General features: G+C 44.4%; 1 pseudogene; it reads right to left on the reverse strand.

Moving 5' to 3' along the window:
• Positions 1-14,666: 14,666 nt before the first annotated feature.
• LOC119234632 (spermine synthase-like) lies at positions 14,667-20,740 on the reverse strand (annotated as a pseudogene).
• Between the last annotated feature and the right edge of the window lie 51,349 nt (positions 20,741-72,089).

Genomic DNA, 72,089 nt, shown 5'->3' on the forward strand with positions numbered 1-72,089 from the left:
ATAGAAGGGATGCTTCATACTTGGTCTGTCAGTTGTCCATCACTTGAGGTGATTTCAGGTGTGTGTGTGTGTGTGTATGCACACACGTGTTCTCTTGTGTACCCCTCCAGTCTTTCCAGTTAAGAATTGCTTAGCTGGAACTGTGAGGGTGATAATAAAGCCTATGATCCCAATCTGGGGACACTAGTTTATCTAGGGAAACTTGCTACAAAGAGATGGATATAGAATTTTGGCGGCACAGGCAGGGCTGGGAATGGTTTGTGGAGGGCTCCTTCCACATTTCTTTTTTTTTTTTAAAAGATTTATTAATTTATGCATACAAGAACTGGGGTACTGGCCAGAGATGTGGGGGGTGAGAGGATTCACCAGAGACAGCGTGGGGAACAGAACAGGCAGATTTACTGAAATACACTGCTGAGGGGAGCAGCGGGAGAGACAGGAGAGGTCTGCTGTGCCATGTGGGTAGCTCCCTGGTTGGCTGGGGATCGAACTCATGCTGCAGTGGCTGTGGACAGCTTCACAGTGCGGTGCTTAACCCCTTGCACCACCGGGGAGGCCCCTCCTTCCACATTTCTAGCCTGTTCCTGGGTCCGGTTCCCAGCCCAGCTGCTATAAACTGATAGAGCTGAGGTGGGGGTGACTTGGCGTAGGCCCCCATTTCTTGAGGAGCCAAAGGAGAAGCTGCCAGGCCTGGCAGAGAGGCCCGAGGGAGCCCGATACCCAGTGCCCATAGTCACAGCTCTGGACTTGGATGAGGTAGATGGAGGCAGCCCTGTGCGACATGCCCAGCCTGCATGCCGGGGGGCAGCGTGTGGCTGCCCCTGGCTTCTCCTCTCCTCCCTCCTGCATGGAAGATGGTACTGGGGCTGCCGACAGGCTAGAGAAGGGATAGGTTAGAGGCATCTAGGGACTTGGGAGGAGGGGAGATGCTATTAAAAAAGTAATTTGTTGTGTGTGTTTTTTTCTGATTACAAATGTAATGCATATTCATTGTAGAAAATTTGGAAAATAGAGATAAGCACAAAAAGCAAATAAAACCTCTCTTAATCTCCCCATTCAGGGACAGTGACTTACATATCCAGTGTGATGGTTAAGAGCCCAGGCTTGGAGCCTAACTACTTGGGCTGGAATCCCAGTTCTGCCACTAACTAGCTGTGTGACCTTGGATAAATGCCTTAACCCCTCTGTACTGCTCTGTAAGCATTGCTGTGGGGATGAGGTTCTATGTCTGGAAAGATCTTGGCATGTCGAAAGTGCCCACTAATTGTTAGTCATTATTATGACAACAAATCCCCTCCACCTTCACCTGGCTGACTGACAGTTTTCTCAAACTTCACCTGGCTAAAACAAGACTACTTGTTCCACCTCACCCAATGTCTGTCCCCTAGTTTCCCCCCATTTTAGGATATGGTACCCCTAGTGCTTGGGTATCCAGCACTTGGGTTGTCCTTGAGGCCTCTTTTGTATGTCAACCAGTCCACCAGAGGTGATCTTCCAGGCCCGAGAGCAGGAAGAAGAGGAGGGGGAGTGGAAGGGGTAGGAGGAGGAGGTGATGGTGCAGAGGAAGAAGTTGAGGAAAGATTGAGTATCCAAAGAAAGACAGAACATTCTCCTACATGGGGGTGAACACAGGTAACCCACCCGCCCAGCTTGGGTACTCCTGCCCAAACCATGCTCCTTTCCCTCATTCTGCACATTCTGGCTCCAGCCCCTTCTTCTTAGCCACGCTTGCAGCCCCTGCCTCTCCATTCTCTTGGTCCTGTCAATAATTTATAGCTTGTAGGGTACAATAACTATCAATAATGCACGGGCAATAAATTTCTACAGCTCTCCGCACAATTCTGTTCCTCCTAATACATGCAGGGCTGGGGCCTGGTCCTGAACCCTCCCCATTCCGCCTCCAACTGGATCCCCAGTGGCTCAAGAGAAGAGCTGGGTTGGCCAAGGAAGGGAATGGGCTGGCTCACTGGGAGGCTAGCTCATCCACCTCCCAGAGCTGCGTCCTCCAGATCCTGCAGCCAGGCCAGGTCTCAGGCCACTCTGCCCTGCCCCCGACCTCTAAGACCAGCTTCTCACACCCACCTATTTCCAACCTCTCAGTTCTAATACTCTTAATAGTCAGGAAGCACCCCAGTTAAGCTTGCTTTATTTATTTATTTATGGAACCAAAAAAGTATGTATGTTTTATTTAAGCTTGTTTATTAAATGATATAAGCTATAATTTATTTAATTCTAGTCCCACAATACTACTTGCCAATCAGTTTCCTCACCTGTAAATTGGGCTGATAATGCTCATTGTCCCCCCTCCCCATCACACTGCACAGTGGTTTGGGAAGCAGCTATGATATGTCTTTGGAACTCTTGAAGCCAAGCTCTTTAAGGCAAGACTGGCAGGACAAATGTCTGGGAGTGGTCATTATTGCCATCTAGGGAGCACCTGGGTCAAACACTTTGGGGTCTAAATAGAAAGGAGTTGAGAACATAGGAACACATAGACCCTGCCGTCAAAGGGCTTCCTGTTTGGACAAGTAGGAAATGTGCAGTGAATGAAGCTGAGTGTGAGCCTGCAAGGAGTGGTAGGGACTGTGGATAATTGGAGATACATGTGCCAAGGTAGCTACTACTTGGCGATAGCAGATGACGTCAAGGGACTAGTATTACCATATTCACTTATCTATCAAGGGGAATTGGGGATGTGAATTTTTATGAGAAATCTCCTAATTTTTTACAATATGGATTCAAAATTAAAATACTGAAAGGAGGCATAGTGGTAAAGCAAATCCATCAGTGGGCCAAATTTGGCCCAGCTTATTAGGATGGCTTTCAAACTGATTGCTTCTTCCGTGTTTTTCCAAGAAAAGATCAGCTCTAGACAGCTAGACTTCCTGGGAGTCAGGAAGTCTGGGTCTAGTCCTGGTCTTACCAGCTGTGTGGATGGTGTGATTTTGCTCCTCTGAATATAATCCCCTCTTCTGTGTAATGGGGATTCTGGGCTGGATGGTTAGCAAGGCTCCTTCCAGATCTAAGACAAGTGTGGGAATGCTCCAAAGTTACAGAAAAAATAACCAGAGTCTAGGGAGTTAGTTTTAAGCAAGTGTCACAGGTCAGACAGTTTGGGGTGGGTACAGAAAGGACTTGGAGGTGCCCTCTTGAAATAAAGGAGGGGGACACAGTAAATACGCAGACTTTACCAGGGTCTATAGGCCATAACTCATGGGACACTCTTTGGAAGCCTCTGGGCACAAGATCTCTTTGGTCTTTGGTAATCAAGCCCTCCAGTTAGGGTGTAAGACTATCTTTATATCATTTATGGCAAATTGATGCTGCTAACAGATTAGTGGTGAGCCTTCATCTGTTGAGTTTGTCAATGCCTCACAACAACCCTATGAAATAGCATGATCCCAATTAAGAGAGAGAAATAAAAAAGCAAAACCCCACTGAGGCTCAGCAAGGGTAAGCAACTTTTCCAAGGTCACATAGACAGTGCATGCTGGAGCCCTAATTCAAACCTAAGTGTGTTGAATTCCAAATCTCAATCCCTCATTGCTGAGATTCTCCTGCCCTTATCGGTTTAAGGTTTCTGGTATATGGCTTCCCATGCTTTCTGGAGTGGGACTCACCTCTATGGATGCGCGGGAACTGGGGGTGGTGTGGAGAGAACCCCACCATCTGCAGAGCTGGGATGAAGCCACCAGGGAGGGCTGGTGGGGTTATTGGGATCCCAGCCTCCAGAGTTCCTCATAATCACCCTGATGGGGTCAGGGCAGAGCAAGCCACATCCATTTTCCAGAGAGACACATGGAGACCAGAGTGCACTCAGCCCTAACCGTGGCAGAGCCCGGGTATGGGGCGCAGCTCTGGGGCTGGGCAGCCTGGAGCAGGACCTGGCCCTGCTCTTTCTGGCTCTCAGTCCTCCTCCTTGGTAGGCTCTCCTGAGAATTCTGGCTGAGGGCATTCATGGCAGTGCCTGGCTCACCTTAGGTACTCAGGGAACATTTGTGTAAAATAAAGAAAATGGAAAGAGAAGACGATCTTTATTACCATTCCATTTCTTTGGTACAGGTATCCCTTCTTTTCAAAATTTTGTATCACACAACTTCACTTTTGCAGAAGACTTGCCTTACTACCTGCTGTCACTAACAGAAAGAAATCCGAAGAGGATTTCACTTTCATGACAAAAGCGAAAAATCTGGAATAGCGTCCAGCTTCTGTTTGCAGCAACCGTAATGGAGGCAGCTGGCTTCCGGACCAGCAGGAGAGGCACCGCCAAGCTGCTTTCCCGAAACTACTCCACCGACTGCACACGTAGCATATCATTCCTGTTTTTACTATGTGTGGTGCTATTTTTAGGCTCTCCGTGTTATTTAGTATGATTTGGTTGGTTATTTTGGGGGTCTTGGAACGCTCAAATTTTTTTCCATATAAATGAATGGTAATTGCTTTACATCAATTTCCCCTCCCCCCCTTTTTTTGTAGGAACACTCTACTTTTGGATATTGGGGAAAACCTGTTTTTTGGTTAGGGGACAGGAATTACTCTCCTTAAAATAAGGTGATCTGCATTGCTTGATGTGACATTCTAGCTTAAAGAATTTTTAAAAGGAAAAGGGAAAAAGAAAGTCAAAGGGAGGCGGTGGCTCCCAGACACTCAGCAGCAGAATTGAGGTAGGAATATGGGGAGGGGGGCGGAGAAGGATGGGGGTGTTACAGGGCAACCCCACTGTGAAATGGATTGGCCTGACTGTGGGTCAGGTGCACTTAAAAGGGACTTAAGTGCAGGGATGGATGAAAAGGGTAATAAAGGGTTTATGTACAAAAGAAGAGGAAATGAAGAAATAAATAACTTAGGGAGAAAGAGAGAGACATGAATTGGTGAATGTGTCCTACCAGTTGCCAAAAGGTGCTTTAGACTTATGGCAGGCTTTTGGGCCTTGTTTTGGGCCAATCCTGTTTGGGTGGATTTTTACCCATGAGGGGATGGATAACTTTGGGTGCTAGATTTGAAAACAATATTGTCTTTTCTGTATTGCACACTAATTAATTAAAGTTCATTTCCAATAAAGGTCTTATATGTTTCACCTTAACGCAAGGCTTGGGGGTTCTGGGGTGCCCCTCTCTCTGTCCTGTAACAGGGACAGCTGTGGAGGAGACTGAGGCTTTATGAAGGGCTGTCACGGGGGCTACAGGCTCTATCTCTGACTTTTCAGCTCTGAGTGAGTCCATTCTGGGGACAAAGGTTTTACCTGGGGACAGCCAGCAGGTCCTCTGAGGACTTGAGTGATCCTAGGCCAGAAGCTGCAAGTGGGCAGGTTAGACAGGAATGGCAATGGGGTTGCCCTGGGGTTGGCTACCTGGGGAGAGGCCCTCCTGGCTGAGTCTCAGGGTCTGAGGCTGAGGTGGGACTGGGAACCCAGTGAATCACTTTGAAGGATTCTTATTTAAATTGCTCTTCTATTTCTTCTTATTCATCTTAGGCTCACTTTACACCACAAGGTCTTTGTTGATGACAACTTAATCAGAGCAAAGTGTGAATAACCCAGCAAGGTAGGGCACATGGTGACCCAGCACTAATGAAGCCTGGGTGATACCACGTGTCCAAATCATACCCCCAAACCTAGGTTTCAGTTCTGAAGAGGGAACCATCATAACCCCTGACTCCAGCCACAGACCCTTAGTCCTCAGCCAGCTCCCCTTAGAGCCCTGTGTACATTTGTATTTTTCCAAGTAAGCAGTTTCTGGGAAGGGCACCTAGGGTCCTCCCTCCCTACCTGCAGTCTGGCCTCTCCTGCAATATTAATCTGGCTCTTATCAATGTTTCACTTACTTTCTATCCCTCATCACCCCTGCTACTGTCTTCTCACATTTGAGCTTGGAATCATGAAAAATAGATGTTTATTCTACTCGCCTTTACCCTTTTTATCAGGTTTGGAACTTATCAGGAAGTGATTTTGCTCAAATATTCTCCCAGTCATCTGATTCCCTAGCCCTTCATCCCTTCCTGCCCTAGCTGTACCTTGTAACTGGACCCTCTTCCCCCTTTTCAAGGCACCCTCTGCACATTGTCTATGTATTCTTGGGCAGGCACAAGGAGAGGGAGGATGGGACTGAGAGGAGCTAATTCACTTGCCCAAGGCCACACAGGAAAATGTTAATGTTTACAAAGGGGTAAGAGTCATGTCTGGAAGTTATTTTCTCTGATCTTTTGGTCTGGGGTGCCCCTCCATCAATATTGCTCCCAGCCCCCCATTGCATTCTCTAACAGAATGGGCTCCTGAGGTCCAACCCCTTTCCTTTTTATAGCATGATAGAAACAATAAGATCTAAGAGGGAGAGAAGAGGCAGGGGAAAACTGAGTGCCTGGGGCAGGCTGACTGAGTATGGATGTCAGGGCTTGCCTGACCCCTGAGCTGGAGGCTCTGGGTGGCTCTCTGGGCTGCCTTTACCCCCAGAATTCCTGCTCTTGGAAAAGATGCCATTAGCTGCACCTCAGATTCGAGGGCCACATCATGGGCAGGATCCTGAGGAGGCGATGGCTAGACTGGGATCTCACACCTTGGACTTGGCTCTTGGAATAAAGGGCTTCCTTTGAGCAGAACTGGGTTCCAGAAGAGAGGCTGGGATCTTTAAACAACTGCTTGACTCATTAGGGAGCTAAGGGTGGCCAAGAATTCCCCAGCAGTTTCTGTGTCGCTGAACCCTGATACCCATCATGAACACCCAGATATGGCATTTGTCTGGCTTGGTCTGTGGTTTAGGAAGAAGCTAATGGGCAAAAATCGAGTGCGCATGATAACGTGCCCAGTGCTTGATATAAGAAGCTAGGCAGAGAAGGGTCCTGCGTGTGAATCTCCTCCATGGGAGCCCCAATCTTGTCTTCCTGCTGCTCCATTTATTATTGCAGTATCAACAACAAAGATCAGAAAGACATCCTTATCAAGTCATAGCATACTGCTCTTCAAAAGCAAAGTACCTTAAGTGTATGAACATCCCTGGTTCCATCTGTGGGAGTCTGTGCCAGTCACCATAAAATGATTGTCCTCCCAAGTCCCTTCCAGGCTCAGGTCAGACTAGACACTAGCAGTCCCCGTACCTGCAAACATACCAGGCACTACCTAGATACCAAGCCCTATTCCCTAATACCAAACATGATGCCTACTGGGAGACCCTAGTGCTTTAGTCTCTTCTGTCAGCTCTGTCTTTGACTTTCAATGCTTGGGAAGGAGGAAGGTTGACTGTTACTGTTGTTTAAAAGCTGGGATTACTTAACATTCAGTGGTGCTGAAACTTACAATTCTCATATGATTTCTCTCAAATCATCCATCTTAATTCCTAGCTTCTATTTATTTTTTCTTAGCATACAAAGATAATACAACAACAAAATCAATAATGTAAATTGTATGGATTTTTATTGACCAATATATCCTTAAGATAAAGAACATTAAATAACTTGAATGACCTTGCAGAAGGCAGATGAGCTCTCCATACTTCCTCTGCAGGGGATGTAGCTTCAAAACAGGACTAATAGGGCTAGCAAGGCTGGCCACTTAGAATATGCCAGAGTGTAAATGTCCTTACAAAGAAGAGAGGCAGATCTGTGGTTCTAACAGTCCCTTGCTTTCACAAACCTAGGGTACCTGAACCTGCTAGAAACTGACAGAGCAGGATTCTGGGAAAGTGTTAAGAGCAATTGTGGGGAAACTGACCAAGTATAGAGTTTGCATGTTCCCTATTTCTCTCTAAGAAGACTGGCAGAAAAGACGCCAGCACTGCCCAAGCCAGGTGCCAAGATACAGCAGGGAAACCCATTTTGTTCCCAGGTGCAGCTTGAGAGGAATTGATGTGTAGGGAACAGGGGAAGGTTCTAGAATTTAGCCTGTTATGGCAGGATAATATCACACTAGTAACTCCAAGAATTCAATGACATGACTTGAAGGCAAGTGAGTTATGAATGGGTCAAGGCCAGTTCTTGCCCAGGTACACATGAATTTGGTTTGGGGTCGTGCTCCTAGGAACCAAGTAGATAGTCCTAGATTTTCTTTATTTTTTATTTTTAGCTATATCAATGACTCTTAAGATGTCTAGCTCCTCCTAAACTCCCAGAGAAGTTTCAGGAATGTAGGGGCATCATGAGAACCAAACATCTGTATTTGGATAAGCTGGGTCTGGGTCAGCAGAGTTTAGTCTGAATCTAGAAGAAAACTTACTGAGGGTCAGTGGGGATACTGCTGTGGGCCCCAGGCAAGGCAGCCTGCTAGCACCTGAGACTTGCTGTGTCCTTGACATATCGGGGCTGCAAGGGCTTCCCATCCTATTTTGGTGCCCTGTGTTGGGGGGTGGGGTGGGCAATAGTTAGAACTCATGTCTAGGGGAATTCCAGTACTGGGGGAAGTGAATTTATCCTGAAAAGTAGTGGTTATGTGTTTATCTACATAAATGATAATGTGCCACCATAGATATGGTGGAATAAAATTAAAAGGGGGGATTGCAACAGGGTGGTCCCCAGGAAAGGGGGAGGTTCCCTGCCCCACCCAAGGGAGGGTGGAGCTAAGCAGGAAGAGAAGAAGCTGCAGGAAGAGACTGAAGGAGGAAGGAAGCAGGATGGAGCCAGGAGACCTGGAGGAGGCGCATGGAGCCTAGAGACACGTGAAGAAACTGCGCTTGCCTTTTGGTCGTGGACTGGGTGACACAGATGTGGGTGAGACCCGTGGGGAGGTGACAATGGCAGCTTTTATCTGGATGTTGATTTTGCTCTTTTCCTTCCGGGCTTGTCTGGTTGTTTGTGACCCTTTTCTGTGGGTCCCCACTGGAAGATGCTTTAGACTTGTGGCAGGCTTTGGGGCCTTGCTCTGGGCCGACCCCATATGGATGGAGTTTTACCCACGAGGGGATGGGTAACTTTGGGTGCTTCATCTAGAAACTAGACTCTTTGCCTCACCTGTATTGTTTCCTAGTTTTTATTAAAGATCCTTCCCATTAAAGTCTCCTATGTTTTTGTGTTGATGCGGCGGATGGTAGAACCCATGTAGAATAGGCAGGTTTGCGGGGTTTGGGCTGCCCCTCTCCCTGTCCTATAACAGTTATGTGTTTATCTACATAAATGATAATGCTGCTGTCTCTTTTGGTCAGACATTTGACTTACCTGTTTCTATGCTATGTAAGTCTAGCCGGTTCTAATGGCATAGCATATCATTCAGCGTAGGTAATATTTATCTTGTCTGACCATGCTATGAAACTGCACTTCTAATGTCCCTTATGTACTTAGGAGGTCTGAGATATCTACAAAACCATGGGACTGCTGGGACATAGTCATATTCAATGACACTAAGTGCTATAATTTCTCAAAGCTAAAGGTGTTTTACCTTCTTATGTACATCACGACTTAAGACTTCTTAAGTAAAAAATCTGATAGGTTAGACATCCTTATAAACTTGTATACTACTTTAATAACCAGAAATGATTCTTTCTTAAACTACCTGTTGATGTGCTTAATATAGTCTCTTCTATTGAACTCCTACCAAATGAAACAAGAACCCCTTATATCTTACACATCCCTTGTCACTTTTTGGGGTGACTTATTTTTGTAATTCTATTAATGCTCAAATGGTAAATGGCCAGGCATCCCCAATTTGTCCTATCTTACTTGCCTTTTGGAACAGTAGATTCTGTTTTATCTAACTCATTAAACCTGTTCATAAGTAAGTTAAAAAGTCCTCCCAAGTTTACATAATAAATCAACCTAACTTACTTAAATCGGCCTTGTCATTTTTTTTTAGTGCTGCTGATCATTTCCAGTTACCAACCATCATTGTGATATGGGTGATAAAGAACAGACCTCAATATTTTCAATCCATTCTTTATTATCTCATTGTGACTTATGATTTTGGTATTAATGAAGGACTTCTTACTGTCTAGGTCAAGTGTTAATCTATCTTTTTGACCAGCTCCTTCATAATGTAGAGATTTCTAACATACAAAAATAGGATGGGCCTGCCCAGTGGTGCAAGGGGTTAAGACGCAACCTATGAAGCTATCTGCGGCCAAGAGCCGCACGAGTTTGATCCCCAACCAGGGAGCAATCCACTTGGCGCAGCAGACCTCTCCTGGCTCACCTGCTGCTCCCCTCAGCAGTGTACTTTGGTCAATCTGCCCGTTCTGTTTCCCACTCTGTCTCTGGTGAATCCTCTCAACCCCCACACCTCTGGCCTGTACCCAAGTTCTTGTATACATAAATAAATAAATCTTTAAAAAAATAGGATGTTCTACCATTCAAAATCCTACTTTCTGTGGAGCTGCTACTGGTACTATTCCTCCTCCTACTCTCTGACCCCATCTAATGTTGCATTCAAACATTTGGCTTCTCACCTCCTGATCTCTATTAGAGACTGGCAGAATACACCCACCATCTTGTAGATTTTACAGAGTTTTCTATTGTCCAGCTTATTAAATTCATGCTTCTGTGATCCATCTGAAAGGTCACCTTTGGGCTACATATTTGCTTGTTTCTATTTCTGAACTTTAAGAACTATATATCTTGGGGCTATAAATCTGACTTTTCAAAAAATTTACTGTTGGAGATCATACTTCAGGCCCAAAGACCTGAAAACGAACACTTATTTTTTGTCTGAACAATTGTATGCACCATCTTATTCAATCTTAATGAATGTGCTAGGCTATAAATCTTTCATTGGTGGCGTGATGGGAGGAAAAGGTGCCATGGAATTTAATCTACTTTTTCAAGCCATCAATGCCATTAGTATAAAGACAAAACATTAGGTCTCATGGAGAAAGTCTGAACCATCGGTTTCTTCAAGATATACTTAGTGACTGAAAGCCAATGTAGCAAGTCATTTTATGCAGTTCTTAACTCCTCCTTGACCCGCTGGCTCTCAAGTGAGAGTGAGCTAATCTTGTAAGCAGTAGCTAACTTTTGGAATTAGCACCTAAGTTTAAAATACAGCTGTTCTATTGAACAAGGCTGCAGGGGCTGTGATGTGGTACCTCCCATGCCTGTCTGTTCATTCACATGTGGTATTTTCACAACCTAGTTAATGACTGAATCTTTTTTCACTTTGGAAATGCTTAGTGATAAGAGTCTTAAGGAAACCACGAGAGACCACTTAATAGCAAATGAAAGCAGTTGAATTGGCTAAATATGGTGAGGTTTGAGTGCACAAGTCCTTCCAGCCAGATTAGCTATTGTCCAGTTTCTGTTCCTTGGCAGTTAATTCAAAGTAAGACCATCTGGATTTGTGTACAGTTACATATTCAACAGCAACATCCTGCCTTCCTGGGGTGGGGTGAGATCTTATATTACCTACTCTTAATTGTAAAAATTAAGATAATATTAATGAAATATATTGTTAATATCACAAAGCAGCCTGGAGGTTTTTTTTTCCCTTTCTATAAGAGGTCATCCAACCTTTCCTATAAAGAGCCAGAGAGTAAATATCTTAGGTTTTGTGGGCTAAGAGGTCAATTTGAGTAAATTGTAAAGATACTAATATAACAAAACTTCCACTAGACTTTATCGGTGAAATTAAAAACAACTGAATATAATAACGTCATACAGGCTTACTTGGTCTTTGAGAAATTTTATTCATGGTTGAAAATTAGTTTCCCCACAATCAAAACCAGATGCAAAAGCTGATTTGTTAATGCTGATTTATAATGAAATTAATGTATTTGATATTAAAAATGCCTGTTTAGATTACAAGATTAAAATCTTATCAGATTACATTCCATTTAGTGCATTGAGTTGAACCATGTCCTTGGAAGGGGCTTCTGGGGCATGATAGGTGGGCGGTAAGGACAGACATAAAAAAAAGAAGCAAAGGTACATATACACCACTGAAGAATCCATATGAATTGACATAGACGGCCTGTAAATAACCCTATGCACTCATTAGGGTGATTATAATCAAGACAAACAATAAGTGTTGGTGAGAACATAGAGAAGTTGGAAGCTTCCTACATTGCTGGTAATAATATAAAATGGTGCAGCTACTGTTAAGCAGCTTGGAAGCTTTCAAGATGTTAAAATAGAGTTGCTAGATGATCAGAAAAATATCTGTATGTCTCTTACCATGATGTTGAGGTCTCTGGACAGTTTTCTATACCCAAAAGAGTAACAGAACCACAACGATCCTGGGTTCTAGAGCAAATATTAGGGCTGCTAGGATATAAAAGCCTAGTCTGTTCATTGACTTAACCTCATAAGTGAGTCTTAGAGGATATTTGGGAAGTCTTAGATAACTCCACTCCAATCTTCCAAGTTTGTACAGTCACTGAGAGCTCAAAAGTCAATATAATTCCATTGGCTCTGAGGCATGATGGTAGGGTGGTTGTAGGGCAATATAACTAAAACTTTGGAGACAGAAGCATAAAATGAGACTAGAAGTTAGATGGGGCCAGATCAGTATATAGTAAATATAGTGGATCCTTACCTTTCCACCCTCTTTCTATACTGCAGAAGATGGACACTTGTTTTTTAGATTTCTTTATTTTCCTACAGTTTCATAGCTAAAACTCTAGATGCAAATAGATTCTGCCAACTGGAGGTACTTGAGGCTGTCTTCTACAGGCAAGCCAGGATCAGGGTATTCTAGTATCTGCACTAACTCTGGGGTGTCAAGGAGGTTGAGGCTGTGACTTCCTGCTTCATCTGCTAGGTTGCTGCGAAGGTGTCAGTTCCCCTGGTGGCCTAGTTCTGTGGTGCTACTCTGGCAGTCATTCTCTGAAGCCAGCCTAAAGTCTGTTAATTTTCAAGGATATTGTAAACTTAAAATTCTTTCAAGGATATTGTAAACTTATAATTCGGTGACCTATTGCTACCTAAGATAATCAGAATAGTTTCTTAAACTATGGCTACTTTCTGAACTTCAAGGCCAAAATTAGGTATACATAGCCACTGAAATAGGTGGGTGTCACCAGAATTACCTTTCCTTCAAGATTGCTCTGGTCACTGAACAGAAGTGCTGCAGGGGTTGAGTTGGGATAAGTACAAGTTAAGCCAGTGTCAACTAGAAATGGTGATGACAATGAAGCCAGGGAAAACAATTGACACTTAAAACTTCAGTGGGAAAAAATATAATATTATTTGGTGACCAGGTTAGAGAAAGAGAGGGGGTTTCTCCATTGTTCTAATTGTTCTAAGTGCTAGGCAATCAAAAGTAAGTAAGTAAATGTGCTTAGTTAACAAAGTGGAGAACATTACAAAACTAGGATTCATGAGAAAGGTTACAGACTTAGTTTTGGCAAGATTAGTTTGCACTGCCTGTGGGATGTCTGAGTATAAACATCAAACAGGTAACAAAACATTGAGCTCCCAAAAGTTAGAGGAGCATTAGGAAGATGAACTTCAAGTTCACTATCTAGGAAGAATGTACAATTACTAAATAATCTCAGATTTTACATGGCCAAATTGGGGCACCCGGAGGAAACACACACTTAATGTTGGGCAAATTACAAAGGGGGACTGAAAAATAGATTATGAAGACTGAAGAGCAAAACCAGGAGGCTTGGGAGTGTGGCAATCAAAGAAGCTTTTCAAAAGAAGTTGAATGTTGAAGGGTTTTAGTAAGAAGGATGGAGTGGGTGTACCTATTGCATTTATCCAAATAGGAATATTATGGTATCTATAGAAGCTGTTAAAGTAATCAAAACTTGATTGAACTAGATTGAATTGATAACTCATTTTGACACTTTGGCCATGAGAGAAGAAATAAGGAGGGTTTCTTGAGATTTTTTCAGGGTGAGAGAAATCGTGAAATTTCTTAGGATAAGGTAGTTTTTCTCTGGAATAGTAAACCTTAAGAAAAGGATACATGACACAGGTGGACAATTATCTTTTCTAACATTGCTTAATAAGGTATAGATTACAGATCAGATTGTAGACTTATGGCAAAGTTCCTACTGCACCTGAATGAGAGAACAAACTTGTCTGAGAATGAAGGAAAGCAAATGTGCAGTGTTCTCGCTGACTGGCCACAAACTTGAGGTACTAAGAATGGGAGAAGCTGATCAAGTTATGCGAGCTTCTGAAGCTGCTTCATACAGGAAGCTCTTTGCTCTACTTCCTGGGCACTTGGGCATATGCTTTAGGCTCCCACATGCTTTATAGGGTGGTCCCTGTCTTGTTCATGGTTGGGGAATCAGGATTTTATTGCTGGAGGTGGATAAAGTAATAGGTTCTGCATCATTCCTTGCAATTCTTTGGAGCCAGGGTCATTTTTCCTACAGAATCATCCATACTTGGATTTTTTCTCTTAGTAATTTTCATTGAAACATTGGTATTCATTTTTTAAACTTTGTTGTAGGCACAAAAGACCTGGGAAAGAAACACCATTAACTCCCTCCAGAATAATGCAACCAAATTGAAAGTCTACCAACAAAAGGCCACACAGGGAAAGAAGTAACAAAAATCACATTCTAGGGGTTCACTGTTTTTAGCAGCCTGAGCTATGCTCTCTAATCATTCTTCACCTGACTTTCAAAAACAACACCCTAGCTCATCAAAATATACATTTTCCATTTGCCTTTTTAAATTAAAAACAATATTTAAAAAGAACTTGAAGGAATTCACAATTGCCTAGCTCGTTTCATTTCACGTGCAGTGTAGGAAGGTCAGGAAGTCTATTCTGCTGCCACAGGATTAGAGGATATTGATCTTCAAGCTTTAACTTTCTTCCAAACAGCGCAGAACAGCCCCAGTTTCAAGTGTGAAAGGACACCGACGATTTCCCAGGAGAATTCCACAGGATGATACAGGTGCCTGAGTTGTTCTTCAGAGTGCTAGGGCTTCGGTCACATTGACACCATTCCCTTGTGTAAAATTTCCCATCTTGGTTCAGTACCTTTCATTCCCTTGTGTAAAATTTCCCATCTTGGTTCAGTACCTTTCATTGAGAGGTCAAGAATTGGCCTGAGAAATTCCCTCATGGAACTGTCTTCCAGAGACAGTTCTGGCTTTCAGATCAGTACAGCTGTTCAATCATTAATGACATAATCAAGCTCCATCCCTTCTTTGGTGTACGGGCTTTCTCAGGATTGGAGCAGTCTTCTATCAGGACCCGGTCACACTCTGTCTAAGACATTGCTGTGTGTTGTCCTCATGTATTTTCTTACAGCCTTCAATCACCATTCGGTAACCAACTTTCACATAATATGTCCTCTTTTCCACCTCCCAGAATCAGAACACCTCTGCAGGTGAGATGCTCTTTGTCACTGCCCTTAATGGCCCGGGTATGTGCGAAATTACTCTCTGCCAAATTAACATCTCCACTAAGGATGAGAATATTTCCAAATGGCTTTCCAGGTAGAATATCAATGTGTAGAATTTTAATGTTCTGATAAGGCAAATCTTCACTTTATCTATCCTACTCCACCAGGTGGTCACCAGCTCTGGGCTAATATCCGTCCAGGTCCCTCCTTGAACTATGGGTGGTAATCACTTCACCTTTCCAGCAATGTCCCCACTCAATTCTTTCCACCCACTTTGCTCAAAAGTCAACTTCTTTGCTCTGTGTGTTACCATCATAGCTCAGAAGGTCCAGCAACGCTAACCCACGTGGGTAAATTCTCAAATTGGCAAAGCTGCCATTCTTTTGTTGTTGCTCACTGAATAGGTGTGTGGCAGCTCTTCATGCTCTGCTCCTGGAAAATGGACAGGAGGACTTCAGAATGGCCTCATTCTCAGCCTCGGTGCAGAGATGAAGTTGAATGTGCTGAACTGTGCTTGCTTCTGTCAGGGCCGGTCAGACCCCATGCTGGCTGCAGGGGAGGGTGCTGCACAGGAGATGAGGGTCTCACTGCATGTCAGGCTGCGGGTGGCCAGAGTGAACCACATAGGGGAGGCCACACTCAGATTTTTCTAACTGATCTCTGTGGTGTGCTTTAATACATTTCCCTCTCCATGGTTTCCTGTAAATCTGTGGTTGGCTCTTGATGAGATTGAAGTTTACTTGCTGGCAAGATGACCTCTCAGGTGGATGTGCACTACCATCAAGATGTCTGCAGTATCCTGCTGTTGGCTTATTGAGGTTAACAGCCATTATCACCTAGTTGTATCGATTAGAGATCTTAATGTGGCAGCGTTCTACCATTCTTCCTCTCTAAAGAGCTAACCCATTAGTTTATCTTTAAAAAGGCAGGATAAATGTGTGATTGTTTATCGACCAGTTCCCATATCTTCACCAAAAATGACTTGGTTTGATTAAGCTGTTTTATCTGATGAGAGCATATCGAAACATCCTCCTGGTGTTCAGATAAGCACATAGCCCAGTCTCTTGGCGACAAGGGTTCTGCAGCAATTACACGGCATTGCCGGTGCTCACAAGTAAGTTCAAAGAACACTGAGTGCTCACATAGAAATCTGCAAAGCATGTAAAGCAGTACTAATTCATGTAGGTCAAGACTATCTGGGAATATAATTGCTGGCCTTTGATAAAAGAATATGCAGGAGATTGAAACCTGCTTAAAAGAATGCTGTCAGAATGATGTGATAACTTCTTTAATAGCAACTTCTGAAATGGCAGAGTTAAGGTTATAATGCTAAGGAAAGCAAGAAAGATGTTTCTCCTAGGCACCAGGAATATGTTGTCCTGACCCCCAAAGTTAATTTCATACAGGCCTTGATGAGACCAGACAAGCAGTTTGTTTAAAATTATCTTCTAGATCCTATCAGTAAAATTCAAGTTTCTTATTATTTTTGATTCAGTGACTTAAAACCTGTTCTGTTGCTTTACTATACTACACTGAATCCGATTAAAGAATATGTGGCTTGGGAAGACATTGGATTTGATTTATTTTAAACACACACCTTCAGGGTATACACTTGTGGTGGCAATTGCTAGTGCAAGTTCCCTCCCGGGCACAAAGACTGACCAGATTCTAACCTCCCTTACATTTGGATGTGGTCACATGCCTGTTCTAGCCAGTAGCACATGACCAACAATGTGTGCTACTTATAAATCTGGCCCATAGTTTTCCTACAGTCTAGTTTTTTCTTCCCCCATCTATCAGTTTAATGGAGAAGACCCAGGGAGGCAGAGCTATGATATAGGGGGATCCCAAGTCCCTGAATAGGGAGGTCCTACCAGGAATAAACACTTTCCACAGTGATGTGAATGAGAACTTTTCAGCTACTGAGGCTGAGATTTGATTACATGTCTATTGTTACTTACTCTTGCCAATGTAACTTACCATACTGTTAAGCATGAGATGCTTTTTATGCTAAGCTTTTCAATTAAGCTGGCCACCTCAATCTTAAACATTGGCCATTAAATGTAAAGTAGGCGTATTAAAGCCTAAAGGGAGTTGAGTCCATTTTTTTTAAAGGGAGAATTTGAGATACACTAGGGTATCTGAGTGGGTCTAACTCACTTGTGGGAGGAAGACCAGGCAGGGAAATGATGTGACAATCGTTTTTAACAAGCTCTTCAAATTATTTGTTATCTATTCATCATGTTCCAGCCTGCTTATTTTCTTGGTTTAAATCCAGAAGTGGAATTTTTGCTCAGAAGTACCTTTTGAATATCTTATCAAATATTGCCAAGCCTTTTTTTCCCCCATCACCATCCCTTGTCCTTTTCCCTCCCCTGCCCTCTTAACCTCAGAGCCCTCAGGATGTTTGTTAACGTCCGTTAGTTTTGAAAGTGTTATCCAGTTGTCTACTATTAAATGTCCTGTATTTTTTATTGTGCTGACTCTATTGTACAGCATTTCCTCATATGCCATGCCTTTTGTTAAATGGTTACACTTCAGCCTTTCTCATAGCTATCTATTAACTCCATGGAGTGTATGCATCACATCACCATGATGTGACAATTGCTAGCTGCTTTGCTCCATCTAAATCAGGAAGGAGAATTGGACCATGAAAGTCCATCTCAGACCCATCAGCCAGTGCACCTAAGCCCAGCATGGCAGGGGGCTGTGGTGAGCTATGAAGCGAGTTCTTCGTAAGTAGATGAAGGATATTCTGACTTAACTGTTGATGAGCACTGTCTGACAGCAAACGGTGTAACAAAGCTGACACTTGTGTGACTGTCACCAGAGTAAAACTTAAGAGTTTTCAGTACCCTGGACTTCCTTTTAGATCCTGACTGCTCCATCTGTTAGTGGTAACACTTAGCTTGCTTCTTAGGAAGCTATTTCCTTACCCCTCTAGTTTATAACACCAGAATGTGCATTGAACTGTAGTTTCATTTTACCTTGATAGATATGACTGCTGTGATATTTGGATAAAATAACTGCAGAAACGTGTATAGATCGAGTGTATGCTTGGATAAATATGCAGAGTTGCATTTGTGTAACTGGCCTTTAGAAGAAAATCATTACCAGCATCTCCAGAAGGTTCCCTGAAGTCTTTCCTTTAGGAATAATCACAACCTCAAGGTATACCCCACTGGTGTCCCCACAGTGTTCTGACTCCTATGTGTATAGATTACTCTTGATTTTTATGCTGTTTATGTATACTGTTTAATGCCCCCCTCCTTTCTGGCACTACAAGTTGTTTCTGACTGATCTTGTATTTTTCTACTCAGTCCTAGAAGCAGCTGTTTTTCCAAAGGAATAGTAGAAACCAAGGTCTGGATGCTGACTCTGCATGATGCTCTTCTTGATGCTTCTAGGCGCAGGCACCTGGTTGAGCAAGAAAGTGTGTGGATACTAAACTGTGTATATATACATTTCTGTAAATATTTCTGTGGTCAGCCATGTTAAAACTAAACATGAATTCATGCTGATGTTTCAAACCCTAATGCATTATTACATAGGACATTCTAGTTCTTTCTCTAGGAGAAATACTCTTATTTCATAGTCTTACTACTTACAGAGCTCAGGGGCCAATGTTAACTAGCTACTGAATGCATATAATAAGCTAGAGAATACTGAGCAAGTCACAGGTTTAACTGCATTTTCTTTCAGGCCCTTTTGAAGCAGATACGGTACCAGATTCACACATGAAAACTGAGGCAGAGAAGTGTCTCAGACATGTGTTAATTCAGCGAATCTTTAGAACACCCTAGGGATGCTGAAGATAATTGTGTATTACTTTTACAATTGAAGAAACCAAGTGCAAAGATTACTTACCCAAAGTTGGTGTGTACTCTAGTTAAGTCGCGTGGCCCCAATACCTGCCTGACCTAGTGACCTTCTTTGTGATACTGCAGCTGACATGGAACCCTGAAACTTAGTTCTCATCGAAAAACAATGATTTTCCCATATTTGCTGGAAGAGAGAGCTCTTAGTCACATCATGACTTAGTCACATCATAACCTGCAATAAAAGACAAGGAAACCAGGTTTTTTCTTGACTACTCAGGTCTAAAGAAATAGATCTAAAACTAAATCCTGCTCACTGGTTTCGCCCTGCTCTGGGGTGAGAATTTACATGTCATTGAGTTGAGGTGACTTTTTAAGCACTGCTCCTTGGTTTGGTTAGCTTTCAAGCAGGGTATCCTGCTGTGACTTTGATGCCAATTTTGCAGGACCCTTGTTTGGGAAACTGGAAAATGCTGGTTTGGATTGAGTCACTACTGCATATATACAGTTGTCCCCCTTCAATTTTTTCCCTTAAAGTCTAACAGTTTTGTGATTTCAGACTACATGCCACTTAGAAGCAAGAGCTGAGCTAGGATGTCTGAGCAGGAAAACTAAAAGGAGGAAGCTCTACTCACCTTTCAATTCCTCTAGGATGCTCAGCTGGATATCTTCCTACTTAAGAGCTACTGAATTTGCCCCCACTTCAGATATAAGCTATGTAGCCAGTTTGAACTGGAGCAAATTGGCTGAGTGCAGGTCTAGAAATGGTTATTTTAATTTTTTTTATTTTGAGTTTCCTGTAGTGGCCACCACCTGGGAACAGGAAGGCAAGAGCCCAGAGGGAGTGTCATCTTCCCAAGGCAGGTGGGTGAGGAGGGAGCTTAGAGTCCACAGGACCAGAGGTTCTTGGGGTTTGGCCCTTCACTACTCACCTGAGCCAAGAGAGCGCTCTGGTCTTTCATGGGGTGTGTCCTGTGTTCATACAAGCTTTTCATCAAGTTTGTGTATCTTGATGTATGAGGAACAACTTCCTTGTGAGGGCATGGCAGACCATGGCAGACCATGGGCAGACAACGGATGCTGCTCTTTCACTGATCTCTTGGGTTTGTCTGACCAACCAGTGACCACTAACTTTGTGTCTTCACATAGTCTGCCTGTCCCTGCTTTGACCAGCTGAGCATCCCCAAATATGTCTTCAAGTCCCGGGGTCTCTGTTCTCAGGTACTGGTTGTAGAGTCTTGCTCCCCAACATCCTCTCTTCTAGGGCTGTATCCCCCTCTGTAGGTCGTTGTCTGCTTTCTCCTGTTAGAGTCAGGATACTACCCAGAAGGAGATGCTGCTTCTGTCTGTGTCCCTGATCTCTAGGCTTCTCATGTGCACTCAGTTCTGGACCACACTCTTAGCCCTGCAGTCTAAACCTACCTTTGGTAGGACTGTGGGAGGTAAAGGACCCACTTCCCACACTAGGGAGTACAGCCCCAGACCCATGGGTATGACAACAGCTAGAAATCCTGGCTGGTGAGTTGTAGCTGCTGCTCTACTGCTGGGCAAGCACAGGGCATGTGGCTTGGGTTATGTTAGGACCTTTCCTGGCTGATAGATGGTTCATTTATTGGTCAAGTGAATCTCCCAGTCCCTGTTGCTACTTCTACTAGTTACACTGACAGTCTTGGTGGTGTTGGGGGAATTGGTAGCATTATCCATGGTGTCATCCTTGATTGCTTTTCATGAATTAGATGAGTGGCTTAGCTGTAGCCTCCCTGATGCTGAGCCATGCTGGGGTTTGGCTTTTTGGTTGTCTGGGTTTGGCTTTTTGGTTGGCTAATACTGACTGGTCAGGAGGCTCAGTGACTAGAGTAAGTCTCAAGATGTACAGGTAGCTTAAGCCTTTGATTATACCAGGGATGTCCATCCTGGGCACCTATTGGACTTAGGGTGCAGGTATATGCCATGCTGGCTCTTGCTATAACTCATGACTGGATCTGATGCCATCCAGCAGTTACTCTCTGCAAAGTTCCCTGGGGCCTATCTCTGATTTCCCATGTTGGCTAGTGTCATTCTCCACCCCTCCCCCACCTCCCCAGCTATAAAAGACAGATTCTGATAGTCTTTCTGATCACATTCTGATTCCTTGTCCTAATTCTCTCTGAAGCTTATCTTCGGAGGCCTTTCTTGGTCTAAGACCTATTTTCTTGCCCTTCTACCTAGGATAGCTTGTCCTGTATACTATGAGCATTATAGTGTGATAACTGCCTATAGTCAAGGCAGCTTATAAGCGCCTTGCTGTTCACAGGGTCTAGTTCTGCAGTGAGATCTTGTTTCTGATCTGATCTTTACCTTTGGACCTAGAGTTTTAGTATATGTGCTGCCAAGTGAACACTGGATCTGGAGTTTTGACAGGATCAAAATTAGGGTAAGAGTCAGGATGTGCCCATACATCTAGAATCAGAAGGGACAGCGGGCTTGAATGCCATTGGCCATGAGGCGTGATGCCCAGCTTTAAATTTTTTTTTAATTTTTGGAGTTACATTTTTGATCTTCCATATGTACACATGTGCTACTTACCCCCACCCCCACCAAGCCACCCACGCTCATACCCCTCTTCCGTCCCCATCGTGTTCCCTTTGGCAACCATCACTTAACATAATCAACTGGATCCCCATCCACTTTTGTCTTAAATGCCACTATTCCATCTTTTTCATGACTTGGTAGTATTCCACTGAGTGTACATTCCAGTTTCTTTATCCGCACATCTGTTGAAGGATGCTCAGCTTTATTTCCAGGCATATGCCAGGTCTTGGCTGTTCTGGAGACTAAAAGCTCAGTCATGGATGACGCTAGCCCCTTATTACAGTCTGGTAGTGTCCTTATAAATAGGATAGACTCTTTTAAACTCTTACTTTCTTTATGGTTTCTCTTCTGAAGGTTGTTTCAGTTCTGAAGACTAACTGGGCAGAAAAGGCCTTCCTCAACCTAGCAGACTGGAGAATTCCTGGATTCAGCAGCTGGAGAGTCTTCTTGAAGCCAACTGCCATTACGGAGGCCCCAGGCAGACAAGTTCTGCTGAGCTTGGGTTTTTATGCTCTGGCACTGCCAGTCCTTAGTATTAAGGCCTGGATCATGCTAGGACCTAAGGCTACATATGGAGGCCAAAGACCTGATAGCACTGTCTTCTTCATCTTTCCTCTTTCTACCTTTCTGGTGACTTTAGTGGGCAATTCTGGGCATCACTGCGGCTCATGCCCCAGCTCTTGCTCTTTCCTATTGTTACATACATAAGAGTTCCTTTCCTGGACTGCTAAGACTAGTTCATTCTCCCTGGACCTCCAGCTCAGATTCTTGGAGAAAAGAGCAATCACAGCCATAGCCAGATGCATCAGGAGAACTAGGACTTGTGCTCTGTTCCTTACTTGGCTGAGTACAGGGTCTCTGCTCCTCTCCTGGGTCCTGAGAAGACCATATCTTTGGCCTTTGTATATGGAGTTTATATTCTTAGCATCCAGGCCCCATTCAAGCATGGATTCTTGACATCTGGTCTGTTAGAAAACTCAAACTTAGTGCCTTACTTTTCCACTATCCATACCCAGGAGTCTGGGTGCTCTGGCTGAGAAGAGTCAGTGTAAGGAGGGCTTTTACTGTTTGTCAAGACCTTCCTCTGGCTCAGTAAGGCAGGGATCATCTCTCCTTTTGGGGCCTCTTCCTACCAATATTAGCTTGCTGTTGCTGCCACAATGAAGTACCACAAATGAATGACTCAGTTAAGTTCAGTGTCTTAGTTCTGGAGGCTAGAAGTCTGAGGTCAAATATCAGCAAGTTAGTGCTGAGTGCTGTGGGAATCTGTTCCCTGCTTCTGACTTTGCCTCAGGTGGCTTGCTGGCACCTTGTAGCTTGCCTTACCTTTAATCTCGGCCTTCATCTTGGCATGGGATGTTCCTGTTATAGGCACCAGTCTTATTGGATTAGGGCCCACCCTCAAGACATCATCTTAAGTCGATTACCTATATAAAGACCCCAATCTCTAAATACCTCATATTGAGGTATAAGGAAGTTCAGAACATTCAAAATGTGAATGTGAGAGGCACCACTTAACCATAACACTGCAGTATCTTTCAACCTATAACCCAAATGTATTTCAGCATAACTCAAACCTAGAACAGGGCTCACAGTTACAGGGAATGGTGCACTAAAGACGTGGCTCAGGTCAGGGGACCTGTCTGTTTCATTCTTATCCGTGGGAGTTGTTCTGCAAATTACTTGGCTTTACTTTCTTGGACCAGATGACACACAGTCCCAGAAAGTAACACGGGGTGTATGTGCAAAGGCACTCCTGACTGAGCCTGGATCTGCCTGCCTTCAGGTGTTCTCAAGGATGGTGGCTCAGACCTTCTAGACTGTCAGGAAAGAGTTTGAATTTGGAAGAGACTAAAAGGACTGGTGGCTTGTCTCTGCCAGGAACCCCAAAAGGATTTCAGAACTTCTCAAAGGGTTAGCTGGAACTAAACTTCTTTCCTGCATTCTTGTTTCTCAAAACTAAGGGCTTCAGGACATGCTAGAGGACAGAAGCAGAGTTGGGGTTAGGAAGAACTGGGTTGCTTCCACTTAGAAAGAAATTCAGGAATCTTACCTTAAGAGTGTCCTTCCTAGGAGGCCAGAATAAGAGGTTGGTAGGAGAGGAGCTGGGACTGATTCTTGGAGGGGACTCAAATGGAAGAAACCAAGAGTTACATAATTTTTTCGTGTGAGCCAGTCATGTATAAAAAGATGTGGTATGAGGTCTAAAGTCCTGCCAAGTCTGCTTCTTGGCCAGATGGAATCTTCTGATTGTCTACTGAGTCAGGGTCCCTCCTCTACCTGGCTGCACCTTAGCAACTAGATAAGTTAAAAACAAGCTTGATTCTAGATACCTTCTCTGAACTTGGACCAGATCTGCAGTCAAATGCTCTGCCCCCCTGAGTATACCTCCAACATGGACTGGATCTGAAAATTCAGCAGTCTGGTCACAGGCAGCTCTTTGATGGAGGTGGCACAAGGGAAGGTATATCTGGTTTTGGTGTTAGAGGAATAAGGCTGGCCTTACAGAATGAGTTAGGAAATAGTTGCTCTGCTTCTATGCTCTAAAGGGACTGTAGAGGTTTAATATTTTCATAAATGTTTGGTATCTGTAGTGATAGTCCTGCTTCCATTTCGCATCTTAGTCATTTGTGTCTCGTTAACCTGGGTAGAAGCTTAATTTGTGTCTTCACTTAGTTAGCCTGGGTAGAAGTTTATCAATTATATTGATCTTTTCAAAGAAACTGGCTTTTGGTTTCATTGCATTCCTTGCTCACCCCCAATTGATTTCCTGTTTTCATTTTCATTAATTTCTGCTCTAATTTTTCTTTTGCTTATCTTGGATTCAATTTGCCCTTGTTTCCTAAGGTGGAAATTTAAGATTTTAGTTCTTTAACATGCATTCACTGCTATAAGTTCCCTTTAAGTACTTCTCTCACTATATTATACATCTTAAGTTTTCTTTTTCATCTAGTTCAAAACTTCTCTTTGATTCATGTTATTCAGAAGTGTGTTTAATTCCAAGTTTTTCAGGATCTTGCTACTATGTGTCTGTTGTTGACTTTAACTTAATTCCATTGTGGTTCTAGAACAGACACTGTAAGACTTCTACTCACAGTTAAGGTATGTCTTATTGCCAAGAATGTGGTCTCTTGGGCCTCCCTGGTGGTACAAGGTGGTTGGGCACCACACTATGAGGCAGTCCATGGCCTCTGCAGCATGAGTTTGATCCCCGGCCGGCCAGAGAGAAACTCACATGGCGCGGCAGACCTCTCCTGTTGCTCCCACTGCTTCCCTCAGCAGTGCTTTTTGTCAGTCTGCCTGTTCTGATCTGTCTCTGGTGAGTCCTCTCACCCCCCACATCTCTGGCCTGTACCCCAGCTCTTGTATACATACATACATACATACATACATACATACATACATACTTACATACATAAATCTTTAAAAAAAAAAAGAATGTGGTCTCTTGCTGAATGTTCCATATGAACCTGGGAAAATCTATGGGCTGCTGCTGTTGATATAGATGTTTATGTCTAGCTGATTTGTGCTCAGCAATGAGCTTACTGACTTTCTGAGTGTTGAATTTGTCTACTTGTGAGAGGGATGTTTGTGTCTCCAGCTGTAATAGTGGATTCATCTATTTCTTCCTTGCATATCTACCCATTTTTTGCCTCGTGCGGTTTGACAATGTTAATGTATGTGTGCATAAGAAATGTCTTCTTGGACAATCGACTCCTTTATTATTATATAATGCCCCTTCATTATCTCTGATAACTTTCATCGCTTTCAAGTCAGTTCTGTCTGAAATGGATATAACTCTTCCTGCATTCTCTTCACTGGAGTTACCATGGTATCTCTCTCTATTCATTTTTAATCTGTTTTCAATGTTTCTTATAGACAACAAATAGGTGATGTGTTTTGATTGACTCAGACAATGTCTTAATTGGTACACTTAGATCATTGACTTACTTAGACTATTGACAGTCAATGTAATTGATATAACTGAATTGATCTAACACATTTGTTACTATTTTCAATTTGTTGCCCTTACTCTGTTACTATTTTTGTCTTGCACTCTTTTGTTACCTATATGTCTGTGGTCTTGGAATTTTGATTCTATATTCTTCACATATCCATTATACTCTCACTTTTTAAAATGATTGGTCTAGAGTTTACAATATACATTTACAAATAATCTAAGTCTCCTTTCAAATAATGCTATGCTACTTTATGGGTAGTGAGCATCTTTAGAACAAAATAACCTTAATTCCTCCCATGTCTTGTATCATTACTGTTATTTTACTTATGTGGAAGCATGTATAAGCATACTTAATTGAATACATCACTGCTATTCTGAACAAACTGCCATCTGTTAGATCAACTGTGGATAAAAAAAATTCTGCCTTTATTTATTCTTCCTTTGATCTTCATGTATATCGGTGTTTCTGACCTTATTTTCCTTCTCTTGAAAAAACTTCTAACATTTATTGAAAGGAAAGCTACTGGCAGCAAATTCAATTTTTGAGAATCTCTTTATCTACTTCTGAAGGATGATTTCACAGAGTACAAAATTTTAGGTTGGCATTTCCCCCCACGCCCTTAACATTTCAAATTTCATTATTTCTTCTTGCTTGCAAAATTTGAAAAATGGGATGTAATTCTTTTTTCCCCAAATTTGGATGTAATTAATATCTTTATTCCTCTATAGGTAATGAGTTTCTCACTGACCCTCCTCCCAGTTTCTTTAAGTATTTTTTTTCTTTGATATTCTGTAAATTAAAAATGATAATAAGTTATATTCTTTGGCATTTATTCTGCATGGTGTCATCTGAACTTCCTAGCTCTGTGATTTGGTGTTTGACTTTAAGTTGGGGACATTTTCAGTAAGTTTCAAAATTTTTTTTGCATTCCCATTATACATTTGTTACACCTTCCTCCCCATTTATCTGTCTGTTCCTCCCTCTCCCTTCATCTATTTATTCTCTTTGCTTTTTGGTTTGAGGATTCCATTGCTACATCTACCTCGGATTCTTTCCTCAACCCTTTCCAATCTACTAACTAGCATATCAAAGGAATTCTTTACTTGTTAGTGTCTTTTACCTCTTGTCTCTAGAATTTTTTTTTTCAGTTCTGGGTTTTCATCTCTGATAGATTACCCATCAGTTCTTATATGTTTTCTATTTTATCCATTAGGGCCCTTACTTAGCATATTAATTAAAATTGTCTTAAATTCCTATAGTCTGATAATTCCTACATTCCTGCCATGTCTGGTTCTGATGTCTGCTTTGTCTTTAAACACATTCTGGGATAACTTGTAATTTTTTGATTGCCAGGCATGGAGTACTAGGCAAAAAAGTTGCTGTAAATAGGTCTTTAGTAATGTGGTAATGTTGGAAGAGGAGAAAGGAAACTTTCTAGTCCTAGTGAGCCTCTACCTCTGGACTATGAACTTTATGAGTGTTTTAAGAATTCTCCCTCCCTTGGGGCCTCCCTGGTGGCACAAGGGGTTAAGACACAACCTATGAAGCTATTCCCAGCCACTGCAGCATGAGTTCGATCCCCGGCCAGGGAGATTTCCACATGGCGCAGCAGATCTCCCTCAACAGTGCTTTCAGTCAATCTGCCTGTTCTGCTCCCCACTCTGTCTTCTGGTGAATCCTCTCACCTTCCACATCTCTGGCATGTATCCCAGTTCTTGTATGCATAAATAAATAAATCTTTTTTTAAAAAAGAGCTTTCCTCCTCCCTCTCCATTGATGGTAGAGGATAGCAAGAGTGGTTTGGAATTAGTGAGCCCAAGTTATTTAGGCTCTGATGATATCCCAGAAGGTTAGGACTTAGTTAACTAGTTTCCCCTGAGGGCAGGCCTTGGTAAGAACAGAAATGCTCTGACCTGCACCCCTATGTTTATAGCAGCACTGTTTACAATAGCTAAGCTTTGGAAACAACCCAAATGCCCAAAAATAAATGACTGGATCAAGAAGATGTGGTACATATACACCATGGAATATTACTCAGCAATCAAAAAAGATAAACACATGCAGTTTGCAGCAACGTGGATGGCGCTGGAAGGGATCATGCTCAGCGAAATAAGCCAGAAAGAAAAAGATAAATACCGGATGGTCTCACTCATAACAGGAATCTAGAAAACTTAAATAAGGGACCAGGAAAATGAATAACTATAAGAAAGTGAAAATCAAAATCAACAAAAAACTATGAACCAGAGACACTCTATGGGGGTGAGGGGCGGGGAGGGGAGGGATTGGGGTCAAAATAAGGATATTGCAATTGTATGGGGACTATAAAAATAAAATTTATTTAAAAAAAAAAAAAAGAACAGAATGCTCTGGCTTATTTCAAAATGGTTCCTTTATCCCTCTCACTGCCAGAAGCCAGAGGGAGTTTTTCCTCCTGTATTTGTAGAGGGAACCTGGTCAAACACCCAGAGGTAAATCTCTCACTACTGTGGGCCATCCCTGGGACTGGAATCCCCCTGGAGTTTAACTCTAAGTTGTTCAACAATCTCCAGCAACTCACCAACTATGGCTCAGGTTATCCTACCTTAACTTTGGTTCCCATGGTTGTTTCTGCTCCTGAGTCTCTGCTTTGGTGAGCTGCAATTCCCTGTATTTTCCCCTCAGTCCAATCTTGGGCACCACTTTGTACTATGTCCTTTCCTTTCTTGTGGATCCAAGAAAAATTGCCTTTTTTTTTTTTTTGGAACTCTTCATCTTTTAACTTGTTAGACATAGTGGCAGCTTCACTTGGATTCTTTTTTTTTTTTTTTTTTTTTTTTTTAAGAGGCATGTTTTTATTTATTTATTTATTTGTTTGTTTGTTTGTTCGTTTACACATGCACTGGGTATAGTCAGAAGCGTGGGAGGGTGAGAGAATTCACCAGAGTCAGAGCGGGGAGCAGAGCAGGCAGAAGGACCGAAGTACACTGCTGAGGGGAGCAGCGGGCGGCAGGAGAGGTCTGCGCGCCATGTGGGACCCTCCTCCTGTGGCCGGGGAGCAGCCAGGGATCGAACCGGCGTCGCAGAGGCTGCGGGCAGCTTCGCAACCCAGCGCTCAACCGCTGCGCCACCAGGGAGGCCCATAGTGGCAGCTTCACTTGGAATTTCCCCAAACTGGAAGTCATATACATTTTTTTAATCTACCTTTGGGAGATCATGTTTTGGGGGTTGGTTCCTCTTCCTCCTCCATCAACTATACAAGGAGGGCTGGTTTCAGGAGATAATAGTATGAAGTTTTCAGAGCTTCTATTTTTGTAGACACTGTCTCTCTTAGGAGCAGGCCTGGAATTCTATTGAATATTTGGCAGTGGGAAGTTGGACCCATGGCTCATGGTGCCCAGTTAAATATACAACTCTAGACAGTGTCAGGGGCTAAAATACCTCCTTTTCCTCAGTTCTTTCCCTCTGCTTTTATTAGGGATTCCTGTAGACTTGCATTTATATGATATGAAGGTAACTATTCTCCTAGAAGTTTTTTCACACATAATTGACAAAACTGTATATAAAGTATAAAGCATGGTTTGAGACACATTGTAAAATGATTACCACAATAAACTTGCCACACTCACCATCTCAGTTATTTTTTGGTGACTATAATTGTGCATTATATACTAGAAGTTTGCTAAAAGATCTTAAGCTCTAGTTATTTGATGGCATTTCTGCCTGCCATGCCCTTCTTGATTAAGGCTCATCTGACCAGGCTCTTCTCCTTGACCTGCAGCACCTTTGGGCCACATGCCCTTCTGTTTCTTCTTTACTTTCTGTGTTTAAGTGGCTGCAGAGATGCTGCAAGTTCTCGGTATCTTCTTCACTTAGGCTGACCTCTGGACTGCCCCATCCTAGATCCTATAATCTGTCACCTCCAAAGTAGAGACAAAGTTAGATGCTTAACTTTGCCTGGGTCAGTCCAGCTGTAATCCTTCTTGGTCAGGTTGGCATGCTTTCTTTGTCCTGGTCATGGAATCTACATATTGGGTGCTAGTATTTTGTCGGATCCTTTGTTCTAGAACCATTTTATCCACATTTGCTCACTTGCCATTTTCACTTGCTGTGATTGTGGCCTTCTTCCAGAACTAAATTATGAGTATCTCCACCAGATTCATGGCCACTAGGTCATGTGACTTCAGATAGACTGGAAGGACTAGGGAACCTATCAATGTATCTTCTTGACATCTCACCCCTGGGATCAGCTTGAAGTCTTTAAGAACAAGACCTGCTGTTCTTGTTACAGGGCAACCCCAAAAGGGGAGTGTGTGCGAGTCCTCACCCATACTCTTAAAAAAACTCAGAACAAGGCCAACTGCAGGTACACACAGAAAAGTTAATTGAAAGGCTTATTTACAAAGGGAAATAAGAAGAGGGGGAATCCCAGGGAGAAAGAGAGATACTATGCTCTTGCAGGGTAGAGTATTCTTGACTGAAAAAAAAAATTTTTTTTTTTTGTATTTTAAATATATCATGCTATTTCCTTGTGGCCTGTTGAGAATTCAGTCTTATAGCCCCCCCTTGTATATGAACTTTCTCTAGATGTTTTAGAATTCTTTATCCTTAATTTTTGCCTTTTAAAATTAGAATATGGGGCTTTATGTGGACTTTTTCTTGGCATCTGAGACTCCACTTACACTTTTTTGGATGTATAAAGAACAGAACTTTGTCCAGAAATGTGGTTGCATATGGTATCTGGAATTCTCATTTCCAACGGGAAGATACAACTAAACTTGCTGCCATGTCACCTGACCTGCTTGCCTGGGTCTTTTCTGCTCTTTGGCTTTCATGCCTCTCTAAGTACCGGCATACCCTCCACCTACCCAGGTCTTCCTTTCCATTTAATTCCATTCACAGGTCCAGTAGGGACCTAGGCCTGGAGGTCAGAGATCATATGATATGTTCAGATTCTGATCTCAACTGGTTTTTCTCTAAGCTCACACTTGGCCTTAGTTTCCTTGGTTCATGGAGCAAGGAAATCATATAAATAGAATCTGTCCCTAGCAGAATAGCATCTGTGAATACCAGTAAAGTCCAGGTAGCTCATGATTTGACTTCGATTTTCCATAGCAGGTGGCCGGGGCCTCCAGCGTTGTTGGCAGGTGAGGATTTGTGCTTAAATAAAGCTGTCAACTAGGTCATGGTGCTTCACTTAATATGGAAGTATTGAAAAGCCTCCCACAGGTGAGCCAGATTTAGGCTTCTTTTGTGACAGATCTCACTATATGGAAATTGAGGCAGAGGCAAACAGTGGGATTCTGGCCATGGTCTGGATTATGCTATCTCTGAGAGAAAGTGAGAAGCCAAAGATCTAGCTTTAGCTCCTCCTAGAGACAAGGCATGAAGACTGCTAGAAGAGAAACTGGCATTGGCCTCAGAAGGGACTCACACTGAAAAAACCAGGAGGTGTGGTTGGTTCAGATAAGCCCTAGTATGGGTTCTAAGCTACAACAAGGCCCAGTTAATGGCCAAGAACAGGGCTTCTTGATCTTACTGATGGTAACCCATGCACAGGTATATACAGAGCCCTTCTTAATCTAAGGTTTAGTTCTGAATCTATGGGCATTCTAATTCTGGATACTTTTCCTAAGTATGAGGATTCTCTGCTGCTGGGTCAAGACAGATTCTGAGATAGCAGGGAACACAGAATGGATGTGCTTTATCACACCTGAGCCAACATGTGAAGGATAATGCAGAGGGGGGCTAGAAACTTCTGCTTCAGAATACCCCTAAAAAAGAGGTCAAAATAAAAAAAAGCAGAGGTCAAGATAAAAAGACCAAGGTGGCATCTATGGGATCTACTAAATCTGCTTGAAATGGGGGAAGTACCTGAAACTCAATGGCAAATGGCAGCATGAGTGGGCCCATGACCACAGTGATTGACAACGTGGTCAGCACATCAGCCCTAGAAGAGCATGGCATCCAGCCGGATAGTCTTAATGGTACTAAGGGCTTTAGTTCTAAGAGGCAAAAAAAAACCCCACAAAAAACAGCCCCATTAAAGAACAGAATTTTTGAGCCTGGAATCTCTAGCATTCTTCTTGGACATTGCAGGTAGCCTAAAAAAGTTCATGAAAAGACTGTTTCAACCGTCTTTGAGGGACATCTCAGGCTTTTATACTTGTTTTCTAATGCTCCCCCCTTTCTGCTTTCTAGTTCCTGTGCCCTTGGGTTAAGGTGGATGCCTAACTTCCCATCAGATAAGCAAGTGAGCTCCCTTTGAACTCCACAGGTACTGGAATCTTAAGCTATTGGGGAGAACAGATTTTCGTTAAGTTGACATAAAGAAGGAAAAGGAAACCAAGAGCTTAAAGAAGGATTTTTTTTTTTTTTTGGCAACTGTGATACTAAAGAAAATTAGAATAACTCAGGGATATGTCCAGAGAATAGCAGCTTGTGGCTACTAGATAATATGCATGCAGGAAGCGTGTTCACTCAGGGTGTCCATACTGAGAAACATTGTTTAGGCAGAAGAACTTGGACAGACTACAAAGCAAGGCAAGGGCTCTAGGAATCCTAGTACAAGAAAGAGGAAAAACAAATTTATAGATTTAGCCTCACATCCCTGTTAATATCATGGCTCTTCAGAAGTCCAAAGACTCAATCAAGATGGTATCTTTTTATAATTTTAGAACCTCCAGTGGAGACAGTTAACCAATGATGCCCATGAGCTCATGGTACACGAGCAACATTGGACTACACAGGGATTTTTCTATTCCCATACTCTACCTTCATTCTTCTCCCTCCCTTATCATCTCTAAAAAACAGTGTCATTTGTGAGGTATCTGAATGTTTTCTTTCTTTACTATATGCTATCCCATGTGCAGATATTAACTAGTTACCAATTTTCCTGTCCGGGTCTTACTGGATCATGCTGTGTGTACCTCTAGTCTACCTGTTACATGACACTCCATGGCTTGTGACCACCAAACTCTTCTGAGCTGCTCTTCCAGGAATAGACACCCAACTGTCTCAATCTGTCACCACAAACACTACAGAAGAGCACCCTTATATGTGTGCCACATCTACCTGTAGGACATTTGGGGTTTCACCCCTAGGAACAGAATTGCCTAATTCAACTAAGTGATACCAGGTGCTTCTCCAGAATGGCTGTCGCAGTACATACTCCCATGGCGATGCATGAGAATTCTTGTATCATTGCATCCCTATCAAACTGTATAAAATCCAGCTTTCTAGCACTTGTCAGCTTAATGAGCCTGAAGGGATCTCAGTATCTCTTTGCATTTCTGAGCTTGAACATTTTCTTGTGATAACACTTTGGGTAACTTTGCCTTTGCCTTTTCTTTTGGGGTTCCATCTGTCTTATTTTAGGGGACTCCTTATTCAAAGATAATAATCTCTCATTTGTTTTATTTTTTTATTTTATATAATTCTTACATCATTTTTCATTTTTGCATTATGTTTGCATTTTTATTTTGGTTATATTCCCCATACAATTCCCACCCCCTTTTTCTCATCCTAATCCCTCTTTTCTTCCCCCCCGTCCCCCACTGTAGTGTGTCTCTGGTCTATAGTTGCTTGTTGATTTTGATTTTTACTTTATTGCAATTAGTCTTTTTCCTGGTCCCTTATTTAGGTTTTCTAAATTCCTGCTATGAGTGAGACCATCCGGTATTTTTCTTCGTTGGTTTTATATTGCATTTCAATCTGTTGCCTGACAACTTTGTTCACAGTGTCTTCCATTGAACAGAAACTTAACTTTGATGGAACTCAAACTTTTGCCTATGGTTTATGCAGTTGGGGTTCTTATAACTGGTTTCTTATCCCCAGATCACGTAATTAGTATTTTCTTCTAGGTTCTCTTATTAAAAAAACTCCCTGAAAAACTTTTAGAAATCTCTTTAGCCATAGCTTTTATAAGATTAAAAGCATTGAGTCATATGGTATTTGGTTATTCTGTAGAGAGACCTGGTTTCGCACCCTATTTAGACAAGCTTGCTCTTTATCATTGATGTGTGGGACCCCCTCTATCAGATCTTACACACACTTAGGCCTTGCTCTTGGGTCTGCTTTCATGCAAATACCACATTACCTCTCACTATAGCACCCATTGCTAGGATGAGTCCCTAGACTTTGCAGTGACTTGCCTATTTGTGGTCATTTTTCTCCATATAGACATCAGAGTAAGTTTAAATGAAGCAGGATTTTGGGATTATTTAACTCATGAACTAACTTGGAGAAAAACAAAATCTCATTTTCCAAGACCATGGAGTATTCATTTATTCAGAATCTTATTTAGTACAACATTTTTTTCTTAAATCCTAGAAACCTTTATTGTTAAGGTCATGGCTTGCTAAGTTTATTAAATCTTAAACAAATAAGCTATCTTCTGCTGGAGAAAAAGCTTTCGATTTTTCTTTTTGCTATGTTAATATGGTAAAACACTTCAAATTCTTCTGAATTTGAGTTCCTTTTTCCTAGAATAAAACCTACTTAGTCATGGTATAATTTTAAAATGCCACTGAATTCAGTGAATGTCTTTGTTTTTTGCATTCTTATTTCTCAAGTCATATGCACCTATGACTTTTGGCGGGGCGGGGGTGGGGGGTGGTGCCTGGAAACTAAGTCTGATACTCTGTAGCACTAAGAGAATCATTCTGCCACAAAGCACTTGATATAGCTTACACCTTTTTAAATGCCTAAACATACTCAAGCTTTCAAAAAGGCTGGCTTCAACACCTTCACACATCCTACAGGCATTTGCCCATCGTGGTAGGCTAGTGTCCATGTCGGCCTGCTTTGGGGGGATGTCTTTTAGTGGATGACTCTAATACTACCTTCAGAGAGCCAAGTTAAGTTCATGTTCATACAGCCACAAGAGTCCAACCTCACAAAATCATTTGAGAACTTAATGTCAAGTTTCCTGGCTCAAGTCAAATGAGATACACCATACTTCTGTACTTACAACAACTTCAATTATTTTATTATAGAAGTAGCATACTAATATAGAAAGTATACAAGCAAATATGTCATTCTTGCGCCAGAGCTCTTCACTGTAATGAGTTAGTCCTTATCCTTCCAGATCTTCTCTACATATGAAATGAGATCAAACAGTGTATACTCTCATAACTTGTTTCTGTCATTGATCTCCTTTCATGTCAGAAAGAATTCATTTAATTCACATTTCAGATTTTCCCCAAATGTCCTTTATAGTCCAAACCAGTTTCAATCAGCACCATGCGTTGTCTGGTTCTGTTCAACTTCAATATAGCACAGTCCCTTTTGAAAGTCTGGTCTTTTAGAGACCTGATGAGTTGCTCTACATGGTCCTTACTTCTAGATTGGTCTGGTTACTGATTTTTTTTTTAGTGTTGTCTAGATTGTCCCTCTGTTCTTTGTAATATGCTGGAATCTAGAGTTTGCATCTAAATGCTACAAACACTGAACTTGAAACTATTATAAGTATTAATATTACATGGTCCATCATATCAGAATATATCACTAATGATATGATCCTGCTGGATTAGGGTGGCAGCAGTCCAATCCTTCAATCATGCAGTCTCATTTCACTAAGAAATTAAGTGTTGTTATGTTGCATGACACAAGGCCCAGTATCTTTACTTCTATTTAACAACAGTCTTCACACAAACTGGCAGTCCATGCCTGGATCTGGGGTACTATGCTTAGAGACAATACTGGCCTCAGCATCCTCTACAGATGGTTTAGTACACCTGTAGAAGTTGCCACTCCCCAGAACTTCTGGATGTTCCACCCTTTTGCTAGGGTTCTTGTTTGTCTTTATTGACATGACAAAAGGACTGTAGAGAGAAATCCTATTAAAGATTCAAGCAAGGAACTTTTTTTTGTGTGTGTGCATGGGCCACGCAATAAGAGTGGATTACCCAACAGGAGAGGGGCAACAGCTGTGCCCTGAGCCACACTCCCCACATAAGAGCAGCAGGAGTCCTGCAGTTGATCACCAGGGCAAGGTAGTGGGAAGCAGAGTATTGGCTGGGTGAGGGTTTCATGTTTTTTTTTTTTTTAAAGATTTATTTATTTGTACAAGCACTGGGTATAGGACAGAGGCGCGGGACGGTGAGAGAATTCACCAGAGACAGAGCAGGGAGCAGAACAGGCAGAAGGACCAAAGTACACTGCTGAGGGGAGCAGCAGGCGAGACATGAGAAGTCTGCTGCGCCATGTGGGAATTTCCCTGGCCGGCCGGGAATCGAACCCACGCTGCAGAGACTGCGGACAGCTTCACAGCGCTCTGCTCAACCCACAGCCCCACCAGGGAGGCCCGGTTTTATGGTTCTTAAAACAAACACCTGGTTAGTCCAATGAGAGGAAGGTAAGGTAACAAAGACCAGGTTTTGGGAGCCCAATAGGACATTCATCTTTGCCAACCCTCTTGGGTGCACAGTACTTATCTCACCTGGCTATCCCTCTGCTCCAACAGTGAGTTCGCTCAGACTTACTATTCATCAGCAGGAAGCTGGTGATGAGGAGGACCTGGTTGATTTCCAACAGCTTCTCTTCATTCAAGAGCTCTTCAGCTCTTTTTGCATTTATATTCAGTTCTCATGGAGAGGTTCCCAAGGGGGCGATCCTAGGGAGAGCAGCAACTTGAAGTAGACAGAGAACTTCAGATGACTGTGCTGGTGAACACCCTCTAAATGCAGAACAAAGGCATGCTGTGGCACCTCAGGGCAGTGGCTGTAGCCATGAATGGTAAGCTCTGCCCCCCAGATGAGTGAGGCTGCACAGGAGTGCAGACTTCCTGTCTGTGAAGAGCTTGCTGCTGAGGCTTGAGCCAGGCCAGGTCCTGGAAAAGGGTCTCATAGACTCTTACGCTGTGGCTCATGTCGGAGCTCTGAGTGCATCCAAGGGCACAGAGGCTGGTGCTTCTGACTCCATTGTCAAGTGATCGTGTTTTTGAACCATGGTAATTTTGGTCATGGAGATTGTGGACAAGCAGATACTCCTAGAAGGTGAAGTAGGCATTGTACAGTGAGATGCTCTATAGGCTTTGCCCTGATGGCAACTTGTCTTAGTGTCCAAGGGAGAGATCTGCTTTTTGATCCATCTGTATTCAAGGTGGTTCTGAAATTTGCTGGTCCTTGAAGACCCTTCTTTACTGGCATCTCTAGTACTAGAGGGAACGGTTGAAACTCAACATGTATGAGACCACCTTTGCCATCCCTCCTGGCCCTGGGGACTGTGGGTTGTTCTCTTATCAAAGCACTTCAGCCATCAGAGTGGTGATGTTTTTTCTTTTCTAAGCATAACGAACAGTGGCTGTGACAGGAACTTGTGCATCTTGCTGTCAGTCACTGTTCAATGACCACCTGAATGCCTTGTCTGTTTCCCAATCCCCATGTATCTTGGGTCACATGACTAACTCTCACTGACATAAGTGGAAACAAGGTCCCTTCTGGCTCAAGGCAGGGAGGGTGGGTGTGCCAGCTCATGCTTTTCCTGTGTAGTGGTGACCCCGAAGGCAATGCATTCTGGGTGGGTTGAAGATGGAACATTCCTGGGTCTACACTAGGTAGAGAGTTACACAAACCCCTTACCCTCATGAGATTTGAGCCAGGAGTGAACCTTTGTAAAGCTGCTAGACCTGAGTTGTTGGAGCAGCAACATAACCTTTCTAGGACTAACATGTCCCCCGTGGATTAACACTGCTCTCCCTGCCTCAGCCGTGACAGAGTCTTCACTGCTTCTGTGACAATCTGGTCACTCTCTAGAGCTGTGACAATCTGCCCCAGCTAGCCTCAGCCCGGTGGCCAGGATGCTTGGCTTCTCCCTGCTTTGCTCTCAACTGTGCTGGGCCTCCAGGACCTCCCTTCCATACTCACCATTTCTTTTACCTCTACTTCTAGTAAAATACGAGGTGGTCTTGTTCTTCTGTGATCTCACTTCTTAAAGGCACCCTCAGGAGGAGAATCAGATTTTGTCTACTTTAGTACAACCTAAGACCGAAAACTAATTTTCCATGGAATTCTTGTGCTAGTAAGCAAAAATATTCTAATTTTCTAATACAGTGTCATTTTCATCTAATGAAATTAGCAGAATTAGGGTGCTATAAAACTAGATTTTGAAGGAACTAGAACTTTAAAGGGAAGCATTTGAATATCCTGCCATAAGAATATATTATAAAGAAGCAGGCCTACTTAATGTCACTTAGTGTGCTGGTTTTGCCTCTTCAGGTCTTCATTCAGCAGATGAGGGTTTAGGCAGATGTTTCTCTGGCTCTGTGGCATTTACACACACTTGTGGGCTGCTCAACAGAAGCTCAAACAGATTTGCTGCCCATTTGTACTGACACCTTGACCTTCTTGGGGGTGAAGACTATAAATTTCTCCTTATTAGCCACTGTGATTAGTTCTGTTTTGGATATCTTTATATCCCTGGCCTGTCTGTAAGATGGCTGACAGGTTTCTGTAGGCAGAATTCCTGAAACTCACTGATGGAACATGACTGTTCAATAATGAGACAGGTAGACCAGATACCTATCCTAGGGGGTGGGGTAGGCATCTGGTGCCCCAGGGGCTGTGGTGGGGCTCCTGGGATTACCCCCTGGCAGCCTGGGGGTGTCAAGGATGATGCTGGGCCCTTTCCTCATTCTTTCCGGTTGTATGCAGAGCCCTGCTCTGAGGTGTCTCTCCTGTGGCCTATTGGGACAGCTTTTCTCTTTTCTTCTTATCTGTTTACCCTGAGGTTACATGCATGGGGGGGGGTGGGAGGAGGACTTGTCTGGGGAAGGGACTATTGTCCTTCTTCCTTGGCTTCTCATTTTCCAAATGGGATTTCTTGACATCTCTGGAGTTGGTGTTACGACCAATGACCGCAACCAGCAGGCCTGTCTACTCAGTATCTTTCTCTGCTATCTATTCTTCTGGATCCTTATCTTCCTGTGAGTTTTTTCCCTAGTTCTGATGGGATTCATTCATTCTTTTTTCTTCCTCCACATAGAATCTTCCCTCTCCTGTTTGTTCATGTGTTGGTGCTCATCAGAACCAATGGTCTCCCACTCCAGAGGGAATGGCCTTGGGCATTGAAGAGAGGTGCCCACCTTCCCCTCCTGCCACACTTAAGCATGCTGCCCAGGGCCTTGCCTGGATGGGACAAATGTAGGAACTTGTGTAATTGCCAGTCTTGGTACCTGAGTGTCTAGGCACCAGCTCCCCTCTTGTTTCTTGGATCACCCCCCATCCTGAGAACTTTGTTCTCTTGGCTGTGGCCTAGCTGTGCACCCTTGTCTCCCTCTGATGAATTCAGTGGCACACATGCAGCAGGGAAGATGCTAGAAATCATCCTAGCCAGTGGCAAGCCTCCTTTTTCCTGGGACTTAGGCTGTTCTGCTCCTCACTGCTGCCTCTGCTGGGAGCAGTCAGGTATAATCTGAAGAGGTCTTTGGATTCTCCTGTCCTGGGTCACCCTCCCAGCAGACTATGAGACTATCACCTGGAGTTAATAGTCAAATGTCAAATGGTCGAAGGGAGTGTTCTCCTTGGATCTCCCAGGCAGCTGCTGTGGCACCTGACTCCTGAGTGCCTGACCTATGGAGGTGAAGCCCAGTCTCTGCTCTCAAGGGACTTCATCTCAGGGCACTGATGGAAGCAACCAATGTAGAGCAGACCTCTAAGAACAGAGGGCATGCCAGGGGTGGGGAACAGTCTATCTGGGATCTACCACCTCGCTCTCAGTTCCCTGGCCCTCTTCCTGCTAGAGGCTGTTGCTGTCCTAGGAGCGTCATCTTCTACGAAGTACTGTAGGTCCCAAGGCCTTGACCCCAGAGTCCCGGACCATAGGGCTAGGGGGCTAGGGTATGTCAGCTCGTTCCTTAGGAGCAGTCTGAACCTGCCTGTGGCACCCCTGGGAGGGCTGCTGGTCAGTAAATAAAGACACACTAGACTGTCCTGTCCACCAAATTGGTGCCTGGGCCCGGGCACTGGGGGTACCCTCTGGCACTGTTTTCACATACAAGTGCATCTGTGTCCTCATCAGAATGGTTCTGTGCTGCCCCAGGTTAAACTGGAAACTGAGCTGCAGAGAAAGATAAAAACAGAACTGTCCTTTAAGGATTAGCTCCTTTTAGGCTCCTGGAGACATTAGCGAGAATATCAAGATTAGGGTGGGCTGTGTCAGGTTGGGGCAGCTGGAGTGGCTTGGAGAGAAAAGAAATAGATCTTTATTTAATTTTTAAAAATTAAAATTTTAAATTGAGGCAACATTAGGATGCCCCAATCAGGTTTTGCCCCCACCACTGAATCACCCATAGTCCCCCACCATTGTGATTCCTTTCCTCTTTTTTTCTCACCCCTCCCCCTTCCTCCCTTTCTGGAAGCTTCAGTCTACAGTCAGTTTTCAAGGTTCATTTTTGAGCTTATCTTGATCTGACCTTTAGTTGGGTTCCCTATGTTCCACATATTAGTGAATCCAAGAATGGGTTGCTAAGCTGTGGAGAGCTGTCAGCTAAAAAATGTTGCAAGGCACAGAGGTGAAGGATTATTGAATGGTAGAGACTAGACTCTGTTGTCTAATTATTGGTGGGAAGTGCCCAGTGCCAGGAAGGCTGAGGCAGAGAAGACATTTTATAGGGAAAGGCTCCAGAATGAAGGGTTTGCATCAGCCCTTCAGTTCTGTTTCTATAGTTCAGTTTCTGTCCCCGTGTTAATGCTGAAGGGACTATGTAGCAGCTGGCAGCTGACCTCGTTCTATAGAAGCCTCCTAAGCTCTGACGCAGTGGCTGTCTGGGGATGATATACAACTGAGGCAGGCACCACAGAGTACCCAGGAGCCATCTGAGATGCCCCCTCTGAGTTGAGCTCCCAAATGGGTGTGGTCTCTATGAGGGAAAGTGTGGAGAGAACTAGTTTGTTCTAGAATCTAAATGGAAAGCGGGGCCTCAACCTGCTGTGGTTCTCAGGACTTGACCAGTGGCTTTTCTCTCTCTCTCACTCTCCCTTAGCGTTCACTGCAGCAGGCAGTAGTAGCAGGCAGCTGTGAGCATCCCAGCTCCTGTCTGCTCAGTGCTGGGTGATGAGCCTTGTCCTCAGGACCTCTCAGATGAGGTTGGCCACATTCAGGGTGGTATGGCCTCTCAAACCTGCTCACCTCCTCTTCTATCTTGGGGCTCTGTTCCTGCTGTCCATGAGATATGGGCAGTGGTGGCTGTGGGACACTTTGGCAGCTTGGGTGTGTCTCCACACTATAACATGAACTGAGACTGGCCCTTCCTCATGTCTCTTCTGATCCCAGCGAGGTTCCAGTCTTCAAAGCTGGTTTTGCTTCTCCTACCTCTGAGTTTGCTCCCAATCCAGAAGATGAGGCAACTGAGGGCCAAGTTTGTCCAGCTTGGTCCCATTCTCCCCACCCCTTGGTTTTGACTCTAGTCATACTGGCCAGGTTCTGGATACAGGAGTGGATGTGACCGAAGCCTCCTGACTAGGCCGTGAACTTCTTGTCTAAGCATCTCTCCCTTTCTTCCCAGATGTACTTTCCTAAGAACTCAATGGCAAGGAGTAGCTCTACACATCTATATAGGAAGACCCCAGGATATTTGTTATGCAGGTATGTGTGTGTTTGTGTGTGTGTGTGTGTGTGTGAGATACCATCTAAACTCTATTACAATTGTTGGAAATCCTGAGGAGACCAAAGACCTTAGTGTTGTCACTGCTTAGTCATCTCATTCAGAAAATGGGACCTCAGGGGTTTCTAGATCACAGCAGTTAAACATCTGGTCTTCATTAGACAGAGAGCAGAAATAGTCCATGACCTGGGTCATTGCTATCCAGCCGTAGTTATTTTGAGGAGCTATTCTGTCCTGCCTGACTCAGATTGAACAATCAAAGTCACTTTGGAAGGCTCCGTAAACTGTCCCACAGACCTTTCATCACCAAAGCACATGACTCCTAGTGTCCTGCTTATCTTTGTGACCTGATCAAGACTTTTTGGGGATTCTCTGTGTGGCCACTGGACATGGGCTTTGCCATGGCTGGGGCTGTGGAGAGCCTGGTTCCTGCCTTTGTGAGCATGCGACAGTCCCAGGCTATCAGAGATGGGTGTAGGTAAAGCCTAACCTAGTGTGGGAACTTTACCTGGCAGGTGTCTGAGTTGGTGCTTGAGATTGCATTTCTTCCTAGGAAAAAGTTTCTTCTAGTGGAGACCTCACACAGGAGGCGGGGCTGCTGGCACTGTGCATAGCCTCCTTCAGGGCTGGGGGCTGCTGTTCAGGCTGGGTGCTCCCAGTGAGGGTTCTGAGTCGAAGCACGAATATTTGGGTTCTCACAGGGTCATAGAGCCCTCTGTTCTCCCCAAATGCATATGGTGTGTGGCAGTGTGCCCCTCAGGAGGGGCATGAGGCTTTGGTTCTGATCTTCCACTCAGCCTTGCTGGTTCCCCTTGCTTCCCTGCCATAACTGCTTCTCCTGGAACTTGCCCTCGGGTTGCCAGTACAGTCTCTGGACTTCAAACTACCGTGGTCAGGAGCCTTCTCCTGAGATTAGTCTTGGCTACCTTCTCTTGCCTTAGCATTCTTTCTAGGCCAGGGCCTGCCCTGGGTGTGCTCTCCAGGTTCCTTCATTTTTCTTTTACTCTTTTCCCTCAGGATTCATCTGACTTTTTTGCCTGTGCCCTGTTGTCCAGGCTCCAGGTCACGTCCTACCTGTGGCCTCTAATCTTTCTTTGGCTGCTGCCCCCTTGTTGGCAGCCCACCCCTCTGGTGTTATTGCTAGACTTGACCTGTGATGATCTAGACCATAGAACTCTTTCTTGAGTTTTCTCATGGGTGTCAAGTCAAATGTGCCAGTTTCTATCTAGACAGTCTTATTTTCTATCAGGGTGTGAGACAGGTTCCCTAAGTTTGCAAAGGGAAAGAAGTTCTAGCCTTGCTGGGAGTACTTGGCAATCTTGCATGATACATGACCCTTTCCAGTGACATTTGGTTGGGCTGTGCCTGAGGCTCCAGTAGCTAGGCCTCCTGGCCTGTGCTGGCTGAGAAAACTGAGGCCAGATGCAGAGAGTGCTGGACTGTGGTGGTAGCACATTCAACTGGCATGTTATATGTCCTAAGTTGGAGACTAATGTGAGGACATTTCTCTCATCACCAGAATGCTTGAATCTGGACACCAAATGGTGGAAATGAATATGACACCTCGATATAATATCCTCGTCAATCAGTTTGTCTCTGATAGGGCCGTTGTTCAACATTTAAGATGTTCTGGATTTTACTTTTTAGCCTTGATTATATCTCCTTCTCTAAGGGGGCTGTATCCTGAAGTTTGCATGCCCCTCTGACTGTTGCCTTAAAAACTGACTCCTCTGTAATCTAACCTAGATACTACACAGCAGCTTTCCCATATGGGTAAATGACCTTAATTATCATCCCCATTCACTGTCCTCTGTCCTGTTGATCTCACACCCTGCCTCAGAACACCTCCTGGCCACCAGACTCAGGGCCTTTTTCTTTGACTTGGAGAAAGTTCATCAAGACTATGAAACTGATGCTCCTTATGTCCTTGACTGTTGTAGGGTCCTACTGACCAAGAGACTATATTTCTACTCTTGCCTTTCCTGGATGGTTCAAATCTTGGGTGAGATGAACAAAAATGCTGAATCTTTTTTCAGAACAGAGGGGAGAAATGCTCTGGTCCTGTTTTCTGCCTTGGTGCCACCTCCAGTAATTCCTGGGGGCTGTGGGCAGCTTAAGGAATAAGCATCCAGCCCCATATCCTCCCTAGGAGCACCAGACCCTGCCAGGCCTGCTGCCCTCACTCTAGCAGTGGACTGTTCATCCTCTCAAACTTAACGAGGCTCCCACCTAGGTCTGTCAGTTTTGGATGGATTTGACATCACTCTCGTCCTTGAGAGCCTTAGTGTAAGGTGGCATGAAAGGGTCTGGATTCGGTGTAATAACCAGTGTGAACCTGATGTGTCAGGCTTGGAGTAAAGGCTGACAAAATATTGAGTAAGACAATCCTCACAGACCTGGAAGCGGAGAGACCCATACATAAACACTATCCACCACCGCTTCATGCTTATCCTGGGTTAGCGTGAGAGATCATAATTGGTCTCTGGGCTTCCATTCCCATTCCCTTCCAAACCCACCCTCAATATTTCAAGTATAATATCTCCAAGTACATACCAACAAGGTCTCCCCAAGCAGCCCATAACTCTTAGTGGAAATTCAGATCCTCTGTTCAGTAGAACCCTAGTTACCTCCCAGCACTGCTGCAGCTTTCAGAATCATTCTCTGGGCTGCTCCCCCTGCCTGGGGTGCCAAGGAGGCAGAGCAGAAGTTCCCAGCATGGGTAGGGAATCAAGTTTTGGAAGTTTCAGATCCCTTGTTTAGACTCAGGCAAACAGGCTGACTAGCAGTTTCTTCTGTTCCCAGGTCCAACAGAGACTCTTCCTGGGCCACTGAGTGACTCCCAAGTATCTGCCAGTCCTAGTTCTGTGACTCCTAGTGTGGAGAGGAAGGAAATGCAGGTCTCATCAAGAGATGATTATGGGACCTCCCTAGTGGCACAAGGGGTTAAGCACCGCACTATGAAGCAATCCACAGTCTCTGCAGCATGACTTTGATCCCCAGCTGGCCAGGGAGCAATCCACATGGTGAAGCAGACTTCTCCTGTCTCACCCGCTGCTCCCCTCAGCAGTATATTTCAGTGGATCTTCCTGTTCTGTTCCCCACTCTGTCTCTGGTGAATCCTCTCACCACCAACACCACCCCCGCCCCCGCACCTCTGGCCTGTACCCCGCTCTTGTATGCATAAATAAATAAATCTTAAAAAAAAAAGAGATGATTATGATGACTGCTGATATTTACTTGGCACTTAGGGTGTCTCTCAGCACTTCACATGCATTAATTTATGCAGTCCTCGCAATAACCCTACAGAAGGTACCATAGTCTTATAGATGAGAAAACTGAGGCCCAAAGAACCGAGCAATTTGCATAATTTCATACAGATGTGAAGTGGTAGAGCCAAGATTTGATCTAGTTTTAGGGTGGACATTAGGTAGGATTCTCTAGAGAAACAGACCTAACATGATATAGAGAGACTTAGGAGGGATTGACTCAGTCATGGTGCCTGAAAAGTCCCATCTGTCAACTGGAGCCCAGGAAAGCTGGTGGTGTAGTTCCAGCCCACATCTGAATGCCTGAGGACCTGGAGAGCTAATGGTGTAAGTCCTGGTCCAAATCTAAGGATGTGAGAACCAGAAGCACTTCTGCCCAAGGACAGAAGACGGAGGTGCCAGGTTAAGCAAGAGAGTAAGCTCACCCTTTCTCTGCTTGTTCTTTTCAGGCCCTCAAGAAATTGAATGATGCCCACCTGTGTGGAGTAGACAACCTTAACTCAAGCCTATCAACCCAAATGCTAAACTCTTCTGAAAAAATCCTCACAGACACACTTAGGTGTTTGCTTTTTTCTCAATACTATTAAAAAAGTCATAGCGCTCAGTTGCCAGGATTTTAGTGAACATAGTATACTATTAATACTTCACTCTGCTTATTTCAGCACTTAGCTATATGCACCCCCCTACTGCCCATCAGTCTTATTTTTGATGCCTTCTAAAATAAGTAGACATCTATATACTTCCCCTCAATACTTCAGCATGAATATTAACCAGAGTTTCATATTTGTTAATTTTTTTCATTTGATGTGAAATGACAGTCAGCTGCATTTTCAACCATCATACTCTATTGCTTTTGTACACTGGTTGCACAAAACAGATCAGGGTACCCTCTAGTCATTTTGCAGATGTTTACTGAATGCTCTGTGTGAGAGGATCTTGATACTTTGCAGGTAGATAAAATTCCTTGCTGGGCCTCCCCGGTGGCGCAGCAGTTGAGTGCTGGGTTGCAAAGCTGCCCGCAGCCTCTGCAGCGCCGGTTCGATCCCCAGCTGCTCCCCGGCCACCAGAGGAGGATCCCACATGGCGTGCAGACCTCTCCTGCCGCCCGCTGCTCCTGTCAGCAGTGTACTTCGGTCCTTCTGCCTGCTCTGCTCCCCGCTCTGGCTCTGGTGAATTCTCTCACCCTCTCGCGCTTCTGACTGTACCCAGTGCTTGTATAAATAAATAAATAAATAAATAAATAAATAAATAAATCTTTAAAAAAAAAATTCCTTGCTAAAAGAGTTGGCGTCAAATGCAGAATTGGGCAATACACAGGGTAACATACCAATCAGTGGGAACATGAGGATGAGGCTGCCCATGCAGAGAGAAAATTAGGGTTCACAGGAGAGGTGTTGGTAGAGTTTTGAAGTAGACATTAGTAACTATGAGGGACAACATCTTAGGTGATTGGCACAGCACATGCAAAGGCAGGGATCTGTGAATTGGAATGGCCCACCCATCTGCAGGTAGCCTGGTATGGTTAGAATATAGAATTTTCCCTACGTCTGCTGTAATGAATTGGTAGCTTAAAACACAAATTAGTTTTCTTATAGTCCTAGAAATCTGAAATCTATAATGGGTCTGGCTGGGCTAAAATGAAGGTAGGTAGGGCTGTGTTCATCCTGGAGTCCCAGAGGGGACCATTCCCATGCCTCTTCCTGCATCCCTTGACTCGTGGCCTCCTACCTTCACAGACAGTGATGGCTGGTCAATTGCACATCTCTGATACCGCCCCTGTTGTCCTATCTCTACCTCACTTGCCTCTCTCCACTAATAATGACTCCTTTGATCACATGTGGCCACTTGGATCATCGAGGCTTAGCTCTCCATTTCAAGATCCTTAATCACAACTGCAAAATGCCTTTTGCCATGATAGTAACAGGTCCCAGGGACTGGGATGTGAACATCTTTGGAGGGGCATTTTGCCAACCACAGAGGGATTGGGTGGCAGAGCCCATTGGGGTCATTCAAGCTGGGCTTGGTCTGAGGCTTCTGGGAGGGGATAGCTTTGGAGCAACATGACCTGGATGCAGAGGGGCTGGGTCAAGTGCAGAAATAGTAGGCAATCCAAGTCCTGCCTATTCTGTTCTACCTGTCTGCTTGACACAGGAAGAATTTGCAAAATGAACAAAGGGTGAGGTGAGCCTGCCTCATAGCCAGGTGGGGGGGAACAGGTCTCTGCCAAGTGGAGCTCTCCGTGGGAGGGAGCTGGGCTGCAGCAGGAGGGTGGGCACATGGCTCACGCCCCTCGCCTCCACACAGACTGAGGGTTAAGACAAGTCTATTACTGTTTCCTTGTCACTCTGTCACCCATCTAATGGCCATCGATAGTAGTTGAATGAGAATTGATGGGGAGATAGATTTAATTAACCCCAGTGTCAGCAGCTGCTGGGCCACTGGTTTGTGTGTTAATAGAGCGGCTGCTGGCCCTCTCCAGGGCTGTGCTGGGAGCCTGAGGCTAGAGGAGCAATTGGGCTTGTCAGCAGAGGTGGCCAGGCAGAGGGAGCCGTGGGGGCACAGCCTAGGCTGGCTGCTTTTCATCCAAGAGCTGGCAGCCACCTTGTCAGGCTGACTGTACCCCTGACTCCACTCTCTTTTCTGTATCTAAGCAGGGTGGGACTGAGGGCCCAGCACTGGCTACAACTTCTTGTCTTGTAGACAGCTGGTGCAGCTGGTGTTCAAGGTCCCGCAAATCCAGTCCCATACTTTGTGCCCACTGGCTGGTGTCCGGCCATGAGCTCCCAGCATAGCCTGCTTTTTCCATGTCTCATTCAATCCACTCCCTTCCTTTTCTGGGCTCCACGTGACACCGTCCGCTCACAGCCTGCACCTTTCATCTCCCCCATGTGTAAAACAGGAGTTTGGACTAGTGGCAATGTTAGTGTGCAGCCAGCATCTAGGGCCAACCATCTGACTCTGTCTCCTGCCACAGGATCCCTGTGATCAGTGAGAAGGGATATTAGGGAAAACTGGGCATAGACTCTCCCCATCAAGTGACCAATCTGATTGTGGTCATGACCATGGCCTAGGTCTTCCCTGAGAGGTCCTAGACCCTCCACATTCAGTCCCTAGGACAAGACCCATCGTGGTGACCATTCAACAAATACTTAGAGTGCTTACTGTGTGCTGAGCACAGCACATGGCTTCCATAAGGCCAACAAAGTTCCTGTCCTCATGGAGTTTGCCACCCAGGTGAGGGCAAAGGATAGAGTCCCTCTCCCAATGTCCCTTCTCACTGCCCTAGAACCCCGAAGCCACCAGGCTCTGTCCTTCGAGGACCACAACCACTCCTGGTCAGTGAGCAATGGCTCATCCTGTTGTCACCAGGGAGCACCTGGGCCCCTGTTAGATGGCTAGCGGTGGAAGAGCAATGCCTAAAGAAAATTAAATGGCCAGGATCCCAGGAAACACTTGCCAGAGCTTATAAAGCCCAGGGAGAACCAAGAATCGCCCAAGGGGGAGAAAGGCAGTCCCCAGCCCCAATCTAGAGGTAGGAGATAAAGTCTGAGGAGAGCAAGAAACACCCAGAGAGGGGTAATTCCTTAAAATCATCCAGTTTCTGCATGATAAGGCAGTTCCCTAAACAGGACAAGCAGTACCCCGAAATTCCCAAAGTTTCCCCCCTCCCAAGGGAAGGGCAGAGCTCATTGATACCATGGCAAGTCAGGTCTATCTCTCCCTTGCCTCAACCTACAGCCAGGACTGATAAACTATACCCAGGAGTGCCTGCACAGTACACTCCAGAAAGGGAAGGAGTGAAGAGCTCCTGCACCCCATTTAAGACCAGGGCCCCCACAATTTGTTGGCAGCTGTTCTTACCAAGGACCCTGCCTGCCCATGCACCTTTCCCTGGGTGTCCTTTATTCTGTCTCTAAATAAACTTTGCTTTTGCTTCTGCTAAAGAAGTGGCTGTGACTTCTTCTCACACCATAGTCAAGAGCTGAGGAACCCTGAAATCCAGGAATCCCGGAATCTGACTACTCCCTGACTTGACAGGTGCTTGAGCATGGTCAGAGTAATAAATACAGAAATTCCCTTTTCCACATCTCCTTGTCGTTTTGCCCCTGGGTGGGGACCCTGCTCTTTAAATTGAGGAGGAGGGGGCCTCGCTTCCCGACGGCCCCCGGCTTCCTGGAGCAGCAGGCGCGGGGTGCGCCACACTGGCTGGGGGGCAGGTGTGTGGGCAGCGGCCACCCGGGCCCGCCAGCCACCCAGCGTCCCGTCTGGCAGTCTCCATCCTTGCTTCACACCTCCACTGCCTTTCATTTTCAGCTCTGATTGGTTTTCTTGTTTTAACACATACCCCAGGCCCCATCTTTGACCCCGGTGATGGATTCAGCCTCTCCCTGGGACTCCAGCTGCCAAGCTCCTCTGGAGCCGCTGGGGGTGGGGTAGGGGGAGACGTGGGTGGAAATTACCCTCCATGTTCCAGGATGGGGGTGGGAGGGCAGCACCCTGCCCTGAGCCAGGGTTAGCTCATGGAAGAGCTGGGTGAGGGGTGAGTACCATCATGCTTTGCCATGGGAAGTGGGTTTTCCTCCTCTGGGTCTCCTGTTCCCCTCTGTGCAAAGGGGTGCTGTGGCTGTGGATGTTCATCTGTGAGACATGGATAGTCCTAGGCCTCCAACACATGGGACATTGATTTTCCTTCATGCCTCTGATTGTGCCTGCTCTGGGTGTCTGCCCACCTCTGTCAGGGCCCCCAGAGAATGGGCCAAGGACAAGAACTATATAAATTGCTCTTGCCCCGTTGGACCTGGGGGAGAGCAGAGTCTTCCAGACAATTGAAAGAGGCAAGGCTGTGCCGCCAAATACACAAAATCCCTCCCAGACCTGCCACCCTCTCAACCACAGTGGAACCCCCCCAGGTTCTTGTCACAAGAAAATGACAGGCAACAGGTTGAGGGGGCCCATATCCCAGCCTCTTGGAGGTGGGGTATTGCAGACCATCAGTTGTTTGGTGTGGCCACTCGGAAACATCTGGGTATTTGGCTGCATTCTCACTTTTTAGACAGGTGACTGTGATTCTGTCACTGTGAGCCTGGAGACAGGCGATTACAAGGCTGTTCTCTTTCCCCTGCTCTGCTCTCCTGCTTCTCTGGTGGCTCGTTTATTGTTCTTAAAGTTTAAAGTCTGTAACATGTATTATTGTCACAGATGGAATGATAAAGGGAACAATTAGTGCAAGACCACATTCACACAGATACACACGTTATGTAATTGTTATGAACTGAACTTTTGTGTCCACTTCCCCACACCCCCAATTCATATATTCTAGTCCTGACCTCCAGTGTGGCTATATTTGGAGATGGGACCTGTAGGCAGTAATGAAGGTAAACTGAGGTCATAAGGGTGGGGGCCCAAGCTGATATGTGTTCATGTAAGAAGAGACACCAGAAAGTGTGCTCTCCACCTCCTAACCCTCTTGCACATAGGGAGGAAAGGAGGAGGTGGAGCTATATGTGAAATCGGTCCCCACTGCACAAGCCTCGGGACAAAACCCGCTCCCCCCAACCCCTGTTCCTCACCACTCCGGGCTTGCTGGCTTTGTCAGGGCAGTGAGCCCCAGTGCCTACAGCCTGAGGGCCACTGGGATAGGCCCCTCTAAAAGTAGCTGCTGGAGTTTCCCGGCCCACCACCCAAGCACACTGCCTGTGGACAGCACCCAGGTAGGCCACTGTAGAAGAGGCAGCAACAGGGATCATTTCACCATCTACCATCCCTAGTACCAGCTGCCATGCTGGACCTTAGGCTGCAGCCCTGGGCCTCTGGGACCAGATAAAAATCTCAAGCCCCTCAGCTCCTGATCCAGGACCTCTTGGAGGACTGTTGGGCCTTGTTGAGGCAGCAATGGCACTGTGGCTCCTGGGTTCCGCAGGTAGTGGAATCCATGCATGTCCCAGGCCTGCAGCAGGCTCACCCCACCCTCTTTGTTACACTCAGCCCTGCACTGAGTGCTGTGTGCCTCCAGCCCCACTGAGGCCAGCTCTGGACATGGTTCCTCCAATCCCACAGTTCTATGAACCTGCCCTGACCTCAGGGCAGTTTGAGGCTGTGCAGATGCTGGACATTTGTCTTTTGTATTTGGCAATGGATTGTAAATGCACCAATCAGATTCAAACTCAGTTTCATTCATGGTGGTGAGTTAATTATTTGGATTGAAAAATGGAAACAAGCTGATTGGTGATAATCAGATGCACCAATCAGATGCTTAGGATTGAAAATGGTGTCAATCAAGCTTTAAGGGTGGGAAACTCTGAAAGAGGATATAAAGCAAGGCAGGAGCCAGTCTGGACCCATTCTGCTCCTGGCCTCTGAAAAAAGAAGGACTCAGCAGCTGAGGTCCAAGAAGCATCGAGCAGACTGCCGCACACTCCAGACCACTGTAGACCTTTGCAGACCTTTGGTCACTGTACCTAAATCCAGCCCTGCCTCTGACACTGCCTGCAAAAGCACTGCTGGCCTGGCTGAGTATCTCAAAAAAAGATGGTTGCTGTTTGCTGTTGGTGTAGGCTGGCAACTTAAAGAGAGCTGTAACACTGGTGACTCTGGTCATTGGTGCTCACTGGTACTACTAAGTACTAAGCAGCACGGTTGACAGGTGACTGGCACTGTGTCTGTCCACCTCTGAAAGCTGTCCACTGCTTATGATTGCCTGGCACTGTCTCCTGGTGCTGTTGCCTCCATTGCAGTCCCATCTGGTGTCCAGCGTGTCCAGCCTGGCCTTTAGACTGTTGCTGTGGGCTGCTGTGGTGTCACCTCAGTTCACCTGTGAGTCCCTCCAGCTGCCACCATGATTTGGAACCTGGTGCGCTGCTGACTGGTGTGGCACCAGGTTTAGGCCTCATTGATGGGACAGCACCATCCTGCTCAAAGGGCCTTTGTTTGGGACTTCTGGGCACTGTGGCTACTATCTGGAGTAAGAATGCTGGCCATTTGTGGTCTTAGAAACTCTGTGTTTCCCCAGTTTCCTCTTTGTTCCCTGAGCTATTGAACAACACTATTGTTCCCTGAGCCTGAGTGGTCATGCGATTGTTAGCACATGGATGAGAACCCATAGACAGTGACCTGTCCCCCACCTTGGTGCTATCTTTGGCACTGTTTTAGGCTGTTTTATATGGAAGAGGCAGTGTTTGTAAGCCAGGGAAAGTGCTCATCAGGAACAGAATGGGCTAGATTCTTGTTATCTTGGGTTTCCCCGCCTCCAGAACAGTGGAAAAATAGGCTTCTATTGTTTAAGCCAGCCTATTATGGTGTTTTGTTATGGCAACTTGAACTGACTAAGACAATATCTGTGTGTGTGTGTGTGTGTGTGTGTGTATTTGTGTGTGCTCATGCATGTGCATACATGTCTGTCTGGGGTTGGACAGAGTGCAGAGGAATGAGTTTGACCTGGCTTTCTCTGTTAGTTCTCTTTCTAGTTGTGGGATTTCTAGAAAACCTCTCTGAGTGTCTTTTAATTCATCCTCAAAGCTGGAATACACATAATGCATAGTATACAAGGTGGTTATAAAAATACTTTAGGCTATAAAGGGTGATTGAGATATTATTCTTTTCAGGACCTTAATAAGCAGAACTGTAGTCTTACCTAGGACCTTGTTGGCTCACTTCCTCCTACTGTGGGGCCTCCAGTAGAATCTGAGATGATCATCACAACCCCAAGTCCAGAGCCCCACTCATGCCAGGGGCTCAGCTCAGGACTTAAGCAGTGAGCCATTAGGCCAGGAGGCAGGCTCCTGCTTCTTTGGGCCTGGATGTCTGCGCAGCGGCCAGATAGGCACCCCCCCAACACTGTGTTAGCAGAGACTGGACGTTCATGAAACTTTCTATCCCTATGGTTCAGCATTCAGAAACTCAAGGAAAGGGAAGGGCAGCAAGGCCAAGAAGTCTTCTTGGAGGAGGGGTCCCTGAGCCATAAGGTTTGAGGTATAACATTTAGACATAGAACGAGAAGGAGAGAGGCCTCTAGGTGGAAGTGGGGGAGGCAAATTCATCCCAGACACACTTGCAGGGGGAACTCGTAAAACTTGCTTTCCACTCAGAGAAGACAGACTTGCTTATTAAGTCCTGGAACCTTGGGGAGACCTACAGATGGGGGAATTTGGGTTGCAGATGCCTTGGTTGGCCTTCAGCAGGACTGTCCCTTTTTCCTTATGCAAAAAAACCTTCCCTGTGCCCTATGCTGTGGTCCCTCAACCTCTCTCTTCCAGAAAAAGGCTCTCTTCCTCCCCTGCCCCTCCTGGACAGACTCCATTTCGACAGACCCCATCAGAAATCCTCAGGCCAGTCAATTGAAAATAGCTAAAATCAGTGAGTAAAGAAATAGCAGCAAATGCATATCATTTAGAAAAATATAAGTGCTTGAAGGAACAGCTAAAAGCATTCAGTCTGGCATCCTCTAGGCAGCTGGGCGAGGGTTGGGGCTCAAGGAGGAGACACTTCTCATTAAAGCCTGCGGGCACTCTCTGATATTTTTACTTCAACAAAAATGAAAAATAATTTTTTAACAAATCTTCTTACCTAATCCAATCCCTTCCCTTGCACCAAAAGCCCATCACCTATTATCCTGCCTTGAAACAATTTGAAGTGAAGAGTTTTGTGACTTTGGGGGGTTCCTCATAGGCTCCTCTGGCTGACAGTGGGGAGAGTTATTGTTCCCCTGAGCTTGGGTTATTAGGGCAGGAGAGTTTCCTATCATCTTCTAGGCTCCACATCTTGAGCAGCACAAAGAAGGAGGAAAAAGCCAGAGCTTGGTCATGTCAGGCAGATTGTGCTGCACTGGGATGTGGGGGTGCTGGGTGTGGTCCCTGAGCCACACCACAACCTGCTTCAAACCTGGCCCTCTAGGGCCAGCTTGCTCATCCAGTTGAATTATGTAACCACTCAGCACTGCCTCAATTTCCCCATGGCCTAATATGGCTACTAATACAGCTACCTCACAGGTTGCAGAGGTAGACATGAGCTGCTGAGCGTGAGCATGGAGCCTGGCAGGCCATAGACAATTCACATGCATGAATCATCTGCTATTTGGATCAGAGAATTGCAGAAATTTATAAAATGCTAGGACATTAGTCTCTGGCTGCAGAGGGATCTGAAAGATCATCTTCATTTGGAAGGAGAAAACAGGTTCTGAAAGCCTGAGGCAAAGGAGTCAGAGATCTTCAATCCCCTCCCCCCTGGCCAGCAGGCTGTTGGGCAGGGCCATTGGGGGTGACTGCAAAGCTGGGAGAGGCCCTGGGCTGGGCTGAGGGAACAGAGGCAGAGGGAAGATGGAGGGGAGGGAAGGAAGCAGGAAGCAGATGCCAGCAAGGGAGGGAGTGGTGGTGGCACAGGGGGCGGCTGGGCTGCCCTCCATTGAAAGCGCACTGTGGGCTGCAGAGTGTGTGGCAGGAAGTGACTGTGGTAGGAAGTGTCTGGAGCTGGTGGATGTCGGGCTTGTTAAATGCAGCCGGTGGTGGGAAAGAGCGACCTTCCTGGCTGACCATACACTCAAACTTATCTGTGAGGGCTGTGAAGGTCTGAACCCACAAATTGTCATGGTGGACTGAGCAGTAGCTGTGTGTATGCCTGGGGGTGACTGGGGGAGACCTGGGTTGTGTTGTTCCCTTGACAAGCTAATTCTGAAGGTCATGGTACAGCCAGACTCTATCTTCTGTGTCCCTGGGTGTGTCATGTGGCAGGAGTGGCCTCCAGCTGCTGAAAGGGGTGCCTGGAGGGACAGAAGATCAAGGTTCTTTCAGAAACTTCTTTCTTTCAGCAACCCTCCAAGCCAGCCCCAGCCCCAAGGCCTCCCCAGTCCAGGCTCTGCTTGAGGGAGGTTTTATGCCCTGCTTCCCCTGAGGGGTTCCCAAGATCCTGAAAATGAGACCAGGTTCTGGGGGCTAGAAATCTCTTTTCTGTGATAGGGCTAGTACCAGGCCCCCAAATGTCTTTAAAATTCCTAGTATGGAGAAAAGAGGAGAGGATTTCTATTTAAGAGGGGTTTAGGGGCAGCAAACTGGCTGAGAGGGGATGGTACTGAGGACTTGTCTTGAAGCTGCATTTGCAAAGCAAGCCTCAGAAATGCTACATTCGTTCAGGGGTTCTGATGGAGATGGGGGAAGCCCATTGGAGGAGAAGGGCTTCCAGATGTCCCCAGCGCCTGGTAGGGACAGGGGCAACTTGCAAATCTCTGGAGCTTGACAAAGCCCTTCATGGTTCTTCCTGCTCAGAGACTGGAAAGGAGTTGGCTGATGGGATCAGAGTCTTTCTTTCCTAAGCTGCCCAGCCCCCAATTCCTGCACCCCCCCCCCCAAAAAAAAAAAAGCTGGTCCACCTGAGCAGGAAGGAAAGAGGAAGCTTGTTCTGGAAGTCAGAACACCTTGCCACATGCTCTGTGACCTTGGATTTGTCATTATTCCCCCTTCATCCCCCCCACACACTGCCCTGATTCTCTAGTTCTTAAGCAGTTACACCCCAGTGACTTCTAGAAACCCTATTATCCAGATCCTGCCCAGAGAGGAGCACTAGGAAGGGGCAAAGCTGGCCCAAGTTTCACCTGGCATATTTACCACCGGGACAAGGAGAACGGTGGGCAGGGGCAGGCGTCATGTGTGTGCTCATCTGGGAAGATGCCTGCATTGCCTGGAGACATTGGGAAATCTAGTTGGCCTTGAACTTTCATAGACTCCAAAGCTACAGCTGGCTGGGGATCTGCTCCAGCCTTGCACCTGAGCCAGAGGGTGGTCCGGCAGCATCTAGTCTGGTCATGGATCTCTGACTCCTGGGCACTGTACTGGTTGAGAATCATTCCCTATGAGCCTCAGTTTTCTTCCTTGTAATTGGCCAGCTGAATCTCGTTCAGCCAGCTGGAGCCAAGGGCATCCATCTACTTTCTGTCCTTAAGACGTCTCTGCCAAGGTTAGCATCAGCAGCATGTCCACTAGAGATTTCTCCAGGTGAACAGCCTGCTCCTGGAAATGTTCCTCACGATGAGGGCAGTACTGAGTCCAGCAGAACCAATTTCTGTGAGGTCCTGAGACTTTCCTTCCACAAGTAGGCACACCTGGAGTTTGCAAGTCTTTTATCATATAAATTGCATTTAATCCATATTTCTCCTAAGCTCTACAGGAAAGTGTAGGATTTTCCATTTACCCCTCTTAACCCTGTTTCAAGCTATCGATATCTTTTTGTATCTTGATTCCAAGATCCCACTGTATTAGCTTTCTCTCCCACCCTGTGTCCTCTGTGAATCTGATAAGTGGCCTTCTGTGCCTTTATCCAACCAAGTCTCCCAAGTCTCTGATAAAAGCACAAAGCAAGACTTTGGTCAAGTTCGGAGAAAGCCATGTAGCCTCTGGAGAGCCCTTCAGTTTGATATTGATTCATTAATTAGTCTCTTTGGAAAAAGTTGTTCAACGTGCTACAGATCTGTCTAACACGCTGTCTACAGGGAACTCTTGAGAGATTTTATCAAATGCCCTGATGAAATCCAGAAGTTCTAGGTCTATAGCAATCTTGTGATTCATCAGTCTAGGATCAAAATGGGGGCTTGACCTCCCAATAATCCCATGGCAGTTACTGATGCCCTTTGATAATTGTCCCTCATCTAAATGATTAGTGACCAATTCTAAAATTTAACTCAGAACTAGCATACTTTTGTCTGACATCTCTGGGGTCTATCTTTCTCTTTTTTTGGGGAAAATCAGGACTTTTATATATCTTAATATTTTAGAACACTTCCTTTTCTTTCTTCCTGGACATCGGTTGTTTTCAAGGGGTAGAATTGTTATAGGACAGGAAGAGGGGTAGCCCAAACCCCGCAAACCTGCCTATTCTAAATGGGTTCTGCCATCCGCCGCATGAACATAAAACATAGGAGACTTTAATGGGAAGGATCTTTAATAAAACTAGGAAACAATACAGGTAAGGCAAAGAGTCTAGTTTCTAAATGAAGCACCCAAAGTTACCCGTCCCCTCGTGGGTAAAACGCCATCCAAATGGGATCGGCCCAGAACAAGGCCCCAAAGCCTGCTACAAGTCTACAGCATCTTCCAGTGGGGACCTACAGAAAAGGGTCACAAACAACCAGACAAGCCCGGAAGGAAAAGAGCAAAATCAACATCAAGATAAAAGCTGCCATGGTCACCTCCCCACGGGTCTCACCCACATCTGTGTCACCCAGTCCACGACCAAAAGACAAGCGCAGTTTCTTCACGTGTCTCTGTAACAGGGTGGTCCCCAGGAAAGGGGGAGGTTCCAGGTTCCCTGCCCCACCCAAGGAAGGGTGGAGCTGAGCAGAAAGAGGAAAAGCTGCAAAAGAGACTGAGGAAGAAAGAAAACAGGATGGAGCCAGGAGACCTGGAGGAGGCGCATGGAGCCTAGAGACACGTAAAAAAACTACGCTTGTCTTTGGGTTGTGGACTGGGTGACACAGACGTGGGTGAGACCCATGGGGAGGTGACAATGGCAGCTTTTATCTTGATGTTGATTTTGCTCTTTTCCTTCCGGACTTGTCTGGTTGTTTCTGACCCTTTTCTGTGGGTCCCCACTGGAAGATGCTGTAGACTTGTGGCAGGCTTTGGGGCCTTGTTCTGGGCCAATCCCATATGGATGGACTTTTACCCACGAGGGGACGGGTAACTTTGGGTGCTTCATTTAGAAACTAGACTCTTTGCCTTACCTGTATTGTTTCCTAGTTTTATTAAAGTTCCTTCCCATTAAAGTCTCCTATGTTTTGTGTTGATGCGGCGGATGGCAAAACCCATTTAGAATAGGCAGGTTTGCGGGGCTTGGGCTACCCCTCTCCCTGTCCTATAACATCTCTAGGCTCCATGCACCTCCTCCAGGTCTCCTTCTGGCTCCATCCTGCGTCCTTCCTCAGTCTCTTCTGCAGCTTCTTCTCTTCCTGCTCAGCTCCACCCTCCCTTGGGTAGGGCAGGGAACCTCCCCCTTTCCTGGGGACCACCCTGTTACAGAATCAGGGCACGGGATATGTGCCCCAACTGTCTTTGCCAGGGAAGTTTGCATTTCCTCCTTCTTGAAGTCCAGGGTATCTTTATTCAGCACAAAACTTACTGATCTCCAGGGTGTTAGGGAGCCACCACAGGGTATTTGACATGAAACCAGCCCTCAAAAGATTCCAAGATTCTACCATAGGCAGAGTGTATGCTGAAGTGTAATGCAGATTATTTAAAACTCCATTGTGTTTATAGTAATGCACCAACACTCTCTGGCTTTCCTTGCAGACTTCAGAGTCTCTTAGGAGGAGGAGGGGCGAGGCAAATGGATTATCTGGCCTGCTTCCCCCATACCACTTCAGATCTGATTGTGATGTTGTGGAGATAGCATTTGAAAGGAAAGGGTGTTTCAATTCTTGTTCTCGGGCAATCTCAGGGCACTAAGGGAGGGTAATTGTTAAGGACATGATTGTTCCTTTTCTGTTGGGGGTTAGAAAACAGAGTCATTAAAAACTCTCTGAGCTGGATAGAAAGTGTGTGTGTGTGTGTGTGTGTGTGTCCATCCCCAAAGGTGTTAAGTGTGAGAAAAAGGAGGGAAAGTGTGTACCCTCTCAGGGAGCAGTGGGGGGGTAGGGGTGAAGGAATGTGGAAGGGAGTTTGGGCCCCTTCCCCCACTAGCATCAAAATTGCAGTAACCACAGATTAAGTGACCCCAGGAGACAAGCGGCTCTGTTTCCAAGGGAACCACATGGCTCAATCAAGGCTCCTGAAAGGGAGGGTGAGCCAGGATGTAGCAGCCCTTCAGTCCTCAGAGCAGCAGCCCGGTTTCACCTGTCCAGGGATCCCAGGCAGGTTTCTTAATATCTTATTGGTGAACTTTCACTACTAAGGGTGGTAGAATCAGCTAGAGTCTCTTCCAGGTCTTAACCCCTTGCGCCACCAGGGAGGCCCTAAGGTCCTTGGGCAAGTGGCTAGTGAAGTTGGCTGCTCCTCCCTGGCCCCCCTATCATGCCCCCCATGTCTCAAGGGAGGGGAGATAATCCTATTGCCTCTCTGCAATTCACCCCTTCCCATTTGCACAATGAAAACATTGAATAAAGAGTCTCCAACAATCCCACCAGCTCTGTGATTTTCTTCTGAGACCACTCCCTTCTCTTGTCATATCAAATCCCTCAGCCCAAAGTGTGGGTGGGATCAAGTTTGCAGGGAAGCCATTCTACTTTCCAAATGGAAATCTGGATAAAATACAGGTTTTGATGGTTTTCAGATATTGAGCAGTAGACAGGGCAGGTCTGTAGTTGCTTAGTAAAAGGAAACAAACAGGGCGAGCCTTAGTTTCATCACATTTTTACTCTAAGTTGAGGAACAGAGATTGAAGTTTGGAGGGACCAAGGTGGCCAGACCTGGGGCGGGCAGAGCACTGAGCGTGAGAGCTGCATAGAGAGAAGGAGCTGTAGAGTGTTGCAGAGCCTCTTGGCCTTTGCCTAAGAACTCACCTGAGCTTGGGAGACAGAAAACCAGAGAGAATAACTAGTGAGCAACAAACAGAACACGGTCCAGAGCTTAAGAACTGGAAATTGTTCTTTAAGAAAAAAAAAAAAAAAGATTATTTATGCATACAAGAGCTGGGGTACAGGCCAGAGGTGTGAGGGTGAGGGGATTCACCAGAGACAGAGTGGGGAACAGAACAGGCAGATCAACTGAAATACACTGCTGAGGGGAGCAGCGGGCAAGACAGGAAAGGTCTGCTGCGCCATGTGGGTTGCTCCCTGGCCAGGGATCAAACTTGTGCTGCGGTGGCTGCGGCTAGCTTCATAGTGTCGTGCTTAACCCCTTGCGCCACCAGGGAGGCCCTGGAAATTGTTCTTGTTCACCCCAGCTAGAGTGGGAAGACCTTGTAATACAGGTGACAGTCTTAACTATAATCCCCAGACTTGTTACTACTTTAGCAGTGAGGTTAAATTGTTCCTAGAATAGAGAGTGATCTGGGATCACCTTAGAAAATATGAAATAACAAGCCTTGAAAGGCTCCAAATACTTTCAAGTAACTTAACTTGTGTTCCAGAACAACACTTAAAGGTATTTATGGAAACAAATAAACATATAGCATCCAACAAGGTATAATTCAGAATGTCTGGCGTGTAACCAAGAATTACCAGCGATATTAGTTTTCCATTGCTGCCATAACAAACTACCATAAACCGTGACTTCAAACAATACTTCTTTATAACCTTCAGTTCCTGGGTACACCTAGCTCAAGTGGGCCCTCTTCTTATGCTCTAAAAAGACTGAAATAAAAGTATCAGTTTGCTTAGTTCTCCCTGGAGCTTCGGGTCATCTTCCAAGCTTAACCTAAGTTTCTGTGGTTGTAGAACTGGGGTACCCACTTGCTTGCTGGTTGTCACTTAGGGACTCCCCTCAGTTCTCTGAGGCTTCCCACATTCCTTGTCATGATGCCCCCTCTATCTATCTTCAAACCAGCAATTGTGCGTCAAGTTCTATTGCTCCAAATTTCTTTGGCTCCTCTTCTGCCTCTGTTTTTAAGGGCTCATGTGATTATGTTGGGTTCACTCAGATAATTCAGTGTAATCTCTATTTTTTATTTAAATGACTAGTAAACTTAATTATATCTGCAAAGTACCTTTTCCTATGTAAGTTAATATATTCATAGCTCTCTGGATTACAGCATAGAATCTTCTTGGGGCCCCTAATTCTACCAGATATACAAAGAAGCAGGACAATACAACCTATTCCAGCCTATTTTTCCAGGTGAAAAAATCAGTCATTAAAAATATACCAGAAATGAGAATGATGCTCAAATTAGTGGACAAGGATGTTAAGAGAGTTACTATGAATAGTCTCCGTGTGTTCAAGAAGATGGAGAATATGGCTACATTAAAAGGAGAAATGGAGGATCTATAACCACCCAAATGGAACTTTTAGAAATTAGAAATTTAATGTCTGAAATGATACTGTATTTTCAATACCTGAAAATACAATGGGTGAGATTAACCAAGAATAGATGCTACATTCAAAAAGACAGTAAACCTGAAGATACAGCAATAAAAATGACCCAAATCGAAACACAAAGGGAGACAAAAACCAATCTGTGGACATCTTCAAGCACTCTCAGAATGCCACAAAAAGAAAAGAACAAGTAGTTTTGAACACATAATGACCAAACATTTTCCAAATTTGGTGAAAACTATAAGAAGATCAATGAATCCACAGCAGGCGAAACAAAGAAAACACATATGATTACTTGCTATCCACAAATCTTTAAGGAAATTATTGTTTTTTTTTTTTAAAGATAATATTCCCTTGTTATCCTTTTAATGTCTTTAGAATTTGTTGTGAAATTCCTCTCTGATCACTGATATTAGTCATTTGTGTATTCTCTCTGTCTTTTTCCCCCGAATTTGATAAAATTTAGTCTTGCTAGAAATCTAGACTTGTTAGAATTTAGCAATTTTATTCATCTTCTAGAAGAACCAAACTTTGGTTTTCTCAACTTTTTCTATTGTTTTTCTCTTTCATTAATTTATGCTTTGATCTTTGTCATTGTCTTTCTTCTGCTTACTTTGGGTTTTATTTGCTCTTCTTTCTTTAGTTCCTTAAGGGGGAAGTTGAACATATTGATTTGAGAACTTTCTCCTTTTCCAATATCAATATTTATTGTTATAAACATCCCAAATATTGTGGTAGTAGCTATCCCAAAATTCTACGCTACCAAATTCATGTTTTTCAACAGACTTTATATTTTAGAATGATTTTAGGTTTATAGAAAATTGAGAAAATAGTACAGGATTTCTATATACCCCAAACGTACTTCCTCTCATTATTAACATCTTACATGACTATGCTATATTTGTTACAATTTATGAACCAATATTGATAAATTATTGTTAACTGAAGTTTATGGTTTACTTAGATTTCCTTAGTTTTTGCTCTCGTGTGCTTTTTTCTGTTCAAGGCTGTTATCCAGGATACCACATTACATCTTGTTATCACATCTCTTTAGGTTCCTCTTGGTTCTGGCAGTTTCTCAGACTTTCCTTGTCTTCGATGACCTTGATGGCTTTGAGAATTGGTCAGGTGTTTTGTAGGATTCCCCTCTATTTTACTCTATGAGAATTTGTCTCTTTTTCTCCTGACAATAATGAGGTTATGGATTATTTACAGGAAGACCACAGAGGTGAAATGTGGCCTTCCATTTTTATCACAGCCTATCAAAGTTACTGCTTTGGGTTGAATTATGTTCCCCTCAAAAGATATATTGAATTCCTATTCTACACTACCTCAGACTGTGATCTTATTTGTAAATAGGGTCTCTATGGAGACAATCAAGTTGAAATAAGATTATTACGGTAGGCTATAACCCAGTATGACCAATGTCTTTATAGAAAGGAGAACTTCAGACAGATGCACACAGAGGGAAACTAGCATGAAGATACACAGGGAGAAGATGGCTACGTTATTGGCGTGATACACCTATAAGCCAAGAAACACCAGAAATTCAAGCAAGCACCAGAAGACAGAGAGGCAAGGAAGAATTCTTCCCTAGAGCCATCAGAGTGAACAAGGCCCTGTCAACACCTGGATTTATTGGTACTTTGTTGCCGCAGCCCTAGGAAAATGATACAAGGCCAGACTTTCAACTTGAACTGTCCACAAGCTCTGCTTGGATTCCAGCACCTCTACCCATTCTGCCCCCACCCTCTGCATCAAGGCCTGGAAACTCAAGGCAGTTAGCTACAGCACACAAGGCAGTTAGCTACAGGGCACACTTGATTCATTTCCTGTTTTTTGGAGGTCATTCTCTTTCACTGTCTTATGTCTAGTGTCTTTCAAAATATTGTTTCTTATATTTTCTCTCTCTTTTTTTTTAACTTTTTGTATTGGGTGAGAGTGTAAATGTGGTCCCTCTTACTCTTTCTTGGGCCTACAATTGACAATTTCAAGACTAATAATGCTAACACTAATATTTTTGGGCTTTAAAACATTATGTATAAGTGACATGTATGGTGACAATACACAAGGGATGGGAGAAAAGAAATGGAAGTGTACTGCTGTAAGGTTTTACAGTATCTGTGAAGTGGCATAATATTACATGAAGATAGACTTTGATAAGTTAAAACATGCATAATTCAAGCCCTAGAGCAATTAAGAAACAAAATTTAGGAGCTCCCTGGTGGCTCAAGGGGTTAAGACACAACTTATGGAGCAGTCCACAGCCACTGCAGCACAAGTTCGATCCCCGGGCAGGGAGCTAACCCACATGGCACAGCAGACCTCTCCTGACTCACCTGCTGCTCCCCTCAGCAGTGTATTTCAGTCAATCTGCCTGTTCTGCTCCCCACTCTGTCTCTGGTGAATCCTCCCACCCTCTATACCTCTGGCCTGTACCCCCGTTCTTGTATGCATAAATAAATAAATCTTTGAAAAAAAAAAAAACAAAACTTAAAAGCAAATGGAATAAAAGGAATAACAGCAAACAAAAGGAATAACCAAAAGAACCATGTAGGACAAATAAGAAAAAAATATCAAAATGATACATTTAAACCAGTGATATAAATATTTACATTAAATGTAAAGTGATCTAAACACTCCAATTAACAGGGAGAAATTTGAAGATAGGGTATAAAGGCAAGGCCCATTATATGTTGTTTACAAGTAGCCTATTTTATATAGGAAGACAGATTAAAATGAAAAACATGGACAAATATATATAGTGAAAACCTTAATTCAAAGAAATCTAGAGTGATTGTATCATACAAATTAGATTTTAGACCAAGGAATATTATCAGAGATATTTCATAATGATAAATAGGTCAATTAGCCAGAAGGACATTACAATTTAAATGTGTATATGCTGAACATCAGAGCTTAAAACTAACGAAACAGAAACTGATAAAACTAAAAAAAGAGAGAAATCTATAGTTACAGTTGGAGATTTCAACATTCTTTTCTCAGTCACTGACACAACAAGTACACAAAAAATCAGTAAGAAGAGAGAATTTAACAGAGCACCATCAATCAGCTTGACCTAATTGACATTTATGGAACACTCCACCCAATAGCAGTGGGATATACATTCTTTCCAAATTTGAACATTTACCAAGATAGGGCATATCCTAGATTATAAAATAAAATCAAGAAGATTGGACACATATAAAGCATGTTCTCGGAAAATTCCCAAATATTTGATAATTAGATGACATATCTTAAATAATCAATAGGTCAAAGAAGAAATCTAAAGAGAAATAACATATTTTGCACTGAATGAAAATGAAAAAAAAAGTCAAGATGTGTTGGGTACATCTCAAGCAATACTTAGAGGGAAATTTATAGCTCTAGATGACTGTACTGGAAAAGGATCTTAAATGAATTATTTAAGTTTTACCTGAAGAAACTAGTAAAAGGAGAGAAAAAAAAATCAGAGGTAAGCAGAAGTAAAGAAATAATAGAGATAAGTGGAGAATATTAAGAAGAGAATATTATAAATTAATTTCAACCAATACACTGATAACGTAGATAAAATGGGCAAAAATACTTGAAGGCTCACTCTGGAAGAAGTAAAAGCTTTGAATAGTCTTTTAACTACTTGCTATTGAAATATAATTCAGATAATATAAAATTTCTTATAACAAAGTTCACCATCTTTTAAAAAAAATGTTTTATTAAGATAACATTGGTTTAAAAGACTATATAATTTAGGGGTACAGGCTCACACCTCTTTGTATGTATGTCACTATACTACACCTACCACCAAGCAACCATAATCCTCAACCACAGTCCATTGTGTCTCCTTCCCCTTTTGCTCCCTACTTCCCACCTTCCCCCTCTGGTAACCTCAATTCTACAGTGAAATTTTTAGTTTATTTTGATTTAGGTTTTGTCTGATCATTTGTTTGTTTGTTTTTTTTTATATTCTACATATGAGTAAAATCATCCTGTATTTGTCTTTTTCCTTCTGAATTATTTCATTTAGCATAATTTATTCTTAAACTCCAAAGTGTTTTTTAGCATATTCACAAGATGTGCAGTCATCACATCCATCTAATTCCAGGATATTTTCATCACCCTAAAAAGAAACCCCATACCCATTAATAGTCATTTCCTGTTCTCTTTTTCCCCCAACCCCTCTACACTACTGATCTACTTTTTTTTAAAGATACATTTTTATTTATTTATGCATACAAGAACTGGGGGGGTTGGCCAGAAGTGCAGGTAGTGAGAAGATTCACCAGCGACAGAGTGGGGAACAGAACAGGTGCATCTACTGAAATACACTGCTGAAGGGAGCAGTGGCTAAGACAGGAGAGGTCTGCTGCTCCATATGGGGTAGTTCCCTGGCAGGAGAGCAAACTCATGCCAAAATGGCTGGTGATAGCTTGATAGCACTGAGACTTTAACCCCTGTGCCACCAGGGAGGCCCTAATCTACTTTCTGTCTCTATAGAGTTGCTGATTCTGGCCATTTCATATAAATGGAATCGCATAATAATGACCTTTTGTGTTTGACTCTTTTCAGTTAGCACAAGTATTCAAAATTCATTCATGTTTTACCATATATCATTATTTCATTCTTGTTTATGGCTGAATAATATTCCATATATAGAAATGCCACATTTTATTGATGGACATTTAGAGTGTTTCCATTTTTTAGCTATTATAAATAATGGGTCTACAAAGTTACCTTTATAAGTTTTTGTGTGAACATACGATTTCACTTCTCATGGTAATGTACCTAGGAGTGAAATTCCTGGGTCATATGTTAACCCATTTTAAACTTTTGAGGACCTATCAAGTTATTTTCCACAGTGAACTCACCATTTTACATTCCCATCAACAATTATGAGAGTTAGGGTTCCAATTTCTCCACATGCTTGCTAAGACCTGCTATTTTTTTTTTTTTTTTTGGTAATAGCATCCTAGTGGATATAATATGATATCTTACCATGGTTTTGTTTTGCATTTCCCTAGTGACTAATTATGTTGAACCTCTTTTCATATGCTTATTGGTCATTTGTATATCTTTGGAGCAATATCTATTCAAATATCTTGCCCATTTAACAACTGGATTATTTGTCTATTATTGTTGAGTTGTAATAATTTTTTATATATTCTGAATATATAAAGGCCCTTATCAGGTATGTGATTTGCAAATACTCCCTGCTGTCTTTTCACTTTCTTGATAATGTATTCTGATGCACAAAAGTTTCTCACCTTGATAAAGTCTAATTTATCTGCTTTTTTGTGTGTGCTTTTTGTATCATATTAAGACATCATTGCTTCAGTATGGGCATGTTCCTGCTCAGGAGTGGTGCCCCCATCCCACTGCAGAACCACGTGGGCATGCGTTGTGTGCTCAGGCTGCTCCACTCCACTGTGCATGCAGCCATGTTCACGCAGAATTTACTTGAACGTTCATAACAATTTTGTTTAAAATACCCAACTGGAAATAACACATGTGTTCAGCAACTGATGAATGGATAAACAAACTCTGGTACATCCATACAATGAAATACTAGTCAGCAATAGAAATGACTTAACTGTTCATACACAAAACAACATGGCTAATTCTCAAAGGCATTTCTCTAGGCTAAAAGAAATCAGACCCATTCATAAAAGTACATTTTCCATGATAGTATTTTTATGAAATTTCACAGAAGTTGAAGCTATAATATAATATCTAGTGGTTATCAGTGGCTAGGATTTGGAGGTGGGAATTTGACTTTAAGGAGGTATGAGGGAGTTTGGGGAAGGTAATAGAAATGTTATATATGTTGATTATGGTAGTGGTTAAAGACTATATTTTTTCAATCCCATCAAAGTGTACACTTAAAACTGGTGAAACTTAGTATATGTTAATTAGGTCTCAGTAGATCAAATTAACTCTTTTGTTAATACCAACATGTGGCCAGGATGGAGATGATTGACTGAGACTTTCTTTATTTTACTGATGGGCTAACACCAAGGCCCAGGGAGAGAAAGCACTCAGGAGGCACTGATTCAATGTCTATGCTGTGAGTGGGTGAATGAATTGATGAACAACATGAATGAGTGAGATTGTAACAAATCAAACCCTAGAAGCTGTCTTACACCAAGAAGATCTTCTCCCTTGCACCAGGGTTAAGTGAAAAATGAGAGTTAGCTCTTAACGGAGGCAGGGAACGTATAGGCTCAGAGTGACCTCAGAGACAACCTGTGACCCTCTTCAAGGTGAGTGGGAGTGAAATCAGAGTGATGGACTCAGATATAGTGGGTTAGATCGCCTCTGAATTCCCCACTAAACTTCACATCCCAGGGCAGAATGCATTCAAGATGGGATAGAGGGAGTAGGATGGGCGAAACAGCGTGGATCCTAGCTACTCAGAGTGGTATCTGTGGACCATCAGCATCAGCTGAGAGTTTGTTAGAAATGTTACTCTCAGACCTATTGAATCAGAATCTGCTTTGTAATGTTTGAGAAGTACTCTAGTGAAGGGCTTTGGGAAATTTTGGAGGTTGGGGAAAAGGAAAGGAGCAGAGATCATGCCTGATTCTTCTCCGGAGGCAGTAAGCCACAAAAAGAAGAATAATGGATCTGAGGGATCAAGAACCAGTCACCATGGGCAGATCACTTCTCTTACCTGAACTTTAGGGCTCTCCTCCATAAAATGGGGACATGGAGAAATCCTGCTCATTATCCCCACCACATAGAGAAAGGGAAAAGTTGGGTGTGAAACCTCCTTGGGAGCTGTTGGCTGCTGGGATACACTCCACATAGTTCCTGGTTCCTCTCTACCTGCCACATCACCTGCTGTTTCCCCTCCTGGCTCCCACTGATCTCTGAACTCCCAGCTCAGGCCCAGACCACAGTTGGTGCTCAGCAAATCCTCATGGTGGTTTCATAGCTCTCTGGCCACCCCCCTTCACATTTCTCCTCTTGCTGGTTCCTAAGGGTGGATAAGAGCATGTAAGAAGCCCCATCTCAGGTATGCTAAGAGGAGGAGAAGACCTGGGAACAAGGATAGTTTGTGGGAGGCTGCTGTGGGCTATGTATTCTTGAGGTCTCACACCCTTAAGTACCAGAAGGTCCTCAACTTCCTAGGACCCCAGATAGTTGGTTCCTGGAATACCTGGCCACGTCTGAGCAGGAATATGTCCTATTCAGGTACATGACCATGGCCCAGAGGTAGGACTCATCCTTTCAACTTCAGTTTTCTCTGAGAGGAGGTCTCAGCATGAGGCAGCAGAGCAGCAGCCCTGGATTCTGGAGTCTTAGTCTGGCAGGCCTGGGCCTGGTGTGGACAGCCAGGATTTTATTCCCACTATGAATGGCTAGTCACACAGCATCTGGCTGCCACATGTTTATTCCTCAACTTCTCTAGTTCCCCATGTGTCATGTGATGCCCCTGGCATATATATTACCTCCCTGTGTTCATTTTCCTCCCTCAATATACCAATGTCACCCCTTTAGAATACATTGTTAATCCCCTCAGCACATAATGTCTCTCTTCTGGCATGTATTTCTACATCCACAGCATCAAGTTAACTTGCCTCACATTCATTGTGAACCCCTGGCACCAAGTGCTATTTCTGGAATGCCTGGAGACACCCCTGGCATGCACTGGCACTCACTTTGGCACAGGGAGAATTCTCTGGGCACGTGCATGCTCACTCAGTATGCACTGGGTGAGTGTTGAAGTTTCTTTTCTGGTTCTCATTGCATAGATAAAGCAGAAGGCTTTGTCCCCATGGCTTTTTCGAGGTTTTGCAGGGGCAACTGGGATGGGATTTCATCTGACTGAATTGTTCTTAGCACCAGGTTGTTCTGCTATTCTCAGTCCCACGTAATCTTCCTTCTTCCTTCTCACTCTACTTTTCCTATTCAAAGGGTGGTGATCACAAGAGTCACACCCCAAACCTGGAACCTCGAGTGAGCTTGTTTTCATGTAGTTAGTGCTGGTGAGTGGTACAGAAATACAGTGGTAAGTTTCTCCTCTCCTGTGAAGTGGTGGGATAATATTTCTGCCTTTTAGGTCAGCCTCTCCTAAGAACGGACAGAATATTATTGAGGTACCTACAATGTTGAATTCCTAGTGACGCCTCCTGTTCTATGTACAATCGCAGATGGTTCGCAGGCATCTTCAAGCCCCACTGTGCTTTATGACTAGTCTTTGCCACAGTCACATGCTGCTGTCCGCAGTGCTGAAGCATCCTTAGGTTCAAAGGTGAAGTGCTTTCTCCCATTCTTTCCTATCCTAACTTTCCTGGGACTCACACTTTTATAATTTAACTATTTTAATAAAAGGGGTTTAAAAAACTGTTGTAGCAGAAAAGCCATCAGTTCTTTCACTTCCCAACGAATATAACTGATTCTTAGGCAGTTCTATTATGTTTTCAAAGATGCAATTTTTTCCTTCTGGGAAGTTAGGTTGAGTACCCCCACCCCCCAACCCCATCTGTGCACTGTTTACAAGTTATCCGTATTTCAGGGAGAGATGCTGAGACTTGGTTGGGGGAGGCAATGTATGCTTGGCAAGCATAAAGTATAGCTGATTTCATTCATTTTCTTTAACAAAATCATGAGTATACCCCACCCCCTTGGTTGTCTGAGCTAGAGGCCTCTGAGTCATCTTTAACTCCTAATCCATCACAACCACATGGCCTGCAAGTCACCAAGGCTAGTTCAGGAGTGTACTGAGTCACTTCTTTCTGTGTTTATTCACCTCCACCGCTGTGGCTTTTGTTCAAAACCTCACCTCTGAATCACAGCAATCCAGCTTCTCCTGTGTCTCCTGCTAATTGACCCTCCACACCTGTTTGAGGGCTCTTCATTGTATACAAATGTCAAGGCCAAACTATTTACCACGGCCTCTCTCTAGCCATACACTCAGTCCCTCACCTGCGCTTTTGTGTATGCTGTAGCTCCCACTCTCCCTTCCTCCACTCTTCAGTCTGGAGAATTCACCGGTGTTTCATACCAGCTCAAATGGCGCTCTTCCCTGGAGTCTTTACTGACCTCTTCCAACGGGTCCTCAGCCCTATACTACACAGCTTCTCTGTCTTCTCCCAGTTCAGGGAGAAGATCTTGACAGTCTTGTATTCCTGTCCCAGACTCTTCACACCAGGCCTCACAAATGATGGGTGCAATATAAATTTGCTAGATGCATGCTTGTTTGGTAGATTTTATCAGTCTTATAAATTGAAGCTCCCTGAAGCAATCTCTCCAATCTTTATTCACCAACCATTTTGGGAAATTCTCCTAGTCTTACTCCCTCTCAATGAAATTTTAATTCATTTCATTGTCTTTGTGCCCCCTGTAGGGGCACAAAGCAGCTGCCACCCACCTCTCATCACCTGGCTTCAGAAGCTGGAAGCCCATGTTTGCCACACCTCCCAACACACTTTGTTTCTCTCTTTGAGTAAGAAGGTTCTGGTCCTTTAGCTTTCTCAAAGGTTACTTTATTCAAGAATGATTTTTTTTTTTTTTTTAAATACAGGAGTCTGTGGCCAGAGATAGTGAGATACCCACGTAGTTGACAAGGCCCAGAAGCTGGAAGCAATATTTCCCAGGCCAACACTCTGGTTGTTCTGCCTCTCCTCCTCCTGAAAGTCAGGAGCTAAGATCTCCCAGCCTCAGCCCAAACCCCTGCCTAATGCTCATTAATCAAACTCAGAATTAGGACATTAAACAAATATTTACCTCATGCATAGAGGGGAAGAAAATTTCCCCTAGTTAGAAATGAGTCCTGATATCTCCCTGCAGGAGTGTCTTATTCACTCAGCCTACAAAACTTGGAGCCTGAAGAATGTTGGCCTCAGGGCAGGGTAGGATGGGGAACTAGTGCTAACAGTGGGAGGCAGGCAGACAAAGGGGGCTCAGAATCCTCCCGGCTCCCATTGTTTGTAGTGTGGGGCCATAGTATCTAAGTGTTGGGGATCTAGGGCTTGAGATGGACACGGTGGGTGGGTGCAGGGGCTAGATAGGATCATAATGAAGGTGGGACAATGTTATAGATGTGGATACACAACTCCAGGAGCAAGAAAAGGGAAGGTATTCCCAATGGAGAGGAAGTGAGTTAGGATGAAACTTCCAAGGTGCATATGGAAGAATGGAAAGTCCAAGATGTGGGATCAGAATTTAGGTGTGGGTGTAGGAGAACCTTCTGGGTATACTAGTTGGAAATAGAGTTCTGGATGTGGGTTACCTGTGGAGAGGGCAGAGTTGTAGGTGGATGGATGGGAGAGTAAGCATATGTTTGCTTCTGTTCCATGTGTGTGCATGTGCACACACGTGCGTGCATGTGTGCGTGTATGTGTGTGTGTGTGTCTGTGGTTTGAGGATCACATAGACCAGGAAACAGACTGACCAACAATGTGGAATACTGATGCAGATGAATGCCAAGGGAAACGTTTAAGAGGGGCTGGGGGCTCAGGCAAAGCCTGAGATCATGTAGGGGGAGCTCCCTGTCCTCACTGGCCCCAGAGGCCTGTCCATGGTTCTAGACACAGTGGGTACCTTTACTCTCAAGCAACTGGACCCCAGGAAGTTTCTTGGCTTATACTGTCTGTCCCCACCTGGTACTTGCTATGCTGGAAAGCAGAGTAAGCCCTTCTCAGACTGTGTTCCTCCTCCTACAATGAACCCTGGAGAAGCACTGACTCAAGAGGAGTCTGGGAGGTGCAGCAAGGCTCATTACTCATGAAGACTGAGTGGGACAGGGGCCCTGAGTTCTAGGCATCAGAGTTGATGCCTCCCAGAGATGGGCCTCACAGGACCAGTGGGATTTGAATAATTGCGCGTGAAAGTGGGTTACAGCAAAGGCGTGAGGTGTCAGGAAGCTGAATGGGGTGGTGGTGGGGCAGAAAGGCCAAATCAGCCACAGCATATGGTTTGGATGAGCCTGAGAGTGTTACAGGGCAGGGAGAGGGGCAGCCCAAACCCTGCAAACCTGCTGATTCTAAATGGGTTCTGCCATCCGCCACATCAACACAAAACATATGAGACTTTAAATGGGAAGGAACTTTAATACAATTAGGAAACAATACTGAAAAGGCACAGGATATATTTTCTAAATCAAGCACCCAATGTTACCCGTCCCCTTGTGGGTAAAAGTCCACCCAAGCAGGATTGGCCCAGAGCAAGGCCCCAAAGCCTACCACAAGTCTGAAGCATCTTCCAGTGGGGACCCACAGAAAAGGGTCAGAAACAACCAGACAAGCCTGGAAGGAAAAGAGCAAAATCAAAATCAAGATAAAAGCTGCCATTGTCTCCCCCCCACGGGTCTCACCCACATCTGTGTCACCCAGTCCATGACCAAAAGACAAGCGCAGTTTCTTCACAGCCCCTAGGCTCCATGTGCCTCCTCCAGGTCTCCTTCTGGCTCCATCCTGCTTCCTTCCTTCCTCAGTCTCCTCTGCAGCTTCTCTCTCCCTGCTCAGCTCCACCCTCCATTTGGGTGGGGTGGGGAACCTGGAACTTCCCCCTTTCCTGGGGACCCGCCTGTTACAAGAGGACTGAAAAGTGATAAGCCTAGTGGAGCCAGTGATACAGTGAAGGAGGTCAAGCACAAGACGAAATTGGAAAAAGTGGGGATGGACAAGTGGAGAGAGTACCCGAGTAGCTAAGGATACTCAAAACAAGATAAAACAAAATAAAACATGGGTATGCCAAATGAAATCTGGCTCATGCGCCACCAGTTTG

The sequence above is a fragment of the Talpa occidentalis genome, unplaced genomic scaffold (genome assembly GCF_014898055.3).
Source record: "Talpa occidentalis isolate TD23 unplaced genomic scaffold, MPIMG_talOcc4v2.1 talOcc4.8, whole genome shotgun sequence".
In the NCBI taxonomy this organism is placed as follows: domain Eukaryota; kingdom Metazoa; phylum Chordata; class Mammalia; order Eulipotyphla; family Talpidae; genus Talpa; species Talpa occidentalis.